The sequence below is a fragment of the Rhipicephalus sanguineus genome, chromosome 6 (assembly GCF_013339695.2).
Source record: "Rhipicephalus sanguineus isolate Rsan-2018 chromosome 6, BIME_Rsan_1.4, whole genome shotgun sequence".
Taxonomy (NCBI): domain Eukaryota; kingdom Metazoa; phylum Arthropoda; class Arachnida; order Ixodida; family Ixodidae; genus Rhipicephalus; species Rhipicephalus sanguineus.
Window position 1 is genome coordinate 86,678,287 of NC_051181.1, and position 66,529 is coordinate 86,744,815.

Below are 66,529 nucleotides of genomic sequence, written 5' to 3' on the forward strand. Positions count from 1 at the left end.
CCAGACGTCTATTCTAATCACCCTTGTAAGATCAGTAAGACCCAGATAGCCTTGCTCTCGCATAAGCTGTGGGAATGTCATCACCAATACTCGCCCAGTAACACCGAGGCCCTCTTTTCGAAATGGCACGCCGCCTTGCGCAGCTCCCACCTCGACGACCAACATTGGGCTAGCCAGGAAGCCCACGAGGCGGCGAAGAGGCAAGACCTCGATGTCGCCACGTGGTAGGCCTAGGCCGAGCCGTCCAAACTGCTGGTTTCAATAAAAGTTCATTCCTCATACTTGTGTGTTTCGCTCAATGACTGAACGCCACGCCACCATATTTGATTGAGTCTCCATTTCTGTAGCTCCTTATCCGTTTATTATGCACTCAATTGAGCGCGCGTGCATCGACATTCGCATAAAATGCTTGTCACTAGGTACTTTTCGTTCGTACATGTCAGCGAATGTGAACAGACGTCTCTTGGATATACATAACCAAGTGAATCGGGCAGACAGTTAGGCGAGGGAAAGCATACATGATGTCAATTGTTGTCTGGAACGGTATTGCGCTAATTGTGACATAAATTGAAATGAATTGAAGTGGACGGAAAATTACCCTTTCCGCCGGTGGCCAATGCCTCTATTTTGAAACACGCACGCACAAGGAAAGAAAAAAGAGCGTGCTTACGAACTAATTGCTCTAGGATGACACTGCGACATATCTGAAATTATCATAATGACCATCAAAATGACAACTTCAGGGTGGGCATTCACGAATGTACATACAATGTGTGGGTTGTGTCACGTTTTTAAAGTGAATGTTTCTGGTAGGGAAGCTCAAGCCCAGCGCTGATATATAGTCCATGTTGTCGCAAAGCGAGCATTTTCATATCACTTTGCATCCGTTTCTTGCAGAAATGGCTTCATCCTATAACCACAGATATATTGAGATATGTTGCCTATAAGGCAGCTTGTCGTTGGACGTTTAAACCGAGCAGATCAGTTATTCATTCCCACCTGTTTGGTTTAAATTTTCAAAGATATCCGCACAAGTGATGTGAGAAGTCTCGGCGATCGTTCCACATTTATGTCATTCTCACAGCTCGGCGATAGAAAAAAATAACCAATTGACAACGCTCCAACGATAAAAATAACGTCATTAAAACTTAGCGCTAACAACTGAAGTGCAGGAAGAACTAATGTCTGGTTAGAGCTGCAAACACCAGGCTATCGTTTGTATTTCTTTCCTTCAACCACATGATCCCGCGCCTATAGTGACCTATAATTATTGCGCTCAGTTTTTCATCACGCAGATGTATGCTGATATCCTCCAAGACTTCACTAACATCATTTCCGTCACGGATATGACGTCGGTAAAATGCGCACAAATGACACAGAGAAATAAGAAAAAAATTGTTAAATTGGGAGTCGAACCCAACACCTCTCGGTCCACAGGGATAGGAGCCGGGCGCTTTACCCACTGCTCCACCCATGCTCATGCACGGCCCTTTCCAAACACCCCTTATATATTTCACACCTTCTCCCTTTCAAAGCGATGTTCGTTGGCGTGGAGTGGTTTTGCCGTCTTGGAGAGGTGAAGTACTGCGCCATGACACTAACGAGGACCGACAGGACGCGCTTCGGTAGTCTTAGCTCAGGCGAGGCTAACTCCCCTTTTTCCACTCAATTTCGTTTCAACACAGTTTAAGTGAGTGCATTGTTGCAATGAGAGAGACGCCAGCGGGATGCGGGACGCCTTCGTGCGTTCACGGCTCAAACTAAGAGTTGCGCCTCCCGCGTTCCTGGAGCAATGTGTGGTAGTGTATGCATGAGCAGAAATGTAGATTACCCAATTGCTGCTGCGCACATCTTGCCGTTTCTCTCCTAAAATGACGACGCTCGTGTACTGAGTACCAGTGATTTGAGTACCGGTGATTATGTGCTTGTTGATGCTGTTTTTGCGCGGTATTCATCATACACTGTGTTCGGGTTTATGGTGACTACTTCAGCTAAGAGAATGGCTTCATCGTGATTAATGACATTAGTCGTCGGGATGGAGATGTGCCACTAGGATCAACCTAGGTGCGTACACATCAAACGGTGCTATAGCCGCCAAACACTTGCAGAGATTGAGCAAGCTCTCATATAACAATGGGTCATTCCATGCCAAATCATCCAGCGTTTTTCCGACCATCACAAATATGGCTGAAAAAATTCCCACGTTTTCCTTGAAGTTCGAAACTCCTTCTGCTCGTTTATTTCTGTTGCGAAATATTTTCCCGCCTATTTGTGAGAGTCTGTAGTTTTGCGCCGACTGAGCTAAAGGGCATCAAAAAACAATTTTTTTCAAAGTTCGTTTATGGGATGCACTCGATAAATTGGTATTTCCGGCAAGCTAATGAAGTGATGTAACTATAAAAATAATGACTTATTTATGTATATCGATTCTTCGAGGGCTTTTCCCACGAGAGAAATTGAATAAAGTTGCAAAGTTTGATATTTCTTTCCAGGAAGAAGGAAAACTCAAAGGGTAGAAATGAATTATATATTGGTGGCCTGTTCGACATACTACAGAAGAAAAATAGTTTGCTCGCTGAAGGTGTAGCAGATCGTCTGAAAAAAAAATTTGCGAATATGACTTTTTTTGAGGAAAGCTCTGTATTTAGCGTCAAAAAACTTGCCTTGGTGGTCGGAAAAAAATATGCACCATACTTCATTTGAAAACGCTAAGTATTAGCTGAACGTAGGGAAAGTTACAAAAGGGTATTATTTTTTCAGCTTGAGAAATATTTTTTTGAAATTTTCTATCTCCACCAGCGTTTCGCCGACGTAACTCAAGCGGCATGAAGCATTCGCAACAGCAAGAGAGAGAGAGAGAAAGAGCAGAGGAAGGCAGGGAGGTTAACCAGAAGTTTGTATCCGGTATGCTACCCTGCACTGGGGTTGGGGAATAGGGGGTTGGAAGCGACAGAGAGAAAATAAATAATAAGAAAAAAAACAATCACAACCACACACAAGCAAGAGCAGCGCTGTGTGTGGTTCTCTTCTTTGTCTCCGTCTTTTTGTGCGCCGCTTTTCTTTAAATATGAATATACACCAACTCGCCCAACTTTCTATTCTGTTACAAGCAAGAGCGTTCCGCTCAGAGGCGCTCTGACAGGCCAGTGGATCGCAGGAAGGCTAGTAGTGCTCGTAAAGCCTTCTTCTGCGACGTTATGTCCGAACGATCTTCAGCCCATGCCCACTGACCTGGGATGCAGACGTCAAACATGGTGCTGTCTATAAAACAACCCCATTTCCTTTTCCATTGCTTTATTGTCAGCACCATCTTTGACGTCTGCATCCCAGGTCAGTGGGCATGGGCTGAAGATTGCCGTTGCGAATGCTTCATGCCGCTTGAGTTACGTCGGCGAAAAGCTGGTGGAGATACAAAATTTAAAAAAAAATATTTCTCAAGTTAAAAAAAATAATACCCTTTTGTAACTTTCCCTACGTTCAGCTAATACTTAGAGTTTTTAAATGAAGTGTGGTGGTGCATATTTTTAGTCCGACCACCAAGGCAAGTTTTTGACGCTAAATACAGTGCTTTTCTAAAAAAAATGATATTCGCAATTTTATTTTCAGACGATCTGCTACACCTTCAGCGACTAAACTATTTTTCTTTTGTAGTATGTCGAACAGGCCGCCAGTATATAATTCATTTCTACCATTTGAGTTTGCCTTGTTCCTGGAAAAAGATATGAAACTTTGCAACTTTATTCAATTTTGCTCGTGCGAAAAGCCCTCGAAGAATCGATATACATAAATAAGTCATTATTTTCACAGTTACATCACTTCATTAGCTTGCGGGAAATACCATTTTATCGAGCGCATCCCATAAACGTCCTTTGAAGAAAATTGTTGTTTGATGCCCTTTAGCTCAGTCGGCGCAAAACTACAGACTCTCACAAACAGGCGGGAAAATTTTTCGCAACAGAAATAAACGAGCAGAACGAGTTTCGAACTTCAAGGAAAACGTGGGAATTTTTTTCAGCCATATTTGTGATGGTCGGAAAAACGCTGGATGATTTGGCATGGAATGACCCCAATGTAAATTCAACGTTGAACTACTTTTGTAAATACACGCCTCAGTTTCGTGTTTTACCAATTGCTAGGGCTGAGGGATGAAAAACGTTTTTTTTTATGCATTTCTTGCTTTCTTGGTAGTTGCGCACAGAACAGAGTCAGCAACTATCGCATCTGCGGGGCAGTTTTTTGAGCGGTAAGTATAAGCTCAGGGTGTACGTCGTTCACTCAACATGACTTTTGCATTTACGCCATTTGTTTTGCGGCGAGTGAGTTGTGGCGCTCAAATGAGGGGAGCGGCTGTAGACAGCGGTTGTTGGCATACTACGTACTTCAATCATCAGTTACAAATAATACTGAAAATGTCTAGCCTGGGACTCTATAGCATACATGCGCATGCGTAATATCTTATTTGTGTCAACTTAATGGACTATACTTTCTTGTTATGGAAAATGTTTTTACTGTTTCATAGCTGATAGCGTAAAAGTACACAGACGAGCGGGAAACGGCGGCACATGCTCCCGTGCAGACCAGTGTTTCCTGCTTGACTCCGTTGTTTCGCACTTCGAATCATAAACTTCTTCCACGATGAATATACACCAACTCGCCGAAATCGCTGCGCTACAGTTTCGTCTAGGTTACATAATTTAGCAATTTTAATGCACAATGTTCCGCACTATCCGCCCTCATCCTAGTGGATATGCGCGCTTGTGATTACATAACTGAATTACGACACCTGCACAACCAGTAGAGACTGTCGGGACCTGCACTGAGGACTTAAAGAAAAGAAGTTCATTCCGCGGTGTGAAAGCGCTGCGGCGGCGCATTGTTCGAGCGTTATCTCGTTCCGAGCCGCTGTTGTTGTGCAGACACGATCCTAGGTCTAACCCGGTCGATAAAACTCTTCCGCGTTTCCGCGTTGTCTCCAACAGCTGCTACACTACTGCGCCGCGTTGTGAAGTAAAAATACGGGCTCGCCTGTAAGCCTAAGCGACCAGATTTTCTACGTTTGTTCTTTGTGATGGTGATGCTGTGCTAAGAAAACATGCTCCGGAAGGGCTGAAACGATGCGTGAGCGCGCAGAACGCGGAATGCTAAAAGGTAAAGGCACCCGCGGAAATCTAGAGCGGGCTGAACTTTTGAAAAATGCCAGGTGTATTAAGGAAGGAGCCTCCGCTAAAGATACCACCACGCTGAGGCAGTCGTGCCCACTGTGAGCGCTTCGGCAACGTTTCGTAATAGCGTTTCGAGAATATCACGTTCAAGAGAAACGGGTCTGCGAAAAAAAAAAAAACGTGTTTACCAGATTTTGTGTCACTGAGGAGTACTGAAAGGGACATTCTATACAGGATCCTTGTATTTCAAGAAAAATGAACAAAATTAATAGAAAATGACTTCAAAATTTCTTGCTTCTTAAAATATTGCAAAGTGTCATGAGCAAGGCACTGCGTAAGGGGTGCAGTATGGACCATAAAACGAGAAACTACACAATCGACTTGGCGCCGTTCTAATTTAACTGAACTTTGCTTAGCTCATGTGTAGAAAAAACAAATCAGCGCAAACTACTTATGATTTTCATGCGTTGTGATGCTTTGTTTGAATTTCCATCAATTATGAAGTTCGAAGAGGTCTCCCCATAGAAAATGTCAAGTGCACACGCGTTCAGTAACACCTCCTGGTTGATGTTCTTCGCGGAGAACTGCGTTGAGCACAGCTGTGGAGTAATGTATCTTGCGGCTTCCATTTTTAGAAGCACAAGAGAGATTACCTGCATAACAGAGCGTAGAAACTCGCGCTTAAAGTATTATTTGCCTATTCTCCCTTCTACTATCAAGGGAACATAGATTATAACCAATCCTTGAGAGATGTGTCATCTTAACTCGTTTCATCCAATTCAAGCAGTGATATACACAAAACAGCCTAATGTTCAGAGTTCCATCAATTCAGTATAACATCTGCTCAAATCATTCTAGAAAAGGGGTGGAGATATCGTTCAACATTAACTATAACAATTATTTCATTGCCACTTGTGAAATCCTAGAATCTATTACTGCTGAATAGCGCTATGTAACAGCCGCGTTCCTCTTCACCTGGAATTCCACAAACTACTCAAGGTTTTGTAATGGAATGCTAGGACATCAACAAAACATGGCCCTTGAAATGCGTGCATCTTTGAGATGCTCTGGGATTCAAAGGGGACAGAAGTATGAACTGCTCGGCGATTCATCGGTTGATATTGAAAAAGAGACGCCTTGAATATAGTCTGCATTGGGGTTCAGGTTGATAAAATAGGGCTCCTCGCTGTCGTGCATAACAGTGCTTTATGACTTGTATGAAAATGAAGAGGAAGATAGTCATGGTGCAAGACCGTATTATAAGAAGTGATACAAAGGGAACGAAAGAAACAGATTGGTAGAAGGCAGGGAGCTTAATAAGACATGCGCCCAGTTGGCTCTCCTAGTTGCGGGTATGGGAAAGGGTAATAGAAAGGTGAGAGAGAGAGCTGAGAAAGAAAGAAGGAAATGGGAAATAACTGCTCTGACGCTGATGTATGGTATTACAGCACTAGTCAGAGGCGTTCGCATAATCCGGTCGTCAACAAGAAGCACAAAAACGCCGTCGCTGTCCTGTGAGCCGACGAGGCATGGGAACGTTGTCCCCGCAGCATCCGCACGTCGAGCGGCCGGTCTTCCAGTCGTCGCAATGCATGAGCCACGTCTTGCAATACATCGCAATGTCTTTCTGGGGCAGATCACAGGCAGGGGCATGACAGATGGTCGGTGTTTTCATCGTGCCACAAACCTCGCTTGCCGCACTGTGTGCCTTCATGAAGGCAACCCTTAACCAAGGCCAGCAAAAAAGCGAAGCTTCACATCGTTGCAGTCAAGACGGAGGATGGAGTTGCAGTGAATGCAGCCTCGTATGTCGTATGCTTGGCGTGTTCCACTCCGTTAGGCAGAAACGACATGCCAGGTATGAAAGCTTCCTTCCAGCATCTGTCCTTGAATGCTGAATTGGGACGGTGTGCTCTTCGTGATATGATGTGCCACTCATGTTATCTGCGGAATCAATGCCACTGATCCCGCAATGACCAGATAGCCATTGAAACTCAATCTCGTAGACTTTGCAACCTGGTCACTGTTGACCACTTACTGTTATTTACCTTGGCTGTAAAACAAACATTTATTCAACAATGCATATACCTCATAAAAAAAACATAAGCTGTGTCTTGTTCTTCCAGAATCCATACGAACAGAAATATTGGCCTCAGACAGGCTGTCCTATACTGCACATGGTGTTTTCATCCGTCACTTCCCTTGTGTACTTCGTGTTTATCAGCGCAGCACGAAGAACGGCAACATTGCACGCTTACACAGACGTCATCTTGTAATGACTAGTAGCGTAGTCTAATATAACAGCACAGCTGGTTGCAGAGGTTTGTGGTTTTTCCTGATTTAAGAACAGCGCCTTAAACTGGTTTCAGCTTACAGCTAAAGGTTAACACTAGTTTACTGTTCCCGCGATCGAAAACCTTCGAGCGACAATTATAACAGCTCGCTCATTGCTTTCTCTTACACTAATGAGCTACGAGGATTTGGGTGTCTGAATACTGCAGCGGGCAAAAATCTCCAGCACTTGCCATAAAAAAATTGCATAATTGTAACGTTCTCATCACAGGGCATTATTAATCCGCTACGAAAAATGAAACCGAAAAACAAAGTTTTTAAGCTGGCATCAGTGATACGCCTCATAAGCTTCCTTAATGAGAGATTACGGCGATAATCAGGAAAGTAGAAATGTTCATTTGCATATAAGCAAATGGTGCACGAACACTGCTAATGGCTATAAAGAATCAACCTGCGTCGAAGAAACTCTTTCCACGTGAATAAAAATATTTTGTACTTTGTTCGCTTTAATGCTTCCTTCTTAGCGCCAATAAAGTATAATGAAAAATGCCAGAGCTGGGGGCAGAAGGGGAGGGGGAAGACGCTGGCCAGATACAGGTGTTTTAATTACTCCATACAGCAACGGGAAAAGCGCACGGAATGAGTTCCGCAGTGTCTATATTATTTTGTCGGCTCAGTGCGGTCGATTGAAACAGCAATCTCTTATCAATGCAGCCGTCACGTTTCAAATTCCTGTTTTCTCGCTGCCACTCGCGAGTATATACGTTTGTTTTGCTTTTAGTTACTTGTAGATTACCATCTGGGCTATAATCCGCTCTTTCTTCCTTCTGTTTCTCTTTACGCCTCTTATCTAAAATATTTTGCAGCTTTTCTTTTTTTCGGGCTGTTAATTAGTATTGTCATTTTGTTTTAACATCATTAAAATGCCTCAGTGTTCCCAATACTAAGGGACATCTTCCTTTACTAAAACATACATGTTTTAATATCTCTACTAAATTCTAAAAAATGCAGTGCTTTTTGAAACACTTTAAACCTCAATAGATAATTTAAAAGTTCTTTACCCTGAGAGGGGGCAGCGCGGGAACTGGTACAAAACGACCTCGTAACTAAGACCCGTCTGCATGTGAATTAGTCCCAAAATACTGAGAACAGTATTTTCACCTTAACAACATAAAGAAAAGGGCGAATACAGAAACATCAGCATTTATCGAGAAATGGAACAGGCAAGGAAAATGTTTCAGAGTGTACGAGTACAAGAAATACGACAATTTAAAATCACATGTGCACTTCATGAAGATCTATACGCAAGTACAAAAAAGCAGAAAATCCATTCACTTGTCGCACTCCACAAACCAATCCCACAACCAAAATTCATAACGAAAGTCACAATCAGATGAAAGGTATATACATCATTATCATTCACATTGCAGAATAAAACATAAAAGAACAAAACCAATATATAACGTCATCTTGATAACCACGAAATAAAAGAACGCTGTGGTTTACTTCACGAGTTGAGATCAATGTCATGCCCATCACGTTCGTCATGCTATTGGTGTGAACCCGTAAGATAAACCGCGGGGTGCGATGGGATGCGGCTATGCCCGACTACATCCTTCTCGATCAACTTTGGGCTTTCCGGCGTACAAAGCCAGCCAAACGTGGCCAGGGACTCGAGGCCGTCACTTAGACTTGAGTGCTTGTGACTCGATCCCTCCCAAAATCGCCGGAGGTGTTCACTGAAGTCCTCATTCGATCCGTCAGAAGAATGCCCCGTAATGTGTTAAAGAAGCAACACCGCTCTATGAAGCAGACTAGTGACCGCAGGTTTTGCTGCAAAGGTGTTTGAAACAGGTATCTACATTTCTCACATTACGTAAAATATCTATGAAAGACAGCTTTGTGTGTTTTATGCTGGGGTTCACCAAGACTTCAGTGACATTTACGTCACGGATGTGACGTCGGTAAAAACCAGAATAAAACATTTTGTTTATTCGAATAACCTGGAAGTCGAACCCACGACCTCTCCGACCACGACAATAGGCGCGGGCACTCTACCCACTGTTGGGAATCGGCTCCGGCGGGTCTCGTCAACGGTAACTGGCCCCATAGCGAGTCCCCTTAGCCCATGTTTTGCAGAGAGGAAGGCGCGTTGTACGAGAAAGAACAGAGGTTTAATTACATAGTTGCATGATGAAATAGTAAGAGAGAGATTTGCACAAAACATATTCGGCTCTATGGGAAGGTGCCCGAAACTCCGTGCCATGCCGTCAACACCTCGCATGAAAGGACTGTTCGCGGCACCCCCGCCAGACTTATTGAAACCCTATCACGTCGGAATGCCGGGCGCACTCGACCACGTGCAAGAAATACATTAGCACCTACCAGAAAATTGCGGAGGCATGCGCCCCAGAAGAGCACCCATACCGGGAAGAGCTCTTAGATGCGAAGCAGCTTTTGCGCTGAGCTTTGTCCGTAGTTCCATTGGCGACCGTCCGCTTTCTAAAACCTACCATAGCCATCTGTAACATATTGAGCACGCGCTCGCGCCAAGGAGAAGTCTTCTTCGTCTTGTTCTTCGATCGCCTTGATAATGATACGTGCAGAGCGCGCGCTCGCGCCAAGGAGAAGTCTTCTTCGTCTTGTCCTTCGACCACCTTGATGATTATACGTGCAGAGAACTTTAGGGACCTGGGCTGCCGTATGCTGTCCTAGCTTGGCGTAATGCAGACAAAACCACGTGTGCTGGCACGATTGCGCGTTCGGGCCTGTGTGATGGGCTGGGTAAGACGCTGTGGCCTCTCCCCCTTGCACTTTCTCAGCAATCATGTGATGGCGTCGGCGAAGGAGATTCTGCAGACGCGCGATGAATCAACGTGTTGTATCCTAGTCAGTACGCGCTGGCACGCGCGAGCGCGTTCGGGCCTGTGCAAGCGGCTGGGTAAGACGCTGTGGCCTCTCCACTTACACTCTCTCAGCAATCACGTGATGGCGTTAGGGAACGAGATTCTGCAGACGCGCGATGAATCCGCGTGGCCTGCTCCAACAAGAGTTCGGGAGGAGTTGCAGCAACAGCAACTACAGTGAATTCATGGTGTGCTCCGCATGCAAGGACGCGTTAACATTGGGCAAGGTGTCCGTGATGAACGGAACTTTAAGTCGACCCACGCGCTCCTTCACATCCCCACAGGGTTCCGTGCAGTAGGAGATGGTGAAAATTTTTTTGGCTGACCCACATACGTCTGCCATGATACATTTCAGGGCCGGTCGTAACACCAATGTGCTACCTACATGCACGAGGCTTTACAAACGCGCCTTATAGCTCTCACACCTTTGCCCTCTGACCGTTCTCTTGGTTTGCGAGGGCGGTGTCGCCGTCTGGGAGCGGTGAAGTGAAGCACTGGATCATGACGCTAATGAGCGCCGACAGGGAGCCCTTCCGTGGTTTCACCACAACGGAGGCTTTCGGAAGAAACAATGCCGCGCACGTGCTGATTCGTTTCGGTGACCGTGCAGTTACGTGCTTGCCCTTTCGCATCGTGTTAACGCGTGACGCCTCCCTACAACAGTAGTGCAGCTTCCACACACACCGACGGTGTTTCTCTGCCACCTTGTGTTCGAGTGTGATAGCCCCGACTAATAATACTGCTGCAATAAGCATCATATAAAGGCAACGATGCCGACAGGCAAACGCACGCAGTGAGTGCTTTGGTGCAGCGAGAGATACGCCAGTGAAAAGTGGAACACCTTCCTGCGCTCACGGCTCAAGCTACGAAATCTGCCTCTCGCGTTCCTGAAGCATCGTGTCGTAGTGTATGCACGAGCGCAGGCGTAGGTTACACTCCTACTGCGGAGCGCACACCTTGGCGTCTCCCTCTTCAAATCACGACGCTTTGAACGAGTACGTATCGAGCACCAGTGTTCATTATGCGGTCGTTGATGCCATCTTCGCGCGGGATTCACCGTATGCTGTGTCCAGGTGCATGTGAACTTTTTGAGCTACCCCAAGAGTTTGATCATAATCATGGACGTTACTCGTTGAGATGAAGGTGTGCCATTATAGGCATCAGCTTGGGTGCATCCACGTCAAATGGTGCTGTAGGAGTAAAACACCTACAGACATTGTACAGGATCTCATATATCAATGTACAATAAACAATCAACTACTTCTGTGAAGAGAGGGTTCGCTGTCGTGTTATGCCACTCATGTTAACGATGTTTTTTGTCATTATCTACGCACGCACAGAACGTGAAACCAGCCGAAGTACAAATACACACGTGGTATACGGAAAGTTTATGGAGACGGTGGCGCTGCTTTGGCAGCGTTCAAGGCTGCAATAAATGTAAAATTTCTTTTAACGGCTTATTGAGCAATAAACTCAATCACTTCGTGTTTATAGCGTACTGGAAAACAGCAGCACTTACTTTGAATAAGACATGACTAACATTGACCTACTATGTATGCTACAAATCGGCCTTTCTACCTCGATGCTTTCAGCGCGCGGCGCTTGGATGAACGACATGGGAGACTGAAACATAAAAATGAACAATTCACTAATATTTCATGGTACGAGCGGGCAGTGAGCAGTAATACAGTACACATATTCAAAGCAAATATGTTCGTAATTCACTGAAATCTAAGCCAGCACCACGTCGAAAAAGATATACCATCTGAATAAACTAGCACATTGGCATTCATAATATGCACGTCAGAAGAGGCCAAGGGCAGTCAAAAACACGAGCTGAAGGGTCCACGTTGCTTCTTTTCCAACGCCGTTCAAGCGAAACACGACCCACTGCGATGGCTGTGATACTTGAATGTCACTCTACGGGTTTTCGTCGACCGAGTTGAGACGATGTGTGTTTGCGCTAGCAAGCTGTCTGCAGCATGTGTTACCGCTGGGCTGATAGCCCGAGAGCTAAAGCGAGGACTGCACCGCCGTCTCGTAGCCCTTATTTACTCCTTGTTTAGAGTGCTGAAATATGACTGGGGAAGAGGTAAACAAACGAAGAGAAGACTCACGCCTCGATGCTCTCTAAGGCACAGAGCGTGAAATGTAAACATTCAAACTATTGTCACATCGCTATAATAGATCGTTATTGCTTTGGCCAGTTCACGGAGTAGGGCAGTCGATTTTCAACATTTTCCGGAAGTCACATTTGCTTTGACACCAGCAGGCTGTTTCGGTATAGCTTCCGATGGCAGAAAAATCTAGACTCATATGAGAGGCCATTCCATCTCTCCTTGCAGAATGTGGGCATTGCGATAGAGGAAAAAATATTTTGAAAAGTTTCGCCATTTCATTGGTTACACATGATAAATTGTAAAGTGAGCAAAAGGAAGACAAAATAAGCAAAAAAATGTTGCCTGTTAGCACGCCACTGGAAGAAACAACACATCAATGAAACCTATAAAATAACAGCATCCAAGGAAGATTACAAGAGTTATTCATAAATATGCTTTGCTTTGAGTTTCTTGCGCGCACAAACAGAAGAGCGAAACGTCATGACGCGAGTAAATAAGGTAATGTTTGTATACGCTATAATTCTTATACGTGTGCGATAATAGAAATGTTCCTGAAATGACACTTTAGTGTTTATATTGACAATAGCCTTTGTTTAATGCACACCTTTCGGCGGGACGCAAAAGTCGCCGTATAGCGTCATGACCTGCGTCACTTCTGACATTCCGACTTTGATCCCGAGGTTTCGGGAGTGAAATAGGGTTGTGAGGAAAGTGCCTGAAGGTAGGGTTTTTAAGGTTTCAATAGCTGTCGCTTTTGCGTCGTTTTATTTTGCACTTAGTGACGCCAGAACGGCTGCTGACAATGGGCACTATAGTATTTGCGCTGAAGTAGCGCAGCTTTATCGCACGTTATTTTCTGTATCGTCTGTATTCTTTATATTTATGTCTTCATGTTTGTCACGAAAGCCTGGAATTACTGTCGTTTTTCGTCGCTTGGTGAAATGTATTTTGGACATTTTAGCCGTATTTTCCTGTAGCTTCTCGATCGAATGCTCATGCCAGTTGTTCATGCCAATGCAGAAGCTATACTGTATGTGTGTGTATATATTATATATATATATATATATATATATATATATCTATATATATATATATATATATATATATATATATATATATATATATATATATATATATATATATATATATATATATATATATACAGGATGTTTCAGCTAAAAAGCACCAAGTATTAAAAAATTAATCATAGACGCTACGCGTCTACAATTAGTGCAGTATTGTTGTGGGCCATATAGAACACGTCGAAATATTTTTTTTTCAGCCCGCCAAGCTCGCCAATTAACAAAGATTGCCTACTGAACTTTTTAAATAGTAACTCCAGAGAAAAGTTTTCAATACAAAATTTGTAGCGCTTGTTTAGGAACATCAAATTTTTGAGTGTATGCTAACATAACTCCCCTGCTTAATTTTTTTCCGGCCTTTCTTTAAATCGCGCGAATTTTAAAAAATACCACGTGACTACCGCCAAAGTCGCGGCGCTTTTAGTGCCCTCATATGTAAGTTAATCGAATTATCAAAGGCTGCTTCACGCGCGCAGATAGATGGAACAGGTTATGGGTAACTGCAATGGACGTTAAGCTACAAAATGAGCATACCCTTTCAAACACAACAACAACAAAAAATTCTTCAAAGAAAAAGCGGCAGCCACGGAGCAAATCCCACATGAGACCGTAGGCAGCATTTGATGCAGCGAAGGCATTTTTTCTTTTCTTTTCGCACCAATCAAGAAACGCATTGGAAGGGGCGAGGGTTACAGCGCGATGAAGGACCGAGATAAAAGATTCACTCACACATGGCGGCCGCTCTTTCGTAGGCTTCTTTTTTCTTTGGACCGAACGCCCCCTATAACCATTTAGCGTCCACCACAGTCACCGGTAGCCTGCTCAATCGACCTTCGTGCGTGGGGCAGCCTTTGATAATTCGTTCAACTTACATTTGGGGGCACTAAAAGCGCCGCGCGTTCGGCGGCAGTCACGTGGCATTTTTTAATGTTCGCGCGCTTTAAATAAAGGCCGGAAAAAAATTAAACAGGGGAGTTACCTTAGCATAGAATAAAAAATTCGATGTTTCTGAACAAGTGTTACAACTTTTGCATCGAAAAGTTTTCTCTAGAGTTACTAGTTAAAAAGTTCACTAAGCAATCTTTGTTAATTACCGAGCTTGGGGGGTTGGAGAAAATATTCTGACGGCCTCTGTATGACTCAGAACAATACTGCGCTGATTGGGGATGCGTAGCACCTATTTTTAATATTTTTATTACTTGGTGCTTTTTAGCTGAAACACCCTGTATATATGTATGCACACAATATCGTGCTCTTTTTCTTACGTGGTGGTTGCTGGTTTTACTTCGCCATGGAGCCGAAAGTTCTTATATCGAGAGTTCGCGAATTTGAGATAACGTGTATATTTACGTTTCTTGCCGCCATCCCCGTAGCCGCGAGGCCACATAAAATAAACACACGTAAAGATATCTCAAGTCTTTGTGGTCTATCGTGGTCTAAACACGTCGCTGCTATGAAGACAAAGCTGAAAAGTTTTGTCCACGTGGTTCGGTTCTTGGCAGGAGCAAGATGGGGTCCGCCGGAGGCTGCTCTCCTACAACTGTACCAATCTTTATTCGTAGGATACTTACGATACAGCATGCCCGTGCTCTCCAACATGAAACCTAGTTGTGTGCGCACGCTAGAAAGCATCCAAGCTCAAGGTTTGCGCACATGCTTGGGCCTGCCACGGTGCACATCAACCAATGGTACTATCGCCGAAGCTCGGGCTTGTCCCATGGATGTATATAGGCTCTGCGAGCCCCTTCGAGTCCATCTTCGCTTGCTGACCCGACACAGGCAACATCCCCTATCAGCACTCCCTGTTACCCACCCAGACTGCTGTTATTCTAGAGCTCTATCGCGACACGAGAACATTATGCCATCAAGATTCTCTCCAACTTCTATTCCTGTGACACCTCCGTGGGTTCTGCCTAGACCGCTTGTTAGGCTTCAGATACCTGGGATTACGAAGAAGTCCCTGGTACCATCTATCGGCCTAAAGCAACTTACCCTCCTGCACGTTTATACAATGTATGGTGGTGCGGCACACGTATACACTGATGGATCTACCACCTCACGTGCTTCCGCCGCAGCCTTTGTCATTCCGCAAATGACCGTCGCTAGAAGTTTCAAGTTGGATCACAAGACCACTTCAACTGCTGCGGAACTTGTTGCTATTCGGGAAGCAATACGATTCATTTCCGCAGAGCCCGCTCGAAGATGGACGATATTCTGTGATGCCAAAGCTGCTCTCCAAACCATCGATTGCATCATGATACAAGGCCCGTATTATACCTTATCGATAGAAATTGCTGAGCTTCTTGGCAATGCTATGAAAAATGGACATCATGTAGCATTCCAGTGGATACCTGCTCACTGTGGCGTGATGGGGAATGAAAAGGCTGACACCGAAGCTAAAACAGCTTTACATAATGCCCCGGAAGTGTGCATTGCGTTTTCGCGAGCAGACACTAACGCCTTACTTCGGCAAGTAATGCGCACCTACACTTCGGAGCACTGGAACAAACCAGAACGCCGGCACAAGCGGCTTCATAAATGGGACCCAGAAATGAAGTTTCGTATGCCTCACAAGCTGAAGCGAAATATGACATGCATCATTCACCGCATTCGTCTTGGTGTGGCATTCACAAGACGCTATGCCCACTTGATCGGCTGCAGTGACACAGGTCCCGATTGTGGTCATTGTCGGATACCAGAGACACTTCAACATATATTTTGCGCCTGTCCAGCGTACGCACGAGAACGACAAAAACTGATCTCATCGATTGGGCAGTATCATAGTAGGCCTTTAACCGATGAGGTTGTGTTAGGTCCTTGGCCTGACGTCAGCAGCACAAGTGTGGTCATAGAAGCAGTCGTAGCCTTCTTACAAGCCACTGGACTGGATGCACGTCTTTAGATTTGCCCCAGCGTCACGAACTATATTCTCATCTCCCTACCTTACCATCGTCATTCATCACTCTTTCGCTCCCCTGTCCCCCCTCCCCAGTGTAGAGTAGAGTGACCTAGAATAGGGGGAGTGTCCAAAGCGCCGCGCGAATACATGGGAGGTGCGAGGACCTTTTGCGGTGAACTTCCGCGCCGCGGCGCTGCCGTGCCGGACCCGTGGGCTTTCTCCTCGGCGGAAGCCGCGTCAAAGCGGCGAGCGTCTGCTACGAGCGTGATATTTTGGCCGCTATTAGCTAAAATTGTGGAAATTTGGGCAAACTTTAATACTGCGTCACTGTAACATAATACTGCAGCGACTCATCACACAGAGAACGCGTTTGTGTGTTTTGAAATGGGGTTTTTGTATATATCCTTGCAGCTGATTTGTCACCGCATTGGTCCACACTTCCGCGGCTGTTTGAGGAACGCATCCTGCGCACACTTCATCGTGAGAAAAGGCGCTTAGCTTACTTTCGGGTGGAATGACGAACGTAAACTTGCTGCAGGAGAGAATAAACTGGAGATAACCAGGAGAACGTAGCACGTATGCACGTAGTAACTAGCTCATGCATGCTAACGCGTTTGCACCCTTCATATCCTATCTTTTATTTCGTGCATTCGATTTGTTTTACAAGGCTGCCTCCGGCGCTATGCTGTTTCACGCAATTTCATGCGAAGCCGAATATGTCAGTCGGCGTGGCCGCGGTACCAAAAGTAAAAAATTACTCGCGTAACCCGCTTCTCGTTCACTTTGTATACACGAAAATTGACACGGAGGCGCACGAATGTACGTATGCGCAACACGACCGATAGGTCATGGCATCACTAACTAGACATGCTTACCATTTGCGTAACGACAAACAATACTAATATGGTGTATGGCGCGAAAACCCGCTTTCAGCCAGAAATGATTCTGACGATGTGTGATCTGACGATTTGTTTCCGTCAGGTTACAAAAAAACGTGGTGGTCACCAATATTGATGTCAACATGTTAGACTTACCCATACATACTGAAGAACTGACCGCGTAGGTAAAATGTATGCGAAAAAATTACATGAAAAAAAAACATGGTCCCTTATGCATTCGCCTGAGACGACTCGAAAACGAAAGCCATCTTTTTCGTCAGTCGATGCATTGATCCTCCCTCGCCACTCTCCGAAAGCTTTCTGCACATAACGTGGTTTCGGACTGCCCACAGGATCGAAGGCATTGCAAGCTTTCTGCACCTCACCTGCTTTTACATTGCCTACATCGGGGGCCGATCACGGAGGCAATGGAAAGCGACCATGTCATGTGATGGCGTCACCATATGACGTCATAGTGACGTCACAAGTTCTGTAGACGTCATCGCGTGATGATATTGTGCATCACTCGCGTTGGCTACGCGGGACGCCGACGGTCAATTTTCGTGTTTGATGAGGCATCTAAGGCTTTAGCGTGAAAAAAAAGACAATAAAAGAAAATGAAACGATAACAGTGCAACATCGTGTATGCCTCACTTCATGTTACGAGCGATCGCCCGAAAACAAACGTGATTCTCAGTTCAGAACAGCTGATTGCACGCGTCTGCGGGACAAAAGAGGCTTGCTTTACCCGTCTAGTCATCTCTTTATATTTATTCAAGAGATGAGCAGACTCGCTATTTAAGTACTCCGGAGCTTCAGCACGAAATTGTGGTGGACGCTATACTGAGGTCATCAAGAAAAAGCGGGAAATAGCGGTCGGGTGCCTGTTGGCGCGCACTCAACTGCCGCAGAAACAATTGTATTTTATGTAACTACTCGTCCACGTCTTTTCGTAAAGTCTCTGAACCGGGCGAACGCTAATCTCCGAGAGCCGTGAAAACATCGAAGTTGAGAATGAGTTGTTTGAAACTGTTTTCATTTCGTATGGTGAAGGCTTGAAGCAATGCACGCTTCTCGCGCGAACGTTTCATACTGACGTTCAGCGATCCAATGCAACATGCGATAATATATATATATATATTCTTACCGTATTTTCGTTCAGGCAGCTTGTACAGCAAGAATGGGGGCATTTGCAACTTAATCTTTTGTTTCATGATATCTGGATATTTGTAAAGCATTTTCTATATTACGCCTTTTATGCAAAAACTTGTGGAATAAGGTCAGTTTACCTGGCATTGCCTTTCGCTACCTAAGAAACAAAAATAAGCCAACAGCATTGCGGTCGTATGGCCGTCTCTACTCTTTTTATCTTTTTTTGTTTGCTTTGCGTCTTCCCGGTGTGCTCCGCACACAATAAAGAGCTTGTGGAGGCTTCCATATTGCTAGCGAACACGCACAAAGGACGACATAGAAAGAGACAGGACAACCGCTAGACTTCAACTGATTTTTTAATCGACATGAAGGGCACAATGCATTTCTTTGCGCACACGCAGGTGCCACGTCACAAAGTTTATCCACCAAAAGAAAAAGAAAAGAAATTCTCCGTCGCCTATCGATACCGCCAGTTCGCGCGTGGTTTCTTCTTACACAGATAGTCCAGTTCTCTTTTCGACAACGCGATGGACGGAGTGCTGACACATGTGTCACCCGCCTTGTGAATTTCGACAGCCTCTACTATTTCTCTCTTTCTCTGTTCCCCGCCAACGTACATTGACCGCTAGACGTTGAAGTGTAGCGGTTGTCCTGTCTCTTTCTATGTCGTCCTTTGTGCGTGTTCGCTAGCAATATGGAAGCATACAATCAATACCAACTAGCCCAACTTAATGCATTGTGCAGGCTAATGAATTGTCAAATAAAGCGGTGTGCATATGGCTAGCAAACCAGTGGCGACTATGAGTAAAAAGCTCGTGAAGTCACTGCGAGCAAGTATTTCAGCTGACTGCGCGTGCAAGTTACTTTTATTATTACTCTTAATTCGTGCCTGCGTGATGCTATTGCCCGATTACTGGTGCGAATAGGGTTTTTTTCGTTCTTTGCTTGTGCGTGTCCGTTTTGCGCGTTTTTACACACGCACCAACGTTCTCGAACTCTATGACCAGACCTATACCACACTGATGCCGCTTGACACATGATTTTTTGCATTCTGTTGTTGCCCCAGCACTAACACAACGCTTAAAGATGGATAAGCTTCATTCCGCACCGCATTACTGAAGTTAAGTAGACTTCAAGTGCCCTGTGTGGAAACGCGGCGCAAAAAACTACAGCGCGTAGCAGACGCCGCTCGCTTTCCGCGCGCTTCCCGAGCGCGGAAAATCCACGGGTCCGGCGCAGCAGCGGCGCGGCGCGAGAGTTCACGGCAAAAGGTCCACGCGGGAGCCGGCGCTTTGGACACTCCCCCTATTCTAGGTCACTCTAGTGTAGAGTAGCAGGCCAGAGCAAACTATAGCTCAGGCCGACCTCTCTGCCTTTCTGTAAATAAATTCTCTCTCTCTCTTGTTTCCTTTAGCTCTTCACCATCATGAACATGTTTCTCACAGTATAGCAATAAATCGAGTACTTCAGTTACGCAATATCCATTACTGGAACACCGATAAAAATATGCGTTACTGAGCGAGTTCCCGACACAGAATGGCCAGCATGCTGCTCACCCCGTAGCATAATCGCATTCACAAAATCGGCACGGACTGTGTTTATTTGTATACAATACAGTGAAATGCAGGACAGTCGTTGAACTGAGGGACGTAACTGGTTTTCTGAGGTCAATAAATAAATTCCCACAAACGCGAAAGAGATTGCGCTATTCGCTCGAATTCACACTTGTAGCAGGCCAAAATAGAAGAGACATTCCGCGCATATTCTTCGATGCACAACAAAATTAGCTCGTAAGGCAACTACAGAAAGTGTACATCATTCTGGGGAATTGTTACCTCATCTGCAAGCAAATGAAATGTTGCGGAATCAAAGAAGCAATAGCTCAGGTGCGGAATTTTTCCCAGCGTTGATCTGAATCATTTTCCGCTTCCATTTTTAAAAATCACCCAGGAGTTGCGGAAACTGAAATTTAAGGCAGGTCACTTTGGAATAGATTCAGTGAGACACTTCAGATGAGGCAAAAACGCATCCTTCATTTCTCTCTTATATTTTATAACTCCACACTCAGTAATTTCATTTCTATTTCAAGACCTTTTCTATAGGCTAAATAAAAGGGAGGGATCGAGGCCGGGAGAATATTTCAGCCATGTAAAAATTCCTAACGTTTACTTCTATTGTGCATTTCGCTGTTGTTTTATACCAGGCAATGCCTTGATTCAATAAGTAATTTAAACTGTCGAGTTTGCAAGGAAAACATATTCACGAGTTATTGTTATGCCAAAAATTGTCTTCTCTCATTGTTTTCTTGTTTTTTTCTTGTAACAAACAGCAGCAATGTTATTCTGTGCACAGGTGTCGTTTACGACCATGCTGGCTCATCCGAAGAAGAGAAGCACCTGTGGCAAATGCTCGACCGAGCCAACCTGAACGCCAGCGACGACGGAGAGCCGCCAACGGCAATGGCTGGTAATACTGGGACCCACGAGGTGGCTGCCGCTTCAAGCAGAGCACCGCACCTCAGTCTGGCCATCGAGAGGCTCGATCCAGAAGACACCTTTCGATCGGCAAAGAAAGGTGAATGCTCGCAGTTTCAAACTCCTAAGTGGTCTGACTACTTGAATATAACGATGCCGTTCCACTAGGTTTTGCACTTTTATATGCTGGACTTTTGAAAAGGCCATCGAATAACGCAGGAGTGAAGACGAGAGGCGCAGCAGTTGCGTATGCATTGTTTTCGAGTACATAGGTTTCACCAAGATGCAGTGAACTTTAGCTGCGTACATGCATTGCATGTCCTGGTGTTAAATGACATTATCTGCACGTCACGCGAAGCATTGAATATGTACTACGTCCGTTGATACGAACTTTAAAGTACAAACTGCACTCGTGGCATGCGTCACACGCAAGGATTGTTGTGAGGGTGAGATCAGGAAAAATATTTTGCGGTATTGCTATGACTGGCGCACCACTTGCGGGTCGTTAGAATTTTGACGCCAGTAGTTGATATTTTATTTTTAATAAATGTGCAGCGTGAAGGAAAATCACAACAACACAATATCAGACTTTTGCTCACAAGGGCAATTTTGCAAGCTCCCCAACTGTATTCAATGCAAACATCGTAACTGTCGTTATCGAGGATGCTAGCTTAAAAAACTGCGGCCACACTGCTAGCGGGGAAAAGGAAATCTTCGTACAACATCGTCATCGCATCAGCTTTCCGCCTGAAGTTATCATAAAGAAAGAATTTGAGCTTGCCGTTTCTGCCTTCTCGTGTATAGCTTTGGGGACTTCATTACACGCTCTTAGTATAGGTTTTTTTTTAAATTGTCGTTATTGGCAATGCTGTGGTGAAATATTATCTCATTCCAACGGTGAGGAAAATTAATGGACCTAAATTACCAAAAAAACAATAAATAAAAGTGCGCTTCGGTCGTGTGACATAGCTGTAGGCATCACCAACAAAAGTAAACAGGACGTTGGAATCTCATTTCACTTGAATATAATATGGCATAAAAAATGGCATAAAATTTTCAGAGGTGCGGGACTGGTTGAATGTCCCACGACTTCGCATCTTAACTCAATAGTAATAATACTATATTGTGACGGCGAATTTTTGATATTCTTAATAGAAAAATAAGAGCATTTCTGACGGCATCATTAAACTGCTATTTATGTTAGTGTAAGGAGAAAGCCTTTGGACGTCGTATTTAAAATCACTTTACGCAAAGCAGTTTTCGCGCTGTACTTTATTCTTCATTCTAAGAAAATAAATAAGTTTTAGATGATGTATGAACAAATATTACTACAATGTAAATCTTAGTAGACTGTCATTCATGCTATTGGAATGTTGGCAACTGCTTTGATCAATATGAACATGGCGTCTTTGCAAGGGATACACCCTTTCGGGCAGTTTCAACAAACTCCCAATATTAGAGTACACATCAGCCGCGATGCTGAAGGCGCTTTGTTTACTTTTCGCAGGGTCGTGAAATATTGGCTCCCCGTTTTCTTGACACACTTCCTCTTTTAGGGATGGCTCAACGCCGAGAAAAGTCGGTGCCTTTCTTCTTACAAATTCAAGTGCGCCCTCACATTGAAAGACGGAAAAGAGCGCGGCCTAGGACGTAAATCTCAGACGATTCGAGCGCCTGCGAGCTGTTTTGTGGTAGTTGTTACTCGAAGAAAGGCAAGTGAGGAAGACGAGGAATAAGTAATGCTTCGGCTATTTCAGTGTTTCTCACCGGTGTCTGCTTACCCCGCTTTGTGTAAAAATGGTCGTTGCTTTGGGGCATCGAATGTGCCGAAGAACGTGAGGCAACGAAAGAGGTTGTTGTGAGAGGTCGACTTGAAGCAATTCCATTCTGGCACTCTGAGCAGAGAAGAACAAAGCAATGATTTACTGAGGGAACACACTGTCCAACCTGACACAGCCTGCTCTCAAAGAGCGCGTTAAGTCCAAGGCCGCCGGCAGGTCAGTTTAATAAGTGGTACAAGTGCAGAGTTCGTTTTTTCGTTCTATTTTTTTTAGCTGAATGTCACAGAAACCTAAGAAATCCACAGAAATTGCGACAGCATTTCTTGTCACTACCCACCGTCTCAGATGTTGCTCCCTATTCTTTGTTCATTTCGTTTCCCTGAACGTAAACAAAACGGAGTGTTGCGTCAATCTTAAGCGGAGTGACATTGGCATAACCTTAAAGGAAGAGCGCTCTCGAAGTAGTCTGGACTAAATCAGTTGCGGATCCAGAGAGCGGGAGGGGGGGGGGGAGCATGTTAACCCACTTCGGTCCTGTTTACCGGCGTTAGCACAGTGGTGCGTTGACTACGCTGTCCACCTTCTACTGTAAAACTCTTCCTATGCTCTGCTCCTAGACTATGCTATGCTTTACCTTCTCCCCTTCTCTCCCTCTTCCTCACCCTAACATCACTCCCCCTCCCTTCACTTTCATTTCACACCCACTTTGATATAACATACTATACATGGCTACGCTATAATACCCTCTCCACTCCTCCTCACTTTCCCTTCCCTTTCCCACACCTTGCTATAATATACCAGGATATGCCGTGAGACCTAAACAGACAAGAGGAAACATGCTTGCACCGCATCGGACTAAACGTCGCGTACACTATACTAATTTAGGAGCAAAATTAAACTGTCGCACTCACCAATGTGCGTCTAGTGCAGCGTCCCAGAAGATCGGAATTATGCTCTTTGTGAATGCAAGCGATACGCATCAGAGCGACAGTCTCTGAAGGTGGTCTTACACCGTCAACAGGGCTCGTGCTTAGAGTTTCGACATATGCTGGGCCCATGCCAAAGCCGCACCTGTGCTCTTGGCACCGCGAAAGCGCTGTTGACTTTCTTGCGGGCCACGAGCCTGAACGAAACATTGTAAACAGTGTAGTCTGCGTGTGTGCGGCTGCATGTGTTATGCGTTTATCCGTGTATATATCATAGTCATCAATGATAGTCATCAACCAGCGCCTGGAGTAGCATGTCAGGCGACTAGCCAGGAAAACATCTCCAGCTTTTCATTAAAATGTTTCTCTTTATGCTTCGATATGCTATGCCATGCTATATAAGGCTAGCTAGGCGTCATAGCTAGGCGCAGTTTTTACGAACGCGAAAGCGTGATGCTCTTAAGAATAACTGCTTCTCTTGAGTCACGACTTCTATGGCAGGCGCAGCTGCTTCCAGTGGCGCGATGTGCAGCAGTCGGTGTCGAAACGAAGAAGTATAAAAAGTGGCAACTTCGGCGGTGAATTGGTGCGAGGTAAATTGCAGTTTAACTGCCAATAATGACGTCCGTGCTTGCGAAAGCAATATGTGTGAGCTAGGCCCAGTGAACGAGACCCTGAGCCACGAACGGCCATCGGATCTTTAATTTCTCTATGCGTCAGCCGCGTATACTCCTTGCAAAACCATACACCGGTGTATATTCCTATTATTGGTTTCGCTGCCATTGCCGGTCTTTCGCGGTTGCTTTCTACACATTTACGACAGTGTTTACTGCTTTACCATAAGCCAGCTGTATTATCGGCGCGCCTTTCGGGACGGTGATGAGATCTTCCGATTGGAGAACTCTCGGTGCAGGTTGCATGAGTACATGTTGCCCATCTGGGGCTGCGTTTTCGCGCAGTCAGAAATGAGTAGACTAAATATTTTCTCTCCGCAAGATAACGAGGCCGCTATGTATATATATAGACAGGGTGTTTCAAGAAATGTGTCCAACCTTCTAAAAAAATCAGCAAAATGCGATATTTGATTGCTGCCTTCAGAATTGGTTTTTCTGAAGCGGCAGGGATTTGAAGATGGTTAAAGAAATTATTTGTGACTGTAATTAAAAAAAGTTAAATTAATTAACTTTTTAATTAGTGGAGTTAGGTGGTTGGGTCAAAATAGAGAATTGAAGTTCTTCATGACAGAAACCCAACCCTACTTTGAGATTTCGAAAAAGTCGCATCTGGTCATAATTACGAAGTAATGAAATTCAACCAAATTCAATGGCGAAACCTAAACAGAAACATGGAAGAACGCAACTGCCATATTCTTGTGAGACGTCCAAAATGAGTGAATGACTTTTTCTGTAGCGCTAGGCATGGTAAGATGGTTAGAGACATGACTTGAGACAGTAATTAAGAAAGGTAAATTAATTAACTTTTAAATTAGTGGACTTAGGTGACTGCGTCAAATTGGGGAATTGAAGTTCTTCGTGCCAGAAACCCATCCCAACATTGAGATTTCGAAAAAGCGGCCTCTAGTGATAATTAAGAAGTAATGAAACTCAACCGAATTCGAAAGCTTTCGCTGTTGAAAGCCGTTGAATTTTGTTGAATTTCATTACGCCACAACTGGAGGACGCTTTTTCGAAATCTCAAGGCTCGGATGGGTTCCTCGCATGAAGAACTTTAATTCTCCCATTTGACACAGTCACCTAACTCCACTAATTAAAAATGTAATTAATATAACTTTCTTAATTACTGTCCTAAATGATGTCCATAACTCCCTTAAGATTCCTGCCGCTACAGAAAAAGCAATTCTTAAAGCCCCGAGCAAATATCGCATTTTCCTGATTTTAAATGCGAAGCATTTCTTAGCGAACTTCTGCGACTTTGAGCGTATCTATCTATCTATCTATCTATCTATCTATCTATCTATCTATCTATCTATCTATCTATCTATCTATCTATCTATCTATCTATCTATCTATCTATCTATCTATCTATCTATCTATCTATCTATCTATCTATCTATCTATCTATCTATCTATCTATCTATCTATCTATCTATCTATCTATCTATCTATCTAGCCGCCTACGACTTTGTGCTCTCCTGGCCGTTTCGTTCATCGGATATGTACCAAAATTGGTGTGTCATAACATGGCCTTATTACGAACATGATTGACAGGTCACATCATGAAAATCGTGACACGCATGTCATGAATAGCATGATTTACATTCCACGGCCTTCGGGCTCTTGCGGACGTCCCGTTAATTTCATATATACCAAAATTGGTACGGCGTGACAAGGTTCATGACGAACATAATGACAGGTCCTAACATGCAAATCATGACGCGCATGTCATGTGCAGCATGATTTACATGACATGGTCGTTTAAATGAAGGCATATATACGAAACCCGGTATGACGAGACATTTCTGTATGACGAACATAACTGACACGTGGTAACATGAAAATCATGATATGCATGTCATGTACGACATGATTTACATGCCACGCCCATGGCGCACTCGCGGTCGTTTCGCTAGATTGATATACACCAAAATTGGTGCTGTGTGATGTCACTGCACGAAGAACATGAATAACAGGTGGTAGCATGAAAACCATGACATCCATGACATGTATGTCATGATTTACATGCCACGCTCATGATGTATTCGCGGCTGCTTCGCTAGGTTGATGTACACCAAAATTAGTACTGCGCGAAGCGACTGTATGACGCACGTAAATGAGACATGGTAACATGAAAATCATGACATGCGCGACATGATTTACATGTCATTCTCATGACGCACTCGTGGCCGTTTCGCTTGCTTGATATACACCAAAATTGGTATTGCGCGACGCGACTGCATGACGAACGTAAATGAGAGGTGGTAACATGAAAATCATGACATGCAAGTCATATACGACATGATTTACAAGCCACACTCAGGATACATTCGTGGCCGTTTTCCTGGCTTGATATATACCAAAATTGGTATTGCGCGACGCGACTGTGTGACGAACATGAATAACAGGTGGCAACATGAAAACCGTGACATGATGTCATGTATGTCATGATTTACATGCCGCGTTCATGGTGAATTCGCGGCCGTTTCGCTAGCTTGATATACACCAAAATTGGTATTGCGCGACGCGACTGTATGATGAACGTAAATGAAAGGTGGTAACATGAAAATCATGACAGGTGTGACATGTACGGCATGATTTACATGCCATGCTCATGGTGCATTCGCGACCGTTTCGCTAGCTTGATATACACCAAAACTGGTATTGCGCGATGTGACTGTATGATGAACATTAGTGACAGGTGGTAACATGAAAAACCATGATATGCATGTCATGTATGGCATGATTTATATGCTCTACTGACGATGCACTCGCGGCCATTACGGTCGTTTGATATACACCAAAATAGGTATTGCGCGATGTGACTGCATGACGAACTTAACTGAGAGGTCTTGACTCATGTTATGCACGTCATGTACGGTATGATTTACATGCCACTGTCATGGTGCGCTTCCGGTCATTTTGTTAACTGGATATGTACCAAAATTGGTATGGCATGACACGAATGCGTGATGAACATAAACGACAGGTTATGCATTGTATATACCAGAATATGCGTTTCATTGGCATGGTGCATACTAGATTGTGCATGCATGCGTGCATGGCAAATATGCGATATATGGTGGACTAGATGCCATGGCATGAATGATTTAATTTGGCTCAAAGACAAACAACGTGATGTATGCAGCTCTTTGCTGACTGCTTCACATTACATCGATTCCCACAGTGCGTGGGATCAGCCGGATTTTTTTAGCAGGTTACAACCATTTCTTGAAACATCCTGTATATATATATATATATATATATATATATATATATATATATATATATATATATATATATATATATATATATTGTGATGCCGCGAAACAAGACACATAGACACAACGCCTGTTCAATAGGCCGGCTGTTCTAATCTAAACATCTTTCTCTGCTTCGCCGTAGCCGCCCGCGCGCCAGCGTCGGTGCCGCTTTTCGTCATCACACTCGGCCATGACTGCGACTCGCGGACCATCCGACAATGTCTCCGGTGGGCGGTCTTGGCTACATCGCGGTGGTCGGGTTCGACCACGCTGCAACTTGTTTGGGAGACCTGCCCGAAGAGCCTCTGGTGGGCGACACTGGTCGAATCGCTGTAGCCGGTCTCGACCACGCTGGGGCTTAGCCTGAAACTTTGCGGACGCTGTCTTTGAAGGTTGGTCTCGGCCATACTGCGACATTGCACGGGAAGCTGGCTCGTATGTCTTTGGTTGACGAAATTGGCTCTTTCGCGGTAGTCGACGTTGCCTGCAACGATGCGGCTTGGCTCGTCGATCTGCCGTAAGTGGGTCTGGTGGGCGACCCTGGCTGTGATGCAGCGGTCGTCGCACGCCAAGCAGACACTCGCTGTGCCGCCTCAGCTTGACGCTCTGGTCTTTATCTGCGTTTGCGTGCAAAGCCGGCGAACACTTGCGCAACGCCGAACGCGTGCGAACTCGGACAGGCAGCGGGGCGGGATCGTCGTGATTCGACAGAGCAGCCTCTCCCTCAATATCACCGTACTTTTTTGCTCTGTGGTGACTGTCCGAACGACTTGCATTGGCTTCTGCAAGTGAAACGCTCGCACACTCGGCCAATGACTGCCGCGATTTCCGGGGCTGTGACTTCCCAGTGAGGGTCGAATCTGGAGTGGCGGTTCGTTCATCGCTTCCAACTTGTTGCGAGGAAACTGACGTCCCACAGCAGGCCGACGGCTCCGTGCTCTCTAGTGCTGACCAGCTTAGAGGCCGCGTCGGCGGCCGCTGTGAATGGGGTGTGGTCTCGGCGTCTATACGGGATGGTATGGTGTCAGATACTGATGCAAGAAGTGGTGCGCCTGGTTTCTGAGGTATGTGCGTACCAGGACAGGTTGTCAAACTGCCTGCCGGTGAGCTACAATGCACAGTTGCAGCCTCGAGGTGGTCCTCCTCCTTAGTTTCATCCTCGGTAGCAGTCAGGTTGGACTCGGTGCTCGCATAGGAGTTATAAAGATTCCGTCCAAAAGCAGCTATGAGCTTGTTGCTCCATTCCGCCCAGGACTGCTGCTGCACGCCTTCGTATCGATGCCACGCCGCGGCACCATTCCGAAGGCGGTCAATTGCCACGCACCATTTCTGTTGGTCCGTCCACGCTTGGCGAGCTCCAAGAGCGTTGACGGTGGCCACCCAATGGTCGGCGTCGTCCTGGAAGCCGCGGAACTCCGGTAGTTCGCAGGCAGCCGGTGATGGTGATACGGCAGCCGAAACTCCGGAGCATGACGACGCCAAGCAGCCAAGTTGGTATGAAAGCTCCGTGAGGGCATTGAGGAACTTTCTGCGGCTCTCGGGTGAGGTCTTTTCCTGGTCTTGTGAGGCAGCTTCAGCTAAAAGGGCATCCAATGTGCACAATGAAGGTATAGCGGCCGGACACATCTCGGAGCACGGCGCTATCCAGCCGTTAATCTCGTCGCGGAGGTGTGCGATGGCACAGAACAGCTCCGCGGCGCTCTCGGATGAGGCGCAGAAAGCGCGAGAGCTCACGTCCGCGGAGTATGCGGCGGTAGCAATACGCCCGACGGCAACATCCACGTCCAAAGAAGCCTGAACGGCATCCCTTGGGTGCTCACGCGTTGGGGCAGTCCTGGGCACGGAGTGCATGTCACGGGAAACGTATGAGACGTTCCCAGACGACAGGAGACCGTGGGGATTCACAGGCGAAAGTGGTAGCAAGGTTCCTGGAAGGTCGTACGCTGGAACAACCGAAGAGGCATGGACGCCGTCCGCGCATGATTCGATAAGTAGCTGCAGCAGCGGTCGAGTCGTGGAGTCCATGATAGAGGAAGCGTGGACGGCGTTCCTTAGATGGATAGACCCGCGCTGCCGATGACCCTCGAGGACACGTGGCTTCCGCTTCAAGGTTCGACTGACGTCGGAGGCTGCGCCATTGTGATGCCGAGAAACAAGACACATAGACACAACGCCTGTTCAATAGGCCGGCTGTTCTAATCTAAACTTCATCTTTCTCTGCTTCGCCGTAGCCGCCCGCGCGCCAGCGTCGGTGCCGCTTTTCGTCATCACAATATATATATATATATATATATATATATATATATATATATATATATATATATATATGTATATATATATACACATTCCATGACATGGAGAGCAGAGCAGAAGCTCATCGCGAAATCGTCGGATATGCCAGCGAAAACACAATATACCTTTATATTTCCTTCAACATATAAACAGGTATAACATGTTCAAAAAAAGCAAGCAAATGCCGTTTTTGCCTTTATCAACAGCGCACTGATGCATGTTAACCCACTTAGGTCCTATTTACAGGTGTTAGCCCAGTGGTGCGTTGGCTACGCCTTTTTTCTGGTGTCCACCTTCTTCTGTAAAACATTAGGCAATTACTCCTTCAATATAGATTGTATTTGCACGTTATGTACGTACCTGTAAACGTGCAATCGATCTACGGGATAGTGGTCAGGGCGGACAATGAATTTGCGGAGCCACTCTGGTCGATGTCTCCGTAATCCGCTTGGTGCTTTGTTACCCCGAGTTCAAGACTGCCCTGCGGCAATTAGATAGCGCCAATACCATTTGTTTCCTTGTCTCGAGGCAGTGTGCAGACTCCTAGAGAAGGGTGTCGTAGCAGTGCTGGGACCACGCAAGCAAGAACCGGCGTCACTGGTCAGCAGCGCTTGCATTGGGCACCGTGTACCGCACGTGTACTTGTCCCAGGAATTTCAGCCTAACGCCGACGTCAACGCGGCTTCGGCGTCCCTTAGCATGGCGCCATCTCACTTCGAATTGGACAACGCACTCCAGGATTTGGTGAAGGCTCAACGATGGAAGAGCTTCACTATTGTCTACGAAAATCCAGAAGGTGAGTGCGGCAGCTGATATCTTTTTTTTATTGCGGATCACTCATTGGTAGCCTGCCCACAAGGTTCCACGAAATCTCAAAAATTTCGCCAGATTTTTTGGTCACCGTAAACAAATCCACCCGCAGGTATTCTTACCGCGACAAATATACGGAAAAGAGGGCGCAATTCTTTTAACCCATATATGCACCAAACGCAGAAATTATGACAAAACAAATATTTTCTTTCACTAAAAGTGTACTTCTACCCTAAAAAGAAAGCACGAGTTCTTTATTCATTGCCAGGTAAACGCAACACTGTTTTTCAAGCCGTCCTATACATATAGGACACTGGGCATTAGGGGTGCTATGTGCGGGTGTGGTAAGCCGTGAAACATTTCACGTGCACAGCGACATTGCACTTATACCTCTCCCTGACGTCTTTTACACAAACCATGCGTTTGCCCGGAGAAAGCGGTCGGCACGCGGCAGCATGAAAAGCAAGCAATGTCTAGGCTTGCACACGTTGAGAATGAGTCCTGCGTGATGTGCTCTAGGTGGCCCTAGACATCAGCTAAAGAAATAGCGATGTTAGAGTGCATCAAAGAAGCGTCCTATATGTAGGACACTTGGGCAGATATGGGTTAATAAGACAAACTCATCTATGCCTGCTTTCTCGGCACTTGATATTCTTACGTATACACCGCGGAACCCTCATCGGCAAAGCGCAGCTTAGTATTTCACTATCTTCTTTATGGGATCGCTCTCGCGGTCACCTCAAATCGATGTTCTGTAACCCAATTAATGTGTATCCGCATGTGCGACGAGACATTCCTTGGTGGTAAAGTATGTCTTGGGTTCCGTCAATGCATGTGAATTATTTCTTTATAAAGGGTCGATTGCTCTTGGTGTCGCAAATGAAGAGAATGAACGGTTGAAACATGTCGCTTCCGAAACACTTTGCACCATTATGATATACGAATTTTATTGTACGTTCGTTTTGTATGAATGGATCCACACCTTCCCTAGCAAGAGAATCATGATGATTGCGACAATACGGAGAAAGGAAAGACTAATTTGCTTTCTCTTGCACTAAGTTTACAAATCCTACGTTTGCATCCGGAAATAATTCTTCAGTATCTGCGTGCACGCAAAACTAGACTATTTCGCTGCTGTTTGTTACTTTATTGGTGAGCACTATAATAATAGTAATTGTTGGAGCTTCGCGTCCCAAATCCACGGTATGGTTATGAGCGACGCGGTAGTGGAAGGCTCCGGAATTTTACCATCTGGCGTTATTTTACGTGCACCTATATCTAAGTACACGGTTTCACTTTTCAGCGCACAAGCGAACAATTAAGGACGAAAAGCGACGTGGACACAGCGCTGACTTCAAACATTTGCTTTGTTTTCCACAGTGGTAGTACACGCACACAAACACGCACACACACGCACACACACGCACACACACACACACACACACACACACACACACACACACACACACACACACACACATATATATATATATGTGTATTTCACTATCTTAGTAGTGGTACTGTATATATATATATATATATATATATATATATATATATATATATATATATATATATATATATATATATATATATATATATACACAACTTCGGAAAATAACGCATATGTTGGAAGTCAGCGCTGTGCGCGCGTCGCTTTTCGTCCTAGTTGGTTTGTGCGCTTGTGCGCTCAAAAATGAAACATGAATTACCAACATGTCCAAGGACACGCTCTTTTAAGTACACGAGCCTCTAGCGTTTCTCATATGTCGAAGTGCGCCTACCGCTGCCGGGGTTCGATCCCACGATCCTTCGGGTCAGCAGTCGAGCACTATAACCACTAGAAGACCGCAGGTGACCACTCTACCTTGAACCAGGCAATCCATTAGAAAATAAAACACGCGAATAATTAGTCACTTTACAGTCTGATCGTGAAGTCTTAGAGGAAATCTTTTGGGTCCATGCTTTCCATAGACTTGGTAACTATGGATTTATAGACGAGCAATGAATAGATACTCCAAGTAAGACATCGGACGAGAAAGGCGTTCTGTGTCGTCGCTCTTGAATGTTTCCCGCTAGGCTTGTGGCAAGCCTGCGCCTGAGTCTTTGTTACTTAATGGCGGTTCGTACCTGGTTCTGATGCCGAAAAGCTTGGGAAAGTACTGCACATTGTAGTTGTTGAATATGTATGGCGCAATGTTTATATGAAAGTTGTAAATAAAGTATTATTTTGCTGCATTGGGGCTGGGTACCTCGAACATCAAAGCTTCAACTCGTCTAACACAGTACCACGCTAAGGCACTCGTCGGAACACAGCGCAATAGAAGACGAGAACAAAGAAGGGCGAGGCACTGGCAGCGCTATAGTGTACTAGAAGGCAGCGCTGTCAGTGTCGCCCTTCTTTGTCCTCGTCTGCTATTGCACTGTGGTCCTTCCAATTTTTTACGAACACGCTCAAGCTTCTGCGTTAAACCTGATAAGGCATTGTGATTGCGTATTCGCACGAGTATAGGTGTTTAGCGCATCGGGAGTAAAAGATACATCAGTGCCGTACTATCTGACGTCATGCCTGCCCACGACTCTATGATTATACTTTACAGATGCAGGCATGAAGATGCGCAGGTGCTATTTTTTTAATTTATGAGAATATAAGTGTCCTAGCCTACAAACTAGCTCAAATTACGATGAGCAACAATGGCTCAGCCCTCTGGAACTCCTGTTGTCTATGACCCAGATTTTTGCATCTTTGTCTTTTTTGTTAAACGTTCATTGCACAATATTTCTTTACGTACGTGAAAACCCAAGCACGATGCACTCTCTATATACAGAAATAGCAGTTGTGATTTTGCGCAAGTGTGATCCGGGAACCAATAGTGTCTCCCTGGCCCGTCCACAGACCTGTAGATCTAAACGCTCTCTCCCGAAGCACGAAAGCGGGATCAGAAGAGCGCTTTTGCCGAGTCCCCTGAGCATGTGGTTCTTAAGCCGCAGGCGAAATAGCGGATGATGTAAGCACCACCCCGTCGCGCATTCAGTAGAGACTTTATCCGCCTCGAAAAGAGTGCGTGGAAGGCGACGCACACGGAGGGATTAGAGTATTATTAAGACAGAAAGTTGACCTAGATTGTAAGGATTCATGATAAAAGCAGGTAGGCGTGCAGACAAGGACACAGCAGTAGAGATTAGGGTAACGCAAACGGTGTTCTTGTTGTCCTGACCTCTTCTCTTGTGTCCGTGTTTTCACGCTCACCTTATTTTATCTGGGATTAGAGTGCGCTTTCTCTGACGGTGGAGCGATTCGCGGAGTGAAAGGATAAAGTTGGGGTATGTGGAGAATTTTCTGGAGCGAAATCACAACGCACATTTTTGCAAATTATTGTAGGACAAGCTGCTGTTAAGGGTCGGATAATACACTTTCACAGCGAAGACGTGCACAATGAGTGGACGTAAGTTCTGAAGATTGCGTGCCGTCGGGCAAAACCTTGTGGTCTTGCTCGAAGCCTCTATGCCGATGAGTGAGCCAGTGCAGGGGCCAAATACGCTTGTTATTATTTTTGTTTTTGCAGCGCATTGGCAGCTTTAGCCGTGATTAGATCGCACTCTGTTATTTTCTTGTTTCCATGAATTTGGCAGCATCCTAACTTCGTTGATTAGATGTTTAGAGCTGCTCCCCGGAAGTTTGTGGCCATATATTATTTATTCGCGCCTTAACAAGAAAAATATAGTCTCGGCTTTCATAAAAGCACGAGAAAAGAGCCTTTCAAGAAGCCGCCCAAACTCGTAAGTGAAGCGATCAAAGTGAGGCTCGTCCCATCACCTCCCCACTAGGACAAATAAAGAAAAAAAAAAACTGAGCACCAAGCCACTTTGCAGTATATCTGTTGGAAATATCGTCACTGGAATTATATTGCAATAAATTTAGTTATTCTGTGTGTACCTTTCCCACGAATCTCTATTTGCGGAACTCAAAGAAGTGGAATATTCTGAGTCGCTTATAACATATCTGAAATGATCACTAGCAGCATCATATTTCATATTTGTAATGGACCATGACATCCCGTCATGTGATCTTCTTGTTCTCCTTTCCGCATCAAGCAACATCACGATTTGTCTGCAAGCCTACCACACCGCGCAATCATTCGTAATCCTCGATAACTTGCTTCTTGCCTCAGACACCCGCAACATTACTCTATAATTCACAACAACCACCTTATCCGCGTATCACACGACCTGTCCGACTTTATTTCTTAGTCTATGGAGGCTAAAATGTTTGAGGCGCGTGTACTTAGGTTTAGGTGCACGTTAAAGAACCCCAGGTCGTCAAAATTCCCGGAGCCCTCCACTACGGCGTCCCTCATAATGATATAGCAGTTTTGGGACGTTAGACCCTAGATATTATTATTTTATTACTGTTATTTCTTAGTCTACTAAAAAAAATTGCTGCACCCGTGTCATGCTCTTTACATATTCCACGTGTCCTACTTAGTCTTAAGGTTGCGTTCATTGCTTTTTTTTATTTCATTTGTAGCTTCCCGCACTTCGACAACCTTTTAAAGCGCCCGTCCCGTTTACGTGCCTCTTTCTTCTGCATTTGTTCCGTCGCGCTTTTTATAATGCTTAAGTTCAGCCCTTCAAAGATACCACGTCGCCCTCCAAGTTTCTGCTGCCGTGCAACAGTAGCGACAGCCTGCGCCAGTTGTACGTATTTCAGGAGTTACGGAGAACCGCCTTTCGCAGAATGCGTGCTTCTGTATTTTTCTCGATGCTAGTTTTATCAAAGGCTCACCGAATCAGTGAAGCGATTACCATTTTTCTTCCTCTATCGAATTCTCAGCGTTGGTGCGGCTGCGCGGCCTCTTACACTTGACTCAGCCTGGCGGTCTTCCTATTCCGGTGTCTCTGCGGCTACTTCCGGACAAGACGGATCCTCGGATCGTTCTGCGGGAGATCGCCAAGAATGGCGAAAGCAACATTGTGCTCGACGTGGCTACGCACAAGCTGGGAGATTTGCTGAGACATGTAAGGGAACTGTTATGTTTTTATAGCAGTAAAGCCTGTTCTTTTTTATTATCTCAATGTGGGCTTTTTTTACTTAGTATTTGAGCCATACCGCAAGCTGTGGCACTAGTTTCCAATGATGATGATGATGATGATGATGATGATGATGATGATGCAAACTTTATTGGGGTCCAGAGAAGACGCAGGGGAGACCCCGCGCCACCCGGCTAGTCCCACGCAGGGACCAATCACCGAGTTTCCAATCACCGAGTTTAAACTACCGACCACTCTAAAGAATAACTATCTCTGATTATCATCCCTCGTCATTATTTATCTCGTCCTAATTTAAGGGAATAGTAAAGTGAAATATACCTTTGAAATATACCTTAACTTTGGTATTTTTCCTACCTTGTGGTGCTTGGTGTACTTTCCGTGTTCAAGATAGACAGCGAAATTCAGATTTTTCTTGTGTTTTTGGCCCTATCTGTATTTGCGCAGTGACTGCTAGTGTGTCATGTATGTTTGCCTTGAGACACTTCCGCAATCAGCTTTCAATCAATATCCCAGACCGAAATTCTAAACGTCTTCCCGCTCACTTGACTAATATAAAAACACATCGTCTGCCCTCAAATAATATGAGAATCTATTTTCAGGCACAAAGAATGGGAATCGTTAACGAGTACCACAACTTCATTGTCACCACACTGGTGAGTATCAAGGACGGGTTTTCGATTTGAAAATGTTAACCTGGTTGTCACGTACCTCTGGATGTCGTGGTATTGACCAAAAAAATTAATATAGGAGGTGCAATTATAATCCTCATTGTCAAAGCTGAATCTACGGAGTTGTTTGTCGATAACCCTGCACTGATTTCAAAGAACAGACCTTTCCGGCCTGAGGTGTGCGAAAAAGATTTCGTTTGAGTTCCGGGTCCACAAAGAGTACCGCAAACTTTAAAATATTTATTTATATGCAGGAGCCCTCGCGGTGCCCACCCACATCTATATTTAAAGACGACAGTGTTTTTCTTCAACAAATAATATAAATTAATAATATGCAGGTTTACAAAAGCCCACCATGCCCACCATCCCATTGCTGTTTTCCTTAGCGTCATTTATGCTCCCATTTCATGTCTAGCACTACAAATGTCCACAACAGAATGTCGCTTCCGACTGCTTGATTTATCATGCTGTCATATGAGGATACAGATCTGGTCAACCAGCGGTTGACTAGATCCCGACATGACGGCACGATATATCTATTTCTGTCGTGTCGTGACACTTTCATCCTTATGATTCGCGCCCGATTCCATGTATGTACATTGCTGCCTTTTCAAGCTAAACAGTTGGTATAACTATTCCGATCCGATAAAATTACACGTTCTGACAGTTCTACACATGCTTACGCGAAACAAAAATTCGCATAAATCAAACTCTGTCACCAATTAAATCTGAACAAGATGTTCTGTACTTGGCGTGTCTGAACCGCCAAAGAACAATCAATTCTACTAGGGAACACAAGTCGACTAAAAGCGTGTAAAAAATTTCGAGAAAGAATGACGTGGCATTGTTTGACCATGATTACAAGTTCGGCGTTCTGATGATCGAGACTAAGTCGCTGGTCGTCGCAGGACCTCCACAGTGTGGACCTAACAGACCTACAGAACTCTGGGACCAATTTGACCGGTTTTATGCTTCTCAAGAGAGAGCTCTGGGAACAGGACATCGGAGCGGTACGTGAGAAGTACACAAAAACTGGCTTATACCCACTATTCTTAACACATCGGGAATCTTGGAAGCGAATAAGGGTGAGTTGTTGAAGCAGTCTATTTTCTCAGTGGAGTTTACCCACTTCGCCGTAGTTGCTATAAGTTTCAAGTTGCGCCTCAAGTGCACCTCTAAATATAGTGAATATATGATCTTATTGAATTGTTTTACATGCATCAATAGCTATCTCTATCTCTCTTGTTGATGAAACTAAGAAAAATACGCCATGAAAGCCTCGGTGGACCCCGGCATAAAACACTTTCGTGTTAAAGATGCCGATCAATTGAGCTGCTTTCAGGAAATACTTTTTTTAAGTAAGAGTAAAATGCATTGAACATTCTTAACAGTCATGAGAAATAATATAGTGCACTGAAACCCGGATATATCGGAAGTAGGTACGTATATTGATGAACTTTCAATATGAAACATTTCTAGCGCCTTCATTGAGATAACTCATATATATCAAAAACGTCCACCGCCACTTTATAGAGGAGGGGGCTACGCCGCCGTCAGGAAAAGCGTACGTGGGGCTCGCTTCTACTAGCGGGACGGCGATCACTTTTCACGTCTAAACAGATATTCACACCGATGAAACTGCACTCTTTCGGCAGGTGCTGCGAAGCGAGGCATCGAATCTGAGTAAAAAATCGTGCCCTGGAGGAGAAATAAGTGAGCTAATAACACGTCTTCAAATATCCATAGCCAACGTAGCAAGAGCATTATTTATGCTCTCTAAAGAAGCTCACCTAAGCGCCATTGCCGTAGAGTAATGCATTGTGACTGAACATACCAGGTGGACAAATCAGCATTCTAATGCCGAAAAACCGTGCTGTGAAAAGTGATATCTGTTGCTGCTACCTTGGATATAATGGCACAAATAGCTCGAGCACCCAGTTTTTATAGCACTAGACTAAAGAATATTAATATGTCCTTACATTAAAGGCTCAAAGTTGGCGAGTGAGTTCGTTTATATTAGTGGTCAGAGGGCAGCGCAGCGGGGATGCGAACACTTAGGGAGAGAACTACAGAGGACTCAGCGCCTGTCCGAAGTACTTTCGTTACTTTGTAATAGAATGCCGCGGGCACTGCTCTTGGGCACGAATACTATTGCGTTTTTCTATCATTTCTTTTGCATAAAAACGTCTTATGGACGACTAATTATGAATTAACGTATTTTGACCGTTTTCGCAGTCCTGCCTGGGTTGAAAAGGAACTATACATCTTCCGGATTTCGCATAAATAATACAGCACATGCGACGTGCCGTTTTGGAATCTGTTTTCAGCCAAGCATCTTCACATCATCTTGGTTTCTGTGACTCGGCTTCTTTTACCCCTCCTTTGTTACCAAGAATGATGCTAGCGATGTACACTGTCAATTTTTATGAAAGGGAACACGCGAGCGCGTGGCCCGCGAGCTCCGGCGGCTGCTTGCAGCGCCTTCAGGCGTGCGCGAGAGCAACCACGGTATCTTTTCGCGTCATCTAGTGGAGAATAAAACAACCAGTCATGGGTAATATGCAACCAGCTGCAAGATTGCAACCCCCTCCCCCTTCAAGGCGATTACACAAGAGGCCGGGCCAGCGGCGTGTCGTCTGCTGCTCGTAAACTGCGTTTGGCACGCGGGCGCAATCGAAACGCGGAAGCTCTGTCGCTTGGCTTTCGCGCGTTACACTTCGGCCGATTTAGATTTAAGCGACAGCGGTTCAGTCAGGTAAATTTTCGTTGCTGGTTTCCGGTTTTCAAATCTCGCATCGAATGCTGTCGAAAACATTTTTCTGAGTAGAATCCCACTTAGCGGAGAACGTGTCACCTGTCGTTACAAAATGTACTGGCAAGTCTGCGCTCGATGCTTTAAAGTCATGCATAGTGACTTCCGCCGGGTTTGTGTTGAGAGCGCGAAATGGCGCTGCATAGCAAACAGAAGGAGAAAAGGCTTTGTCATGGTTGTAAAGATCTCGATCGATAATTATCACTAACATAAATGACGTGAGCATGAAACATGAAAAAAAAAATTCAATGAGTTTATTGAAACTGGAAAAATGTCGTCTTGCTTTTGACCCCCACATAAAAAGTAAATACACATTATGACAATTGTTAATACCTCATGGCGTCACCATTTGCGGCCATAACAGCTGCCATTCTAGCTGGTAGGGATTGATAAAGAGCGGCCGTTAGGGACGTGTCCCTTCTCAGCTTCTCCCACTCCTCCTTAATGACAACCCAGAGGTCGCCCGCCGAGAGTCCATGCAGGGACTGGCCCGCCAGCGCGCTTTTCAAAAGTCCCCAGAAGTTCTCGATGGTGTTAAGATCTGGAGACTGGGGAGGCCAAACCCGGCGGAAGTCACTATGCATGACTTTAAAGCATCGAGCGCAGACTTGCCAGTACATTTTGTAACGACAGGTGACACGTTCTCCGCTAAGTGGGATTCTACTCAGAAAAATGTTTTCGACAGCATTCGATGCGAGATTTGAAAACCGGAAACCAGCAACGAAAATTTACCTGCCTGGACCGCTGTCGCTTAAATCTAAATCGGCCGAAGTGTAACGCGCGAAAGCCAAGCGACAGAGCTTCCGCGTTTCGATTGCGCCCGCGTGCCAAACGCAGTTTACGAGCAGCAGACGACACGCCGCTGGCCCGGCCTCTTGTGTAATCGCCTTGAAGGGGGAGGGGGTTGCAATCTTGCAGCTGGTTGCATATTACCCGTGACTGGTTGTTTTATTCGCCACTAGATGACGCGGAAAGATACCGTGGTTGCTACTCGCGCACGCCTGAAGGCGCTGCAAGCAGCCGCCGGAGCTCGCGGGCCACGCGCTCGCGTGTTCCCTTTCATAAAAATTGACAGTGTACATGATCGTATCTGATGAAACCTGCTGATGAGGTGCTCCTTAGCTTGGCTACAATGGCAATTGCACTATACACCGGAAGAGGTAAAGTGAAAACTGGAATCGGAAACAGGGATTGAACATACCATCCCGGACGTGCGCTCACATAATGTCATAAGGCATTTACGTATGATCGCGTTGGATCAGCTGCAACTTTTTTTCAAGACAAAACTACCTAGGCTGTTGCCACCTACATCAAAAACGTGGCATGATGTCGGATGTTAGGCGTTCGAAGCTACGTGCTGTTATCACCAACTTTGTACGGCGGGTCTATACGCTCGCGATTCCAAACCGCTGTGGAAAGCTCAAGCGGTGCTCCTGACGTAGGCATGTGGGCGTGATACGGTTACCTCTTTGCCGAAGCGTGGCTTCGACAAAGACGTAATGACCGCGCTGCCTTTTATTTTACGTTGAGAGAATTTTCACACTATGCAGGCGTATTGCTCCCCATTTTGTAGACACAGTCATCATGAATCCTACGAACCGCGCTTTTTTGTGTAATGCTGAAAGCTGCTGAGGAGCACGTTAAAACCTGTTATTTTTACTTAACTTGCTAAGTATTAATTACAGGATATACATGCAGAGTATTTTGCGTGCAGTGGTCCATCATAATTTGAAAATTCTATATAATTCTTTCCTGGAACTACTTAAGCAGAAATTTCTCTTTGATAAGCAGTAATTCAACACTTTTTATATTGTTATCAATGTGTTACAAGCACTTTTATTCTTTGTGCCGAATAAAACGGTAACTACACACTTCAATCTATTAGCGATGAGAATGTTGTTCGCAAATATTCTGTTCATAAAATTCAGGAAAATTCAGCAGATCAAAGTTGCTGTAAACTCTGAAAGGCGCTCGTAAAAATAATGCATGCGTGTTTGAGCGTTCCGAAATGAGCTGTTCCAATACACGTTATGCACAACATTGCAAGTGAACTACTGCAAAAGGTTCTGGTGTTTCCGTCCAGACAGACGCGGCTCTCACTCAAGATGCACTGATCATTCTTGTGCGAGCAATCCAGGGCCTAGCCAGGGCCCGCACATTGGAGGCACCACCTAGGTTCAGCTGCCGTACAAACTCCGCGGAAAGGAACCGTACTCAGTCGAATATGCTTGAGGAAGCTGTGAAAAAGGTAAGTCACTTGTTGCAAAGCTTACTTCTTTATAACAAGTGACACTACTTCTGTTACAGCATATTTTTAAACGAAAGAATTGCCATATAGGCGCTACACGTAAACAAAGAAGTTGGTTTCGTGCATATCATTATAATCATTTCAAAGGTAACAACAACTACTCTACCTGCATCATAAGGCCATCTCAGTGTGACCCTCATCTCGAAGGCTTTCATGTTAGCGTTAAAGTGTTGCGCACAATCGTTCTTACGCAGCGCCAGTATAAGCAAAATGAGGAACCCGAATGGTCCTTTATGGTAATATGCGCGCATTAAAACTCCGATATCGTTCATATTCGTTAGCGATCATGTATGTTCATTCTAGGATTAAGTATTTTCTGAGACTTTCAGTCAGAGCTATCGTGGGGCGGCTGACATCATTGCGTGCCTGTAGAGTTCCTAAAACGATCACATCACGAAGTCGTTTCATCCTTAATAGCGCTTCTCTTTACGTGGTATCATACTTAGAAGCACCTGTAGATTATCGGCAATCTGCAGTTAGTATGGCCATCCAAATTCAATTTTTACATGTTAATTGCAACAGCATTACGACCGTCTTAGTTTCTTCGGAAATACACCGGACTGTCTCCTAATTATTCAGCTATTAGACACATCGCGTCGCTCTTTGCGCTGTCCACAGATTTTCCAAGGTTTCTTGATAAAATACTGCTCTTCACTTAGGTAGTATTAGGAACCAGGCTGGAAGAAGACAACACCCATGCCTGTAAGATGTTTAATGATGGAACATATGGGATTAAATCACGCAATAATTTATCAAGTCTTGTTGGCAAAATTGTGCCACATAGACGTAATACCTCTAGCTATATAGTAGGTGTTCTTACAGTGTCATTTTTCTTGTCTTAAGCGGTCAACTGGCCGGCTGTGCTCAGGTTCAAGCTTGTGCAACCAATCACTAGCCGCATGTGCTGAGTTAGGCACTGCTAACGAATGATATCAATTAAGAATGGTGTAACATATAAATACAATAAAGGAATATTACCGTTCTGAAATAAAGTCACGGAATATATTTTATCAAGCTGATGTTGTACATAGTGAAGAATTTTTTCATGGTTATATTTAAGAATGTTCTCACGATAGCACAGTTCCGAGTACGGTAACACAACTGGTGTAAGCACAGGTCGGATGAGTAAGGATCTGCGGAAAATCAAGACAAGCCAAGTTTTTTGTCATAGAATAAAGGACACATGGTTACAAAAGAGAACGTTATCGCAATATATTTCGTGGATAGAAGGAAACAGCTTGTGGCTAAAATTTTGTGATTTTAATAATGTCGTCTATATCTTCATATAAGTTTAACTACTATTTGACTGACGTAATAGTAGTAAAATGAATTGGCAAGGACAGATGCCGGACCTTATTGGCCATGAGGGGACGCGTTTGCTTATGGCATATTTAAGATAGACAGCGACGACCTTCGGCGCGTAGTTCAGCCGAATCAACATGTCGTCCTCGTCCGCATACATTGGCCCTCACAATTACTCGTGAGACATCACACGTAGGATTTAGAGCAATGTATACTTCTGAATGTTGGCATGGCATTCTATGTTGCTGTTGCGGTGTATACACCGTCGAGTCAGCAGCGACTCCTCCTAACACCACGAGTACGTGACTTCCAGTGAGGCCTCTTTAATACGTTCCTTAAGAGACGTCTAGACTGTTCACGGTGGCGTCAACATCATCGAGCAACTAGCTTGCTCATGGCCTGCCTCGCTCTCTCCTACTCTACACTTCAGTTAAGGCCAGAGAGAGAACAAACCGTTATTGTTCTCGCCACGGATCTTGAAGCTCTCGTGACGCGACGAAAATAAAAAAAGTTTCAGTTCTATTGCCTATGATACGTCAATAGTAATCTTTTTCTTCTCTGTCCTAAATGTGAGGCTACAGCTGAGGCAAGCGATGGTGTGCGTCGACACCCGGCTGATGGTTGCCATTAAGCGTGGGCGGAGCTTTACAATGCTGTTCACTTATTGCTATCTCTACTAACGCTGGAGTCTACTGAGCGTTTTCGCCGCAGGGGCGGATATCTGGGGAAGGCAGTAGAAATGATCCCAAACGTTCTGCTAAGGTAGTCGTATATATATATATATATATATATATATATATATATATATATATATATATATATATATATATATATATATATATATATATGCACTCTATGTATATATATATGTACATAGAGTGCATTGGCGTAGCAAGGGGGAAAGAAGGGGGGAGGGGCTCAACTAGTCCATCCTCCCCGAAAAATTTTCAAATTTGCATGTGTTTATACGGGCACACATATAAGAACGAAAGCACGAACGCACATAAAGTGTATGGTTAAGACGCCCCCTGAAGAAGATTTATGGTTATACGCGCCTCATACCTTGATTGGTTTAGGAGGTTTTGCCACAGTGACTCGGGTTACGAAAGACGCCTTATTGGGGGGCTCCTAGTAATTTTGACCGCATGGAGTACTCCAGTTTTCCACTTACATTAGACAGTACACTAGCCTTTAGCATGTGGCTTCCATTTAAATGCGATCGCCGCGCCGGGATTAAGCCCACTTCTTTCGGGTCTGTTCTGTTTTACATGTTGGCTCTGGAGGGACGGAGGTATGTACCTCGGCTGGTACGTTTATTTATCTTCTACAGCAAGATAAATACAGGGAAATAATAATCAGCAGCTGAGCGGCCATAACCACTAGCCGCCTCAACGATCGGAGTAGCACATAGATCATAAGGCTCGCAAGCTAGTATTTGAATCTTCTGTACTTGCTCGCTTAATTGCGCGCAAAATTGTTTGTCATTGGCGATTAACAAAGTTCAAGTTCGACCTAGCTGGTTATTCATACTTGTAAAAACTAGCTTGTACAAACGGGTGACTGGTTCGATTTAAACCTAATTTCGCCGACGTCATCGCTACCTACGTTAGTGCGTCTGCTTTGTAACAGTGTAACAATTCATTTTGTAACAATGGCGGCCAATGTGAGTTAGTGCGGCGTGCACAGTGTTTGCGGCGGTAAGCGCTTGTTCCTACAAGAACGTATATGTTTTCGTGCTGTCAATGCATCTGCCACAAGCTCTTGGCCATGTAGTACATACCTTAAAAATGGTGTTCGATAAGTGGCGCATGTCGCCTCGACGAAGCGCCTACTTTCAAGCTGAATAACATTACTATAATTAAATTGAAGAACTAAGCGCCAAAAGGACTGAATACGCTTAAAAAGGAAGCGCTGCTCAATGGCTTGGATTTTCGTCACGGCTGGTGCAATTCGCACGGCTGGTACAGCTCGCAAATACGTCACGGCAAAACGATTTGCACTATTTGTGTATGTCGATAAAGACGATAGGGCGTATTCTTCGTGGTTACGATTCAAGTAATACCCGCTGTCTGCACGCGCTTCTTAGGTTCTTGCTACCAAATTAGTTTTGCCCAGCGGTTCATCGGGAATTATAAGTTTCACGGTACGCGGAGTATACCTTCGTACATGGAAGTGATATTCACTTGTATATTTTTAGAAATCCACATGAACATATGCAAAACCATGAAATCGTGAACATTTACAGTGAACGCGAATGAATTATTATATGAAGGTTATCTCGCCCTCACGCGTCGTCTACGGTAATGAAAGCTGGAAGGTTGCTTTTGTATACACGCAAGTTGTTACGTTCGACTCCAAAAAAAAAAAAAAAAAGCTATACCTGACAAATAAAAGAAAATACATAGTGAAAATTTGTAACGTATTTATTTATGCTTAGGGTAGGTTGAAGTCTTACTGCAGAAATTTAGGAAAGGCGGATTTGGGATTACGCTGCTCGGGGAGCGGTACGACAGTCTTCATCGATGTACGCTGACCCCGTTTTCCTCTTAGCGAAGCGCTGGCCAGCCGACTCTGGTTCCCGGAATTTTTTGTTTTTATCTCAGCGCCAAAATTTTTTTCTCGGTTAGAAAAGTAAAAGAGCTGTCAAGGTGTTTCACATTACAAGGAATGGCATTTTACTAACGTCGCTTGCAAAATCACGTGCATTTATTGGCGTGGAAGAAAAGCTACCTAACGACGAATAACGCGAGCTGCGTACAAAATTAGCAGGGTTTTCTTACGTTGCCGATATCAACACACAGTAAAGTTATATGCGGCTTAAACACGCTAGTCAAGGTTTCACGATAAGGACAATGAAAACACGCACGCTGGCTTTATTTAGCCCTCTAATGGGGCACCAGAGCAGTCGCTGCCTGAAGGGCTATTCTGGACAATACTAGGTCAATATTTGTTTTTGAAACGGCAGCTTATCAGACTCACCACCGCACTTATTACGCTGGATAAACAGAGCCACAGGCGAGGGAATATTATTTTACACAGGCTTACTAATAAGCCCCTCGTGGCTGTAACTCTGTCGCTAACAAGCGAACCCAATTATCGACGCTACGTACGAGGAACCAAAGAAGGCTGTTATCTCAAACAACGACTCTTATTTTGGAAACAACACACGGTACTGTTTGCGTGTGTTCCGAAGCACGTCGACATATCGCGTACCTAAATACGATACGCAGCAGAGCTGTTCTTCCTCTGCCTTGTCGAGATTATTAGAGGACGTTTAAAGGAACCGGAATATTTTATGCATGCGCATAGGTAATTAGGCAGAATGATCATTTTTCGGTATTGCTCATTAACAAGTTGAGAATGACGTTACCATCGCACTTTCTCACACGATGACGGCGTTCACATATGTCAGCTCGCCGGAGGTACGTCGCTCCCGATACCGTACGCAAAAGACGAGATTTAGTGCTCACTTCCCTATTCGATGCGTGACACAGCCATCATTTTTTCAACGATGGCTTGAATTCATTTACCAGAACAAGGCTTTCCATTCATTCAATATACAGAGAAGAAGCACGCAAAGTAGGGACATAAACACAGAGACGGTCTCCGTGTTTCTGTCGTCCCATTTTCTCATGGATCCCTAAAAAACTAGCCCGTTCCAGCCCTTTTCCGGTTGAATTTAATAAACGTGAACGCTTTTAATTAGAACTAACAGTCAAGAAAGCCATGGAATGTGTATGCGATGTTATTTGTAGTAATTATGATGTGAATGTGAAGAAACTAAAGTCGACGAAAAGATAACGCAGATTCGGCAGGTGCCGAATCTGCGAACATCGAATAACGCGTCCGATGCTCCACCACTGAGTGAGGCAGCATCGAACGCGTTATCCGAAGGTCGCACGTTCGGTTTCTGCCGGTGGCAAGCTGTCTTTTTCGTCGACTTTAGTTTATTCCCATTCACCCCATAATTACTACAAGTAGCGCCCCCTATACATTCCTTGGTTTTTATGCCTCTTAGTTCTCATTAATGGTGTGTCTAGCAAGGAAAAACGAGCCCTTAAGATTCTCCTTCTTTCGTGAATGTTTTTTTGCCATTAGCCGGCCGGCTTCGATAAGCGTATGTGCAGCATTGATATTTGCTGAAATATTCTCTTACGGGCATCCTGAGCTTAAAATGATCCTGAGGCCAAGCTCCTGTCAGCGTAAACAAACCACGATCTTTATTAACGCGAGAGCGTTAAAGAGCTCGTTCCGCATTAATTCCGATATCGGCGTCGGTGTCGTTGGTTGTTAGCAACAAATCATCGTCCTGTAAAACATAAATAATAAAAAAAATTCTAAGTTTAGGTATCCGTTCGCAGTTAGAGTGATAGAATAGCTTTACGGATATCCCAGGATAGAGCCCGCTGCGCGGATGGTTGGGAGTCGCTTGCCTCTCGTCTCATTTAGCGGCCACGATCCCCTGTTCACAGTCAGAGGTTGGTCAAAAGTGGTTCATGGTTGCCTTTTGCTGCTCATGTTTTTGGCAGACACGGTTCTCGGGCTTGACTGGACCAGTGTGGCTTGACGCTAATGGTCAACGGAGAAATCTGTCTCTGTACGTGGCACAACTGAAGCGTGCGGGGTTGACATCGGTAAGTACTCGGTTTCGAACACAGCGTGACGTCAAGCCACTTTAAAGGGACACTGAAGAGCGAAGCGATTTTTCTCGCATTAGTAAAGTAGTCTTCCACGATACGAAAAAACACCGCGCTTACTGCGAGAAGACGCTTAACAAGCGAGAAAATGCGCAAAAAGGAAAATACAGGTGACGACGCCACCTTGAAATTCCCGCACAATTTGCCGTGACGTCACGTAATTTTGACGGCGCCTGCTTGGGCGTTCGTAGTTCCTAATCCGTTAAATTGAAGTACATTATCCTCTGAGGGGGCCAGAGACTTGACATAACGAGTTTGTGGAAATTTCGTCGAGCCGGTGGCGCCAAAATACGTTAAATGCTCTTTGAAAACTTTTACTGCACGAATTACAAAGTTCGGCGCGAAATTTAAAAATGAAACTTTGAACGTGGTTTTCTCCTCTAATAATAAACATATGGTTGTGAATTAAACTACACAATACTTCTTCGAGCACAATTTATCAATCTAAACCAATCCATTGTTTCTCTTTAGTGTCCCTTTAAACAGCAATACTTCTTTGCAGACTAGTTGGTTCGTACATGTAAACTCGACATGCTGCGCAACCAGCAGGAGAAAAGGAGGGAGAGAGGAAAGAGCGAGTCAGACAGAAAATACTGTGCTCTTTCCTGTCTCCCTCCTTATTTTCTGCTGGTTGCGCAGCAAGTCGAGTTTTCACGCTAAACAGTCTGCGAAAATTACCTAAAAAGTTTTTTTTTTTTTCGCGCTACTGTGTACACGCTCCCTTGCTTTGAAAACCAGATGAGATGTCGCTCTTAGTTAAAATAAAAGTGCATGCGATTGTGTCACCTGTTATGCCGTTGCACTTTTGGTCGTTATGATGACAGTATTACACAGCTTTCTCGAGGACTTAAATCCTAACAGCTTAGAGGCAGGCACAGGTTTGCCAATTTTTATTATCATTTAAAGGAAACCTGAAGAGGTTTTAGAATTCGATAAAGCGTCGTTTCGTTTTTCCGCGGTTGCGGCAGTAGGAGCTTTAGAATACGCGAAAGAAAAGTTTGTCTTACTCCGCCCTCGCGAGCGTGCCGAAAGTGTGGGCGTGGAAACCTACGTCACCTTGGGTTCCTTTGGAGGAGCAGTGCTGCACTCCGACGGAAGGTTCCCGCCGCTCGCTGATCAGAATTGCGAGTGCGATGTTCATGTAACGAAGGCTGAAGTAAGTATAGCGAAGCTGAATGTTCTGCAGCTGGATTACAATATCTGCAATAGCGACAAACAGCCGAGCGCTATGTGAACAAGCATCTCTCGTATCTTCAAGCGTGGCCTCCGTGACTAACTCATGACGTCCCGTTGCCGGAGCTAATCTGGGAGGCCACGCTTCAGCAGTGCTGCTGTTGCAGATAACGCGGCATACCGAGGAGGACGTGACCGCGTTCACTCAGCATCTCAATAAACCCTTAGGCCACAGCCTCTGTTCTTTTTTTTTTTTTTGCGAAAAAGTGCTCTTTGCGTTCACTTCTGAGAATTGTCACCTCGCTTTTTGAATTCATAAGGAATCAGACGTTACTTACACGCTCTAAAGACATTTTTTTTTAAAGTGCTTCAGCTTCGTTTTAACACGAACCTATTTCTGTAGAGACCTGCACCTTTATGAAATACCATCCATATCCACGCCCCGTCGAAGCTGATTTGCTTGATCATAAGACAGGATTTCTGCGTGTTAACAAGTGAGTTTGTGCGATCAAACTTTACCAAAATTCAAGCTCCTCATTAAAAGACAATCAGATGTGCCGAATTTTTTTCTTGGCGCTTGTGGTTCACTTGTGCGCGATATCGTATCATCGGTGCAACAAGGCCTTAGTTTTCGAACACACCAACGATCTAATGCGTTTAAAAACTGCAAGAACAGCGGCCGAGAATGTTTCAATTTCCACAACTTTATAGTGTGTGCGTTGTTCATTCGCTCTCGGAAAAATTTTAGTTCTGTCTCAGTAGGTTTATGTACGTGATGTCTCTAAAGACCTTTATGGAACTACTCCTGAAACTGCTTTGTCTTTCGTCAACCGACTTACACGAGCACCCATCCGGAGTTGCAGTCAGACCACCCTTAATGCAACATGGCCGACAGTTGCAGCTGTTTTATTGGACGCGGAAAAACTCAGCTCATATATGAGCAGGATAAAAAGAAAGCGGCGTTCGGTGAGCTAAGAAAGGCTATAAATGGGTACGCCCGAAAAAAAAAAAATTCACGACAACCAAGCAACTGCAGTGGACGAAAGCAAACGCCCTCACTTCATTGTTTCGTGGAAAGGGAATTTTTCTTCCCAGCAGTATGCACGCCGTGTAAACAGTTGGCTGAGAACACCTGAAAAAAGTCTCATCATAATCCAAAAATCCTCAGGCGTGTTTGAGTTACACATTTGTTTAGTCTAAATACTTCGTCGCCCGATCTTTAACTGTTTGAGCCTAACTATGCGATGACTGGACTAAAGTAACAGGACAGGATAAAAAAATAACTAATTTTCCAATGCAACAACCGTGTAAAGGCGTGTGGCGCAGTATGCACGTCTACACAGTACACACGGCAAACGTTTGGCAGAAGGGAGAAGCTGCCAACAGAGAGCAGATATTCGTAAAATATTTTGCTCGGCGTCGAACATAAACCGTCCGATAAGCTACGTCTCTGAATTCCCGTGCGTCGCGTAATAATAATAATAATAATAATAATAATAATAATAATAATAATAATAATAATAATAATAATAATAATAATAATAATAATAATAATAATAATTACAGAAAAGAAAAACGTACATGTAACATATGACAACAACAGCTATATTCAGGACAATATACGTGACAGCAATTTTAGTCTAATATTAATATCAAGAAGGCTTTATTCATTATCAGCGGAGTACCTGGAATAGTTATGCTATGTGATGTTGTGAGGTTATGTTTTCTTAACGCCTTGGAGCTATGTAATGTTAACATAACATGTTATGGTTATGGTTATGTCGGTTATGTTAACGCCTTTTTTTTTCGTAAGTGCCGGTTGGATTGAACCAGTAGAAATTATGCCTTGTTGCTTCAGCACATACTCCAACACAATTTTTGCGCGGCAGCTGTATGCCGTGCCGAGGACAATTAATCTCGTCAGCTGATTTGTATAATAAATTTGACTACTACAACTCTTGAACACAAGGCATAAACTGCTTGTCTTTATGCAATATTTTATGAAGTTACAACGCGCCGAGGTTTTATTTAGCAGGGAACATATTTTTTTTGCTTTTTTGTATAAAGCAATTAATCAACTTTGTTTTACTTGTGTTTCAGTTCTAATCGCACTGAAAAAAAATTTTTTTTTGAGATGAGACTATGTGCCCAGTTTTGGTATTTTTTGTTTTATGCATTTATTTTCCCCCCAGGTTGGAACATGGAGTGCATCCTCTGGGCTAAACCTCACTCGGGCAGAAAAGATGTTCCAGGACGAAATACTTAACGTATTGAAGAACAAGACTTTGAGAATTACGACGATATTGGTGAGTCAGTCGTTGACTCAGAGAAGGTTGGATTTTGCCGTGCCGGATACTGTTTTACGTATTAGGCCGCCCTACCTGTAAAATTTGGGGCAGGTGATGGTAAGGAGAATATTATCTGTGTTTTTATAAACATTTTTTTCTATTTTCTTTGATGCAAAAAAGGAAGTTTGCCGACAGATGCAATTAGTTATCTCGAACTGACATAGACAAAATAAAAATGGAAAAAATGGGATTATGACAGATTGGACAAATACTCTATCTGTATGACTGAGCACGTCGAAAGTGCTGAAAATAAATGAAACGAAAAAGTTGTTAGGCCGCCATAGATAGAGAGAGAGAGATACGAATAAGTGTACAGCACGGAGGTTATCTGGAACAAAAAAAAATCTGATTTACTGCCCCACGTTTTTATGGCAAAGGAGAAGGGGAAGAAAGAGAGAAAGAAAGGCGGAGATAAAAATATAACACGTTCGATTAAGCGCTGCGCACTGATAAGGAATATCAATATAACAAAATAGTTTTGAATTTGCCCATTCGAGTGCAGCTGCGTAACTAACTGCAGCCTAGTGGTTAGGTTAAAGGTATTCGTTATGTGCTAGCAGAATGTGGACGATGGGAATGTGGAAGGCAAAAAAACATGAAGGTGCGTCTAGTCTGTCGGTAACGTGCAAGAGTGCACCATCTAGTACAAAGGGTCACATGATAGCTCATATTATAGCATCTTCAACTTACTGAGTATGCTTGACATTTAATAATAGAAAAGTTGCAGATATTCTGCTCTAATCTACGCCGACATCTTCCTGTATGGCATATTCGACCATTCCTGCAGAATGCACCGTACGTCATGCTCAAGAAATCCGCGCACAAGCTCGAAGGAAACGACCGCTTCGAAGGGTACTGCGTGGATTTGCTCCGTGAAGTGTCCGCATTACTTGGTTTCCGCTACCATCTCAAGCTTGTCAGAGACGGCGCATACGGCAGCCGCGACTCTCAGGGCAGGTGGAACGGAATGGTGCGCGAACTTGTCGACATGGTAAGTTTCGATGAAGCAGTATGACTGCGTTCTGCGCCAAATGGAGATCACGAGAGTACAGACTGTTAGAACTAACGTTGTACTTGCTTGAACAGTATGTTACTCTACAGTGTCGTATGCGCTGCTTGAGCTGTGCATGCGGCACTTTGAAGCATTGATGCTTGCGTTTCAGTTCATGCGATAAAGCCTATGTTGGTATTCTTCTATTTGCAGTTGTTGACGCCAGCGCATATAACACTTCAAGCAAAGGGCCATTGTCTTGCTGTTGCCGCCGCTAATATTCGTTGACAGTACCTTACCGGGGAATACCAAACAGTTCGGTCTTGCATCAAGTTTCTGTGTGCGACAGCACCACAGTTCTCAGGATTTACATGGACAGCTTTGCCTGGTTGTCGAATTTGGTCAACAATACAGCATTACTGGAGCTACATGTAAAGTCAGTAATTCGCCCATCCTGCTTGCTCCCCAGCCTTACATCACAAAGTAAACGATAAAGACAAAATATCATTGTCTTATTGAGGCTAAAGGCAAGTGTCAGCATCGCTTTACCGTTAATATTAAGCTGAAGTGTTATTTTTTTGCTGTAAACCAAGGCACAGCTATTTTCTTTCTGAAGTAAGCAAATTAGGCGTGCTTTGTACTGTTCCATTCAAGGTGAACTGAACGCCGTTGTCTCGAATTTCGTTCTACACCACCGTTAAGGATGACAATATCGTGGAGAAGTCTACGATAATCGGGATGATGCCATCTGGTAGCTGATAATGGAAGCACGTCAGGTGCCCGAGGGCGTGATTTCGATAGTTTAGCAGAGAGCTTAGTAACGTTTTTCTGGGACATGTGAAGGAAAATTATCGCGGGTCAAATTTAGGCTTATTTTCTTTCGTAAGTATTATCTGCCGTTGTCCCGCCAGCTTATCTCATGATGTGCCTTTCATCAGAATTTCCTGAAATTTTCTTTTACGGATAAATACATCGTTATATGTTTTCCTGAATGTGAGCGCCCCACGAACCACCTCGCCTCCGGCAGATGTCCATTTTTTATATTAGCTGACGTAACTATTCCGATGCCCTCGTTGTAGGAGACGGACCTGGCGATCGGTGACCTGACCATCACGTCAGAGCGCGAGCGAGCCGTAGACTTCACCATGCCTTTCATGACGTTGGGAGTCAGCATACTCTACAAGAAGGCCGACCAGAAACGTTCGCTTCTCTACTTCCTGTCTCCGCTTTCGGGGGACGTGTGGCTGTGCGTCGCCGCTGCCTGCGTCGTTGTGAGTGTCATTCTGTGCTGCGTCGCTCGTGCTCAGAGTGCAGTGCAGTCCAGAAATGGTGCCACTTCGCGGTGTTACGGGTGCTACTGCTGTGGGAACAGTTTAGCACGCACTGGTGGCAACTGGTACACGGGAACGGAGGGTGGGCGTGCCGGGCTCGACATCATCAAGGGTCAGGAAGAAGTGGACTCCTCGGAACTCCAACAAGAGAAGGTGTATTGTGACGCCAGGAGGAATACTGGTCTGCGAACGGTGAAAAGCGACTTCACTCTTCCTAACAGCTTTTGGTTCACAATTAGCGCCATCATGAGGCAAGGATGTGATAAGTCTCCGAGGTAAGTTCAATATTGTATTTCTTTCCTAGAGCGCCTCCTCGCATACTTCCTTTTAAATGGAAGCTGTATTTCTTCGCCTCTTTGTTATACTTCTAGATTTTTACGACGGAGAGAAAAACTTTTAAGTTCATGTTCTCTACGTCATGCAGATAATATGTATCTGAAAGCTAACAGAAACAGAAAGCCAACACAGAATGATAACACTCAGAGTGTCGTTTCTTTCTGAGGTGCTAAAAAATCTACACTGAAGAATCAAGGCCACAGGAACACTACTAACGTGCGTATAATTTTCTAGGAGTGTGACTCGCGTAGTAGTATGTTTGAACTATTTATATATACGAGAATGACCTTGATTGTAGAAAATTTCAAGTGGCGTCAAGGTCAAACCTCTGGTTCACATAGTGAGGAGAGATGCAGAGAATAAACCAGTTGAACTATTGAGGCGGAGGCTGTAGCAAGGCGTTGTGCGTGCCGCTGTAGTGAGAAACGGCACATTCTTGAGACAGGCTTGACGTTGGCCGATGTTGCTAGCATCACCAGTGTCACGTTTTCGAAATAACATCGACGAGTAAACTCTGCTTTTTGATGGGCGCCGGAAGCCATGATGGTGAATTAATGGAGCATTTGACGTCTGTTTGAATCCAGAACAGCTATTATAAGCGAAACGGTCAGCGTATATTTTAGCAAATGTATTGTTAAATTGCGCAGTAGCCTGTAATGGCCCGACGTAGCGAGAAATTGCAGAAAGTTTAATCGTTGAAATGAATGAAAAGAAAAAAAAAACAGGAAAATTCTGACTCTGCGAAAGTTTGAAACCAAACATGCGCTTCACCATGCGCTCTTTAGTACGTCGTTGAAGATGTTGAGGAACGCTAGGAAGAAGGCCGATGCCGCCCGAAACAGTGTTCTAGGGAAAGCAGCAGTTTACAACAAAACTGTGCGATTACGAATCACTTAGGCAACTACCAAAGAAGACGTTAGGCCCGTCAGCTCCCGTGGTCAGCCAGCGACCTTCACTGAGTGAAATGGTCTCGAGTTTTTTCATATGCTCACTAGTAGGTATTTTATTGCGATAGCAATTATATGGACAGTCTCGGCTGAATTTTGCCGTCGCCGTCGCCATGCACCGTATATATATATATATATATATATATATATATATATATATATATATATATAAGCCCCAAAGAAAAATAATTCGGAAAAATGCTTCCGAAGCGCGGAATCGAACCAGGGAACTCTGGCTCCGTAGCGAGCGGCGCTAACCGCTACGCCACGAAACGCAGATCCTCGACGTAGCTAACGGCGAGCATTATATAGACACCCTTTACCGCTGGACGGACTCAGAGACGGCCGGCGCTTATAAGCGTTTCTTCATTACCAGCGAGATGGCGCTAGGAGCGCGACGGGCGCATTTAAAAGTCGTCGGCGAGCTCGCTCGCTTCTTATATTTGCGCAGAGAGAACCTTGCCCTTCCGCTGTCTGCTCGCGCGGTTTTCTGGTGGTGAGGGGAAGAGGGTTGTTTCAAGCTTTCACGTGGTGTCCGCGCTCATGTTACGGAGCGTACGAAAGTCACTCGAGCTCAAGGGACGCCGCTAAACGAACAAACAGACGATGAGCGTGAACTATCAAGTGTCACAGCTCGACACTTGAAGCACGCTAGTTTCCTTCGCTGCTTCGGCAGCCTTTGCAACAGGAGCGCTGTTCAAACTGAGAGTATCCATTGGCGAGCCTCACTTCGTATAGCATTAGTTTCTTGCTATCGCATTCATTGCTTCGCCCTTGCGGCGAAACTGTGACTTTTATTATTTTGGCTATGCCACTTCTGATACAGATTATTAAGTTTCATTTGCTTACATTTTGCTCGTTTACTGAGCTAACGTTTCTTGATATTGATAGCGGCTATAAATCGGATATCGCGCATCCACATACTGTGTTACAGACTGAAGGTGGTAGCGAGCTCCCTAGAGAAAGACATTGCCTTGATAAAGCTTCACCTTGCGGCCTGTTTTAGCGTCCTTTCTTGATCGAGATAACTTTCAGTAACACAGCGTATTCCGCAGGTCAGCTTCGACGCGCATAATCGCTACAACCTGGTGGATCTTCTCGTTCGTGCTGGTGTCTTCGTACACAGCGAACTTGGCGTCTTTCCTGACGAAAGAAAGGCTTCTGTCACCGATCGATAGTGCCGAAGACTTGGCGAAGCAGTCTGCTGTGCGCTACGGATGCGTGCGCTCAGGATCGACGCACGCTTTTTTCAAGGTATGGCGCCGTCTGTACGCAACACGCATTATGATCGACTGTCTAGAAATGCATGAAAGTTTGCTAATTTAATGCCAAGGTATTGTATACCAAACATGAAGCAAGTGGAATTTGTTAGACTAAGTTATTGAATATTAGCAGCAAGTTATCGTAATTGCAATATAAATATTTGTCTAATTGTTGTATTAGGTAAGTTATTAGTTATGCGATACTTCTTCATTAACTAATTTCAACGAGCCACTCAAATTCTATGCGATATTTGTCAGGTTGCCGCGAGGTCCTAAAAAGGTAGAAAAATATTGCCAAAATCCTTCCGAAACGTCCCACGTCCAACTTCTCGTTAAATACGGCACTGCCTTCGCCAATGCGATAGTCTGTAGCAAAATATTTCAAGCAGAATTGATGTAAAGTAACATTAGGCAACAACTATTCTTATTTAACCACTAGGCCAGTGTTTGCGGTCTTTTCCTTGCAAATAGTGCACAGAAATGGCAAAAGTCAGTAGCGCGTCGAAATGATGACGCTGCGTCGCAGCACTTTAAATTGCAATAAAGACTATAAAATGCAGGCGTTTTATATTGTTTATTGCAATTCAGCGAGTTATCCACACACGCGCTTGTTTACTTGCAATAATAAATCCTGGTGAGGGGCCCTTAAACTGAATCACCCAACTCGCCATTGTTTTAAAAATAACACCTAGGTATCGTATACTGTTGCTAAAAGATTTTGTTAATGCGGCCTCAGTGGTCAAATAGGACACTTTTGACACATTCACCATCCCCACCATCATTAAGCACATTGTCACTCTACGTCTACTTTAACAGAGGTGTATTTTCCTATAGGCGTGCGCAGGGTTCCCCTTCAGGGGGGGGGGGAGCGCGAAGGTTAGTCGCAGCGCCCCCCTCCCAATTATGTCATTGTATGGCGCTGACATTGCGCCCCCACCCCCCTCACTATTAAGTCAATGTGTGGGGCTGGCTTTGAGCCTCCCTTCCCCTTGTAGGTGAATAGGGGGGGGGGGCGGCCGTCCCTCCTTCCCCCCATGTGCGCACGCCTATGGCCCTCGCTGCAAACTGGCCAGGCATTTTGCAAATTGTAGTGCACGGAAATAGTGGGCCTTAATTTATAGAAAGGTGTTCCTATTCTTGACTTATGGCCTTGTGTAGTACTCGTACCATATGTATTCGGTAAAAGGCATAATGCACACGAAAGAACAGAAAGGCACGAACACTACCTACGCTCAGAAACACGCAGACGAAGTCGCCTGCTGACGTAGTCCTATTAAAAGTTCCAAAGGACTGAAACGTTTATGCTGATGTATGCAGAGTGGAATCATTTGTATGCCACCAAAGCCTGCATCTACACTAACTTTCAAACAAAGGCATTCGAATGACCTGGGGATGTATTTTATCAACGAGAAAAACGCAGCATGTTAGGTGCCTTGAATCTTACCGGTTGTTAAAAACACCTGGCATGACACGCTTCAAAGAAAAGCATCAAATGTCTCAGACAGACTGCTGGTCTGCTATGAAAATTGTTAGAACACCTTGATTTAGTGAGTGCGGAAAACAATAACACCATTGTTTCGCACAGTGTGAACACAGTATTCATTCTGCACAGTTGAGTGTAAAAGGGAGTCATGGGCACAGAGCCATCAACTGAGGATACCTCAGTGTAAAATAATAAAAAGTTAAACCTCCGGACTTTAACTCCTTTTATCGCTGCCTCTTATTGCCAGTGTTATTTACCTCTTTCAAAAGTAAGCAAGCATTGATTGTTAAAATATGAAGAGGGGCAATCTTATCAAGTGGGACAAAACGAACACAAGGAAATCACTGAAACTCTAAAGCAAATCTGCGTTTGTGGTGCGCTTTGGGATTGCTTGGTAAAAGCCAGCGCATTGAGATGCCTTCATTTCATTTTAAAACGTCAGAGAGGAAGGTCACTCTGTGCATGCATTGCTTTTTTTTATTAAATGTGTTTTAGGAGAGGTTGGTGCCTATACATGGCTCCGGCTACTCCTCTTCCCTTGCTGATTAATTAGCGTCACGACCTTACTTTAGCTTTCTTTGTGTGCATTATCGGAATCACTTGGAATAGGAGTCAAGACACGAGACGTACGAGATGATGCGGCACGCCATGAAAGAGGACCTGGTGCCTTCCGTCGCCGAGGGCATTGGGCGCGTGGAGCGCGGTGGCTACGCCTTCATCATGGAATCTACGAGCATCGAGTACGTGGTACGGAGACGGTGCCAGCTCAAGCAGATCGGGGGTCTCTTAGACTCCAAGGGCTACGGCATCGCCACGCCGCCTGGTAGGTATTATACGTTTTGTGCCATATTCGTCATCGTCATCATCGGCCTGACTACGCCCACTGCAGGGCAAAGGCATCTCACGTGTTTCGCCCATTAACCTTGTCTTGTGCTTGCTGCGTCCACGTTATCTATAAAAGCTTTCTAATATCAACTGCCCACCTGCCTCACCGTAACGCGCTTGCCTTCTCTTGGAATCTAGTCTGTTACTATTAATGACCAGCGGTTATCTTGCTTGCGTGCTGCATGGCCAACGCATGTTTCTTCCCTCACCCACTCTGCTCTCTCCTTGTCCTTTTACGTCACATCCATCATTTGCCATTCCATGGCTTGCTGCATCGTCCTCAATTATGTGCCAACTACATTCAGATTTTATCCAATAGACACGTGAGTAGCATCACAATGTGACAAACACGTAGTGACGCTGATGTCAGCGTATACTTTGGGGGGGGGGGGGGGGGAGAGAAATTCTTAATGCATGAAATAGCAATTTCAGCAATGTAAGTTGCTGGTACTTAAAATCCAAGAAATACGTGTCATGTACGATGTTTTGTTGTATGACAATGTATGAAAATGGCAGTGTATATATGCAAATATGTTGCGCGATATTGTGTGCTCTTTTCTCTGACATTATCCATCTTTATGTGATACAAAGCACATTTTGGAAAGTTTGAGCTGCGTTTATATATGATGGCAATGCTCATTCAAGGTAGTACTGTGGTATTATTTTCGCGCATCGCATGCCTGTATTACCTCTAAAATGCCGGGAGGTATGAAATACGCTTTGACGTTCTACATTAAACATGGCGTAGCCGGCGCACAATTCGTGCCTGCATCAAGTTACATTCATGTCGATGAAAAAAGGCACACCATACATTGTTCCATTCGTGCAGGATCTCCGTATCGCAACATTCTGTCGTCGACCGTACTACGGCTCCAAGAGCGTGGCACGCTGCAAGAGCTCAAGGATCGTTGGTGGAAAGTACGGGATCCGCTGAAGCGCTGTCCCACAGACGCCGGAGAATCTAGGACTGACGCAGCTAGCGAGCTGGGCCTACCAAAAGTCGGCGGCGTGTTCGTCGTTCTCCTAGCGGGTCTCGGTTTCGCCTGCCTCATCGCTTTCGCCGAGTTGTTCTGTAAAACACGGTTAGCACGCAGTAGAAGGAGTTCATGAGCCTTACAGAGCTCTTTGCATGAATTGTCCAATTGACATGTGTTCATTTTCGAAAGATATTTGGCGCAGCGAAAGACGGGATACACAAAAAAGTGCTGTTGCTTCCTGCGTCGCGTTTCTTGTTGCGCTTAAAATGCTTTGGAGCAATGCACGCTGTGCCTCGTATTGAGAGAGAGGCAGAAAATACGAATGCAAATGATGAGACCTCCTGTGTAATTGCACATTTATTCCTGTTTGTGTACAAGTCATTAACCAAATAAAGTGCAATTTGTAATAGGACTAAATATTCTGTAACAGGACTGCATTGCAATACGCTGTGTTTATGCACATCGAGTGCAAGCGTCCTGGTTCGCTGCATCGGTAGAGCGACCGCGCCGGAAAGGCCTTGGTCCCGGGTTCGATGCATGGACCAGGACGAATGTTTCGGCAGCGACGATATGTGAAAGCCACACGGAAATCAGTACGGATTTTCTTGTGGCTTCCAGCTGCAAACGGATGTTTGCCAAATGCCTTTTCCAGGACTAAATATACATACTTTTCAGTATAGCTGTGTCATGCTCGAATGACTCATACCGCATGTTGTGAATTCGGGTCATGCACGCCTGTTTCTATAGATAGTAATGAAGGAATATGTAACTGCTGCATTACTTTACGCTTCATGTAATGTATTTTTAACACTAAAGTGTTTTATGCCGGGGTCCAACAAGACTTCAGTGACGTATTTCCGTCACGGAAATGACGTCGAAAAAATGTACACTATCAGATGGGAAAGAAAAAAGTTGCGTCAACGGGCATCATACCCACGACCGCTCGGTCCGCAACAACAGATGCCGGACGCGCTATCCCCTGCGCCACGGTCACAGACTCTAGAGTCTTCGCAAACGCGCCTTTTAAATGCGAAGCATTTCTTAGCGGACTTCAGCGACTTTGAGCGTGTCTATCTATCTATCTATCTAGCCGCCTACGACTTTGTGCTCTCCTGATCGCTTGGTTAATCGAATGTACACCAAAATTGGTATGGCGTAACATGACTGTATGACGAACATAAATGACAAGTCATAATATTAAAATCATGACACGCATGTCATGTACAGCATGATTTACGTGCCACGCTCATGGTGCGCTGGCGGCCGTTTCGCTAGCTTGATCTACCCCGAAATTGGTATTGAGTGACGTGACTGTGTGACGAACATAAATAACACACGAGTTTAACATGAAAATCATGGCACGCGTGTCATGTACAGCATCACTTACGTGCCATGCTCATGGGGCGTTGGCGGCCGTCTCGCTAGCTTGATCTACCCCGAAATTGGTATTGCGTGACGTGACTGTGTGACAAACGTAAAAACACGAGTTAACATGAAAATCGTGACACGCATGTCATGTACAGCATGACCTACGTGCCACGCTCATGGTGCGCTGGCGGCCGTTTCGCTAGCTTGAAATACACCAAAATTGGTATCTTACGACGTGACTGTGTGACGAACATAAATAACACGAGTTAACATGAAAATTATGACACGCGTGTCATGTACAGCATGACTTATGTGCCACGCTTATTGTGCTCTGGCGGCCGTTTCGCTAGCTTGATATACACCAAAATTGGTATCTTGTGACGTGACTGTGTGACGAACATAAATAACACGAGTTAACATGAAAAGCCTGACACACGTCATGTACAGCATGAGTTACGTGCCGCGCTCATGGGGCGCTGGCGGCCGTTTCGCTAGCTTGATCTACCCCGAAATTGGTATAGCGTGACGTGACTGTGTGACGAACATAAACAACACGAGTTATCATGAAAGTCATGACTCACATGTCATGGACAGCATGAATTACGTGCCACGCTCATGGGGTGCTGGCGGCCAGCGAAACGGCCGCCAGCACACCATAAGCGTGGCACGTAATTCATGCTGTAACGCCGCGTTTCCCGCCTACGCGCTCGCCCCAAGAAAAACTGCGGCCGGGCTACCGGGGCGGCACAACGCGCTTTTCGTTTCCCTCTATAGTGCGGCCTGTGGATGGTGACCAAGTCCTGCGTCCAATATGAGACGCTCTTCTGGCTATCACAACTCGTTCTCTGATTACGCTTTCACCGTTAACTACTACAGCTACCACAAGGGTTTGTTTACGCTACCGTTCTGTGTAGATTATGGCTGGGCGTCGCGTTTATCCGTGCGTATGCATTCCGCATAGGGATGGCCGACACCACCGCCTGTGAAAACTGCGGCGACAAAGAAACAATTTGACATGTTTTGTGTGACTGCCCGGAGTATAGCACACAGAGACAATCTCTTTGCCATGCTTTCATTAAGTTGGACGACCAGCCCCTATCAGAAGAAAGACTACTACGCCATCGTACGGAGATAACTTCGCAGAAGAAGGCTTTACAAGCACTACTAGCCTTTCTGCGATCCACTGGCCTGTCAGAGCGCCTCTGAGCGGAACGCTCTCGTGTGTGTGTGGTTGTGATTGTCTTTTTTTCCCTATTATTTATTTTCTCTCTCTGGCTTTCAACCCCTATTCCCCAACCCCAGTGCAGGGTAGCATACCGGATAAAAACTTCTGGTTAACCTCCCTGCCTTCCTCTGCTGTTTCTCTCTCATAATCATCGAACATGGACGTTAGTCGTCGGCATGGAGATGCGCCACCAATTATCAAAGAGGGTGCATCGACGTTAAACGGTGCTATAGCTGCCAGACATCCATACACATTGTGCAAACTGTCTTATATCAATGTACAGTAAGCGTTCAGTTACTTCTATAAGGGCACGTTTTACTTTCGTGTTATTTCGATTCCTATGACGGAGGGATCAACCATGTTTTTTAATCTCCGTGGATAGTCTATGATGCCGACTATTCCTGACAGTTTCAATAACAACCATTGGACAAATAAAGTTTATTCAACTCAATTCGAGACAGGTCCAGGAGACTCTGGGTAAGTAAATAATTTGGCAGTGACGTTTGGCACGGAGCACTAGACAAAGAGGTTTCAGAAATGCGTCCTCGAAAGCCATAGAGGCAACGCTGGTTTGCCTACTGGGGACCTGCCCGGGCCTCCACAAGGTCCACACCCGCCATCTACGCGGCCTTGGCTACTACCCCAGTCGACCACCTGATTTAACAAGCTGGACGCATGTTCCTCTGCGTCGACCGTTCCTAGATTTTGTCCAAGAAACCGAACTATTCCTCATTATTTAACTTATGCCGTAGGGCATACTGGCGCAAATAAAAATAAAATTGGCGAAGCTTGCACTACGCCTCGCAAGGCTTGAAACGGCGAATCTGGACAATTCTGAACACTAATCCGGTTACTTCTAGGTTGTTTCTAGGCCTTAGCTAGGTGATGCCAGTTCTAGGTTGCTTCTTGGTTGTTGCTAGCCTTTAGCTAGGTGACACTGTAGGTTTTTTATACGTTGATTCTCAGCGCAGAGAGGTTCGAGCTAAACCACAGTCACGGTTTCCCACAGACACGCAGTCACAGTTAAACCACAGTCATCCGACACGGTTGCCCAAACTCCAGGGACAGAAACCCGCGCTCAAACCAAGCGTTCGCACTTCTCATAGATCTACGGGCACGTCGTCGTTGGCGGAGGCCTTCCATCGCTTCGGGGTCTTCTCGCAGCCGCCGCTGCCTTTCCCGCCCCCAAGTATTCTCTCATTGTACGTGCTCGGGTCTTCGGCTCGCCGCCGTCGCTTTGCAGCCATTCGTTGGGCTAACTGTTTCCCACTTCATTTTTAGTGAACCAGTGGTGAGTCGCGGGATTACCCAATTTCTGTGTCATACACCCGTTTATTATGATTGTTTTCTAGATCGACTCATACGAAACGATGTGCTAAGTAGAATAGCTGTTAAAGAAAGGCTTGTTGAGAAATGGACTCCTACGTACATTACAATCACAGAAGCGTTTCCTGTGGCGCAGCTGTCCAATAAATATTTTGAAATTATGTCCCACATTCGCAGCTTTAGAAATATTCACGTACGTCGTAAAATTACCAAAACGGCACCTCGATTTCTGATGATTTTTGTAAACAAAGATGTACTTATTCAGTCTTCTAAGTTGTTTTAGCTACTACTTTCCTGTAAAGCATTCATGTCACTAGCCTTTCAGGTATATTTGAATTAAACTGAAGAAAGATCATGCCTATATGCGCAACGCAAGGATGGAACAGGCATGTTTGGCATTCCTTTCCTGCGTACTAAGCAAACTCGTTACAAGCTTACTCAAACGCCAAAGCTGATGAACTACAATCAACAATTGTTCCGTTTGGTATATGTCTTGGCGGATGCGCTATTCGCAAATGCACTTTGTTATCACGCATCGTTTTTGTTTTTTTTTCTTTCTGTGGTCCCACGAAAGCATAAACACGAAAGACAGCTATTCAAAGGTTTAGTGGCAGGGACCAGAACAAAGAAAACGCTACATTGCTACCTTCTACCCATTTCCTCATATACCCACTATGTATAGTTCCCTAGTGTTTCTCTTCAATCCTTCGACGTGCACTACATTTATTTCGGAACTCTGAGAAAAAAAAAAGAGTCTAAAGATAGTCACGGCACCGTCCCAACTACGGCGAAACACTACACAATTTTAGAATTGGTTACCCAAGAAATTTGCGAGCCGCCAGGACGCATGCGTAGAGCGCAAGCCACTCTCGAACTCTTGCGCTCGTGTTGTCCCAAGACCCTGCAGCGCCTTCCTTTGGGAGGCAAACAAAACCGCACAGCGTGCGACCTGAAGAGAAGAAAATTAAAAAATTAAGAAGGCGCTTGGAAGTGGCAGGTGAGGCCACGGCTCGCGTTCTCTGTGGGCGTCGATTCTGGTCACTAAGATAAAACTCCACTTGGCTCCAGTTGGTACGCAACGGCGTACCAACTCGTTCGCGAGTGGGGGGCTGGCGTCGATCCCTCTGTCCTCCGTATACTATATATATATATATATATGTATTGTAAAAGAAAGACACAGAGAAAAAGACAACGCCTGTTGACTAGGCCGGCTGTTCTATTCTCTCTTCGTCCTTCTCTTCCTCCCCTAGCTCGGCATGCGCCCGTGCCCGAGCGCCGCTGTCTTCATTACACTCGGCCACGCTGCGAGCATCGATCCTGTCCAAAAATGGCCCTTCTCTGGCATTGGTCATTTCCTCGCTGGTGAAAACATTCAGAGGTCCTGGGTGCTGTACCACCATAGGTAGCACTAATGCTTCTGGCGGGCGGCATTGACTGCCTCGCAGAGGCCGGTCAAGGCCACGCTGCGACACTGCATGGACAGCTGCTGAAACTATCTCTGGCGGTCGGCATTGACTGTACCGCGGTGGTTGGTCTTGTGAACGCCGCGACTTGTCTTGCAGAGCTGCCGAACATTCTGGGGGGCGATGCTGGCTGTGTCGGGGGGGTCGCAGAAGGCATCGGTCGCGATGTGGCCTAACTTGGTGAGCGGCGGAAGACGACCCGAGCGGCTGGCAGTTTGATCGAAGTGGCATGCCATCGATGTCTGCAGCCGTGTTGGTCTCTCCGGCCTCCATCAGAGTGACATCTTTGAAAGGGATGGAAACGTCCCTGCAAGCACTTCCCTGTGCGCGTCTGCGATGTGGTAGAAGCGTCGGCTGCAGAGTCATGGATGTGACAGCATCGCTGCGGACGCCATCGGCGCACACGGGCTGTACTGGTCGGTCTCTTGTACCAGCAGCTTGGCCCTTACTCAAGGAAAGGTGACTATCTGCGCACTCGGCCAATGACTGCCCTGAACTTCGCGTACGCAGCTCCGGTGGGTCTGAGAGCACATTAATATCGATTGCTGGAATTGGCTCGTCCAGCTTGTCAACGGGTATCGTGTTGCCAAATCGAGGAGCCGGCTTCTCCACGTGCCAAGGTGAAGATAAGCCTGGGGCTCGCGTAATCGACTTCTGTGACTTGGACGCAATCTTGGTCACGAGAAAGGAAGGTCGTGAGGAGGGTCGCAACAATGAGTTTGAGTTCTCGACCACGAAGTGTACCTGGCAGCCTGTGTCGGTGTCTGTCGCTGCGGGAAGCGTGGATGGCATTCCCAGGCAACGGTAGGCCGTGTACTGCCGTGGCGGCGCCGGGGAAAGCCTGCCCTTGAGCCACTGAGGAGACCTGGACGCCGTCCTTGAATGGTGGCACAGGTGCTTCCGGCAGTAGTAGCGAGACGGGCTGCATAATCGTTCCTTGGAGGGAAGGTCCGCAGCGCCGATGAGCCACGAGGGCGCACTTACGGTTGATAGTTCGTAGACTGCGCCATTGTAAAAGAAAGACACAGAGAAATAGACACAACGCCTGCTGACTAGGCCGGCTGTTCTATTCTCTCTTCGTCCTTCTCTTCCTCCCCTAGCTCGGCATGCGCCCGTGCCCGAGCGCCGCTGTCTTCATTACACTATGGACTCACGTACGAAATGTAGTTTTATTAACGTTTCGGCTGGTGGGCCAGCCTTCTTCAGAATGAATGTACTGCCTGTGACACACTATTTATAAGTGTATAACACAATCAAACGTGCTTAGGTGCAACACAAGAGCAACAGGTGCAACACAATAAAACGTGCATCGAGTGCAACACAAAAAAAACGTTCATCGAGAGCAACAGGTGCAAAAATGTGCATCGAGAGCAACAGGTACAATGGTGCAACACAATAAAACGTGCATCGAGTCCAACACAACAGGTGCAACACAAAAAAAGCGTTCATCGGGAGCAACAGGTGCAAAAATATGCATCCAGAGCAACAGGTACAATGATGCTGCGCATCGAGGGCGACAGGTGTCATTCGCAGTGCGAGCAACACCTGTTAATGGGCGCCTGCTGAACACAACGCTGTGAATAACAATAGGAACGTACTGCGCGAGAACAACAAGTGGTGGGGGCATGGTGAACACAATACTGTGAATAACAATAGGAGCGTGCTACGCATCGAGAACAACCAGTTATGGGCGCGTGGTGAACATAAAACTGCGAATAACCATAGGAATGTGCTGCGCATTGAGAACAGCAAGTGAAGAGCGCATGGTGAATACAATACAGTTGATAGGCAAGAGGAATAGGAACAAAGACGAGTTTGTGCCAGCAATGAGGTGTGCACTGTACACTAGGCAAGTATGCTAGCC

At 45.2% G+C, this 66,529-nt stretch overlaps 1 protein-coding gene across 1 annotated transcript; it reads left to right on the forward strand.

The window, feature by feature from the left end:
- The first annotated feature begins 15,141 nt into the window (after positions 1–15,141).
- Positions 15,142–59,710, forward strand: LOC119397397 (glutamate receptor ionotropic, kainate 2). The gene is made up of 14 exons (XM_049416552.1): positions 15,142–15,205; positions 20,844–21,065; positions 30,434–30,697; positions 35,546–35,730; positions 36,363–36,416; positions 37,340–37,516; positions 41,327–41,491; positions 47,383–47,487; positions 50,916–51,029; positions 51,859–52,062; positions 53,142–53,668; positions 55,732–55,930; positions 58,031–58,244; positions 59,136–59,710. Exons 1-14 carry the CDS (start codon positions 15,142–15,144, stop codon positions 59,414–59,416), a joined length of 2,775 nt encoding a protein of 924 aa, XP_049272509.1. The 3' UTR covers positions 59,417–59,710.
- The last annotated feature ends 6,819 nt before the right edge of the window (positions 59,711–66,529 follow it).

Coding starts and splice junctions, on each gene's coding strand:
- LOC119397397 (XM_049416552.1), top strand. CDS start 15,142: ATGCCCGTGCTCTCCAACATGAAACCTAGTTGTGTGCGCACGCTAGAA. Junction 36,417..37,339: donor ACTTCATTGTCACCACACTG/GTGAGTATCAAG, acceptor TGGTCGTCGCAG/GACCTCCACAGTGTGGACCT. Junction 58,245..59,135: donor CGGCATCGCCACGCCGCCTG/GTAGGTATTATA, acceptor CCATTCGTGCAG/GATCTCCGTATCGCAACATT.